Here is a 72,089-nt window from a genome sequence, read left to right as displayed (position 1 = left end):
TTCTCAAGGTGATGAAGGCTCCTCGTCCCAGGCGTCGACGGGCAGGGTAGCATGGGACAAGCCTCTCGTACGAGCGCTAAACATCGTCAATGAGCATTCACCTACGAGAAGGCCACATAGAGGCCGTGTGGCTGGCGCCGGTACAGGCCACAAGCATGGTCACTACGGCTTGTCGTCTGCGGCCGATAAAAATGCGCGCAGTGAGAGGAAGCAGCGGGAGGCGGAGGAAATGAGGGAGTCAATCCTAGCCCAAGTCCAAGCTGGTTTGGTACCGCAACTGGTACCGCAACTCAAAGCTACACTCGTACCTGAAGTCAAAGCTGAAGTCGCCGCTTCAGTCCAAGCAGATTTCGACGCTCTACACGCCTGGTATGAGGGTGTCAAACAAGCCCCCCCCCCCCCCGAAAATGCAAGTGGTTAGCTTCGACGGCAGCAACTCGATGGCGCCGCCGTCCACCGGCAATGACAATGTTATAATGGAGACTCCTCCGGCCGCCGGCAATGTCGCTGGTGCTAGGGATTCACCGTCCATGCCGGGTAGCAGCCCCTCCATCACTTGCACGCCCGCCGCCGCATGTGCCAGCCCGTCGACATTAGCCGAGCTCAACGCCCTCACGGTAATTAACTAATGTGTACATCAAGTTAATACATTAGTTTCATCATCCTTGCCCTCTCTCTAACGCCATACACATGTTCTCACAGGCGCTCTCAACGCCATGCACCTTCCTGATGAGAGTAAACGACGAACTCAAAGACGTCGCGAGGGGGTCCATCCTTCGGCCCCTGGATAAGAAGTGGCACACACGAGATATGGTGGATGACGTTTACCGGGTTGAAGTGGATCGGGCGTTACCGGGCTATGAGGATTTGTTTCCTCCTAATCAACCGCATGGTGCCGATGACGATAGCCCATTGAATCTGGCCTCACTGAAGGGTTGGGTACTGCTATGGCCGAAGACCCTAATTCGGATCAACACCTACTCGGGGTCGACGGCAAGCAAAGACAAGCACCTTGCGGCGCCACATGTCAGCGTCCCTCCACGACAGCCAGCGGTGCCGGTGGTCATCGCCCCACCAGAACGGCCAGCTGCGCCAGAGGTCAGCGCCCCACCACAACAGCCAGCTGCGCCAGAGGCCGAGGAATACGAACGTGAGAACTTCCAATGGGATATTCCTACGTATTCACAAGTTGTCCATGAGGATGCGCCGGCCTCGAAATATGTGTGCTCCAAGAAGCTGTTCGATTCTCAAGAAACGGCTGAGGAGGAAAATCCTGAGGAGGTCGCCACCGCCGCCATCAAAAATATGCTGAGCCCAAACACACTCCGTGCTACGGCCAATACGGCGATGGAGGGTCCAGTAGTACAACCCAAGAAGAGGAAGAGGCCAAATAAGAAGGACGCCCAAGACAAGGCGGCGGCCAAATCCAAGGACAAGGTCCCACTCCTTGACAAGTTGCCAAAAAATTGGCGACCTCTGCATCACTTGGGTGAACCGATGCTGCCGGAGCATGTCCTGAAGAAACTCACCCCGGATATGAGGAGCTTGCATGAGACTGTCAGGCATGTGGAGAACCTTCTTCTCAAATCAAAAGATCCTGGTTACCCTCTCTTCGTGGCGAAGGTGCCAACTGGCATGAACTTCGTCGAGAAGTACCCCGCGGACTTGTGCTTCATCCGGTTCAACGACATCTTCAGCATCTATCGCATGCAAGCGCTCCACTTTAGTGTGGTTCGCCTAGTTGCTCTTAGCTTGTCTTCCCAGATTGTTAAGGAGGGGACGCCGACCATCGCGATAATGGACCCCTTCTATATGCGGGAGAGCATCATCTGCAACGCTGGGGATCGCGCGATTGCCACCCAGCAGGTCGAGGATTTCATGCTGGCGAACATTAAAAAGGGCGCCATTCTCATCCCTTACTTTATATGGGGTGGCCCGATCTTCTCAGTAAGCAACGGTGGTGATGATGATCACGGGGTGATAGCAGCGGAGATACACGACGATGAAGTGGATGATAACTTGTATGACGCAACGAGATCTCTCGATTGGTCCCTGTCGCCAACGCAACAGCTCTCAACCCTGCAAGATATTCGCAACTCCACACACTTGCGCACGTAGCCGCCGACCACGAAGCGGTAAGTTGCAACCGTCTAATTCCCAATGGAACAGCAGATCACACAAGACTTTTTCAGGATCTACACAATATCAAGCAATATGGTGTAGGGATTCAATAGTTTTGCTAGAGCAAACAACTAAGAACTAGGGTTTATCTTAAACGTGGTCTAAAGCAGCTAGGAGGGCGTCCTGGGCACTTATATAGGTGTCCGGGACGAGTTCTGGTCGAAAAGATACAAAAATAACCGACCGAGAATAGATCTGGTCGAGACAGACTTGGACTGGTCCGGTCTGGAATCCGGTCGACCGGGCTGTGGACCGGCCGGTCCGGTCGGTGGTCCGGTCAACCGGGCGGCAACCGGGAAACTGCGAAGTTTCCGGTTTCTGCCCGGTACGATGCACTCCCTCCGGTTGGCGGCCGGTTGACCGGGCCAGGGGCCGGGCGGCCCGGTGTGGGGGCCGGTCTGACCGGGCGCTGGACCGGCCTGGACTTCTTCTTCTCCTCTCGCGCATTCCTCCCGCTCCTCCCTCGCGCGTCCATGAGATATCTTCATGTCCAGCTCCTTGTCCAGCTTCACGTCCATCTTCACGTCCAGCTGCTCCTCTCCTCCTCGTGCGATGCTTGTCTCCTCTTCATACCTGATGATACATAAGTAATAGGATTTAGGTAGTATAAAGTTCTCATCAATCAAGGTATCGTTTAGGAACAAGTTCACCTGTTGTTTAAGTAGCTTCGCACGAGCTCGTGTCATTGGTCCAATCCTGACTTCATTGGACTTGAGCTTCACAGCAGGTTCATCTTCAGTTGGTAATGACGGAGGTAGTAGTGAGGTAGGGATGTCCTCATCATCTCCCCCCCCCCCCTTCAAAAGGCGTCGACCCCGACGCTCCAAGGTCTTCTCCGTCATATGGTGTCAAATCAGCAACATTGAAAGAATTACTGACACCAAACTCATCCTCTGGAAGATCTATCGAGTATGCATTATCATTGATCTTTGCAAGTGTCATCGTGGTGAACAGACAGATGCCATAGGATGGCTTAAGTTGGGGCCGAATGGACGCAAGAGGATTCGGGGGAGGGTTTGTGATTAGATGGGATGAACTTCCGGATGGTTTCCTCAAGAACGTAGCCAAGGCTAGAGGTTGAAGAAGAAAGACATAAGGAAGAACTCGCTCTAGATCATCTTCTTTATTTATCTCAACAGGTTACAAGTTTCTCAGTACAAGTGTTCTTCTAGACCTAGCTCTCTTCGTGCGTGCCCGTGAGAAGGGCTGCCCCTCTCCTTATATAGGGGAGAGGGTGGCTTACAGGGCAAGAAACCCTAATGGCATCTTTGACTAGACAAACTACTTTACAAAGCTACTTTAATCATAGGTGACGCCGGAGTCCTCTTTAATCAGGGATGCTGACGTCCTCCGGCTTCTTTGACCGTCATCCTTCTCTTTATCGTCAGCCCTTCGTTTAAAGCTAATTTGCTTAGCTCATCTTTGTCTTCTAGCTCTGGAGAGAATCTTTGACCAGTCCTGCCGACATGCTCTTCTTTTCGGTAGCCCGGTAGCTTCTTTACCCGGTTCCGGCATACCCCTCTTGGGGATACCGGCTTAGCCTCACTTAGCTAATTTCTTATCTCTATGTTCCGGTACGAACATTAAACCGGTATCTTGATGGCTCAAACCATCCGGTTTGGCATGCCTTTGGCATACCGGGGGTCATCCCCCCAACATTAGTCCCCGAAGCTGGTATAGTCTGGCGGATTCTATCCAACAGACCATGCCAGGTTCTTTTACCTTAGGATACCGGTTTAATCTACCCGGCGCTGGGCTTGGATCCGGCATCTTTGCCCAGATTGTCATTATCTCTCTTTGCAAGACATTTTCCGGTGTCTTATACTCCGGCATCTTTGTCATTTAAACCTTCCTCGGCGAAGTCGAGAATATCTTGGGCCCCGCGCCTGTCAGTGACATGCGCACTGTGACTAACGCGCCAGTGTCAGGGGTCATTTCCCTTCGACTTCTGCGCGCGCATTAACTGCTTCACAGCAAATCCCGGCCTCCGTTCTGGATCCGTGTGCACTTCTCTGTGGCCTTCTATTTTCACGCGTGTATCACCATGCCACGTGGCGGCCCGTGGAGCGAACCGTCGCAGCCCACGATCCAAACCACCGAGGCCCAGCGGTTTTCGGCCCACGTCTCCCTCTTCCTTTATAAGGGGGAACCGCTCCTTCTTCTTCCTCTTCTCGCATTCTCCACTTCCTCGCGCATAGTGCTCTTGCCCTCTGCGCCTCCGCCGCTCCATTTCGTCGTTCGAGCTCCGCCGCCCGACAAACTTCTGCCGTTTCTCCGCCGGACGCCGCCGAACTTCACCGCGTGAAGAACCTCCGCGGCGCTCCTGTCACAGCTGCAGCATTGGCGTTTCCTCGAGCTCTTCCTTACCTCGCCATCGACGGACCTCCTCGCCGGCCCTAGGCTCGTCGTCCCTCCGGCGAACTTCTCCTTCTGCAACTCCGCCACCTCAGGTTAGGCTCGATACTTCTTTACTTCTTCTCCCTTAGTTTTCCAGATCTTGGGCCGGTAGAGTATTTATTCCCTCTTTATTTTGCTTTTTCTCTTACTCGTAGATCTTCGCGCGAGGGTCTTTCTGGGAAAAACTGTTTTTGGGTAGACACCGGTGTTGTCCAGATCTACATGTCTAGCGAAGAGTCTCTCCTTGCCCCCTCCTCTAGTAGTCAAGGCAGTAGCACCTCCGACGGGCTAACTGAAGATCTTGCCCGGATGGAATTAGAATCCAACAAGGATCAAGAGGCCGGCACCTCCAGCCGAGCCCCCGGAAAGGACCTTTCCGGTATTACACGCGGAGCCTGGAGAGGTTCCGACGTGTCCCAACATGAGATTGACTGGCTCTACCGGTCTAGGAGGATACCGGAAGGGGTTTCCTGCCGGATTCCTGGCGACGAGATCGAGCCGGTACTCAACCCTGGTGAGGTCGTCGTCTTCCTTGCTCACTTCGAGCGCGGCTTCGGCCTCCCCGCCTCCGACTTCTTCCGCCAATTCCTTGATTTCTATCGACTCCAGCCTCACCACCTTCCCGGCAACGCCGTTTTTTACCTTTCTTGTTTTGTGGCCTTCATGGAAGGCTACATCGGCATCCGTCCTGCTCGCGAGACGTTTGCGCGCTTTTTCCCTCTCCGGATCAATTCGGTCCAGGGCAAGGATATTCCCAAGCCCAAACCCCCCGTACAATGCGGGTCTTGCATCATCGGCTCCCGCCAAGGGAGCCCCTTCTTTAAGTTCAACGGCCTCGAGTCTTGCCGCTTGTGGCAGACAACATTCTTCTACGTGAAGAACAAGAGCACCACTAATCTCATCAATCTGCCGCCCTTCAACCCGACGCCGCCCGCCAAGATCAACTGGAACTACAACCCCGGTACGGATCATATAGAGACGAACCGGGTGGTACGCTTTGTGTTGAAGCTGATGAAAGAAACCAACATTTGCTCCGACGATATCATCCGCACTTTCATCAGCCGCCGGGTGCTTCCCCTCAAGCGTCGCGTTCACAAGATGAGCGAGATGTATGGCCCCGGTGATCCCACCAAGATCACCGGCCTACCCTTGAGCAAGGCAGATGTGGTCCTGAAGGCTAACCAGATATGCCAAACGGACATGCCGGTTGATTGGGAATGGGGTCTCCGGCCTCTTAGTTCCACCAATCCTCCAACCCAAGAAGTAAGAGATTTGCGCAACTCGGGTTGGTTTACCGGTAGCTTTTGTATGATGGCTAACTGTTTATCTTGCTTGTTTTCAGGCCAAGGACCGCTTCCCCCGCATCGACTCAGACCGGCGAGGCCCTTGCCGGAAGCGTGCCCTTGACAAGTTCGACCCGGACCCTTTCATCAATTGGCTAGACTTGAAGATGGGCCGGACTCCAGCTTCGCGCCTCGGCAAGTCTCCGCCGGAGCCAACCGGTTCGTCCGACGACCTGAGCTCAGTTGAGGTAGCCCTTCTTTTTTATCTCTCATATTCCTCTGTTATTTATCTCTTTCTGTAGACGCTCCCTCAGCTAGCCCCAAACCATAGGTTCTCGAGCATGTTGCTCCTCTGGGGGCCGAGGCGGGCGACGAGTTTGTGGATAAACTCATGGCCCAAGGCCAGAAGAAGAAAGCTCTGGCTGCTGACACCGGCCCTAGCCAAGCTGCTCCTGCCAAACGCCCTCGGACCGAAGTCCTTGGGGGAAAGGAAGTAGGCACGAAGCGCTACAAGCACAAGAAGATGCCGGTTTCTTCCGGGTAAGTTCTTTGCTTCTCTTTTTGTTTGCTTTGTTCTTACTAAGCTCTTTTCCGGTTGCTTTTTCCCAACCCTCTCTTTTTCTCTCTTTCAGCCCCGTGCTTCAGCTTGGCTCCAAGCCGGAGGGCACTGCCGGCTCGGCAAGGACCTCGACTCCTCCTCCTCATTCAAGCCCGGCACCATCTGGTGCCGGCAACATCTCTGCCTCCCCTCCGGGAGGCACTACAAGTTCGGGGCGCGCGGCCCCTACACCGCCAGATCACCGCGGGGAGGAGGATTTTGTCTCCCCTCCAGAGACCCAAGACATCGGCGCCAGCAACACCGGCGCCGACGACGAAACTGTCGGGCGGGCGGAACCTCTGGTTCCCCCCGAAGAAGAAAAAGAAGAAACAGCCAAGCTCTTCCCCCACCAAGGCCGCGCCGGATACTTCCGCGCCGGCCTCCTCTGCATCACGCCCGGAAGCTCCTATCCTCGAGCCAATCGGGACTGCTCCAACTCCGCCGCCAAGCCAAGGACCTCCTGCGGCCAAGCCAAAGCCGCCGCTGACGACGCCCAAGATTACCCAGTTCCTCAAGCCGGGGGCGTCCCGCGGAAAGGCCGTGGACGGCAGCGCGTCAACCGGCTCGCAGTCTCTAGTGCTGCATGTCGGGCCTGCCGCCGCTGCGGTCCCAGAGAAACCTTCCGGCCTCTTGGGCCGGATTGTTGAGCTAAAGCGCGAGGGCAAGGAGCTGGGGCACCTTCTCCCCTATGCCCAGAAATGGAACGAAGCGGACATCTCCGCATCTACGAAGGGCTTGGGGAAGGATCGCCTTCCGGCGCCGGATCCCGCTGGGCCGCGGTCCACTGAAGAACACTTCATGCGGCTCAAGCGTGCCGTGAAGGAGTTCGACAGTGCGTGGTACGATGCCACCAGCAACGTGGTGGTAAGTTTCGCCAACCTTCTTGTAATTTTTGCTGATGCCGGTTTGTTTCTTTCTGAATCTTGTCTATCCTCCCAGTCCCCGAGTTTCGTGTTGAGAGCATAGCTCTTAGCGCGAAACTTAACTAGAAACGCGCGAAACCGGCATAGCCAGTCCCCGAGTTTCGGGTTAAGATCTTTGCTCTTAGCGCGAAACTTAACTAGAAACGCGTGAAACCGGCATAGCCAGTCCCCGAGTTTCGGGTTAAGATCTTTGTTTCTTTCTTTCTCACAATTATCTTCCTTTGAATAGAGCACCGCGGATGCCCGGAAGCAGCTCTTCGAGGAGCTTCTGTGGGAGCATCGGGACCTTGCCGAGGCCCACAGCCACTGCCAAGGTCTGTTTCCTTTCTTTTCCTCCGGTATCTTTTCACTGGAAAGTTTTCTTCCTTGATACTTACGCATCTTTTGTTCAACAGCCGTTCCGGAAGCTACCGTCGAGGCCCTCAAGGTCCAGATTGCCGCGCTTCAAGGTATCACTCTTTCTTTTCCGGTTAACCCGTTCCTTTCTTCATTTTATCAGCTGCCACTTGCTAACACCCTTCTTTCCGGTATCTAGGCGAGAAAGAGCAGCTCATCAAGGAGCACTGCGAGGCACTGGACGCCCAGAAGACCACCTCGAGGGAGCTCAAGGAGCAAGCTATGCAAGCCGCGCTCCAGCATGACCAAGCTCTGAAGGATGCCCAGGCTGCAGCTGAGGCCAGGCTGGCGGAGGTCGTGGAGGATTCCACGAACTCCAACACGGTGCTGATGACGGAGCTGGAGGAGGAAAGGAAGGCACGGAAGGCAGCGGAGCACCGCATTGAGGTCATGACCACTGATCACAAAGAATATGATCAGCTGGTTATGCAGATCGACGCGCTGGCTCTCCGTAAGTCCTTGCCTTGTCCCTTCTTTCGCTTATAAGCTTTCTCTTTTTGAAAATGCATCCGTGTTCCTTTTCCTTCCGGCAGGCTTTTTCCGGTGTCTTGTGCTTACGCTCTTTCCTTCTTTCTGTAGAACACTTCCCGGACTCCCAGGCACACGCCGTGAAGAAGGTGATGGAGGACCGGGTGGCGCGGGAATTTCCCAATATGGACGCGCACTGGGACGGGTACGACTATCTGGTCGCCCTCTCTGCTCGAGTCCAACATATGCGCTCAGTGGACCGCACCCTTATCGATCTACCGGATGCTGCCATCCAAATCTTCAAGGTGCTGTGGCCTGAGGAAGCCATGCCGGCCAACGTCACCCTCACCGCCAACCGGCTGAAGGAGGCAGGGCGCCGGATTCGCGAGTGGCAATGCTCTGCAGCTCGCGCTGGAGCTGACACCGCGCTTCGCTCCGCATGCTCCTGGTATCCGGATCTGAATCTGGACGCACTCCAAGGCGTACGCGAAGATGCTCCTACCGACGTGGATCCGGTTCTTACCGCCAAGCGGCAGGATCGGGCCTACCGGCTTGCTGAATACGCCGAAGTCCGCACCTTCATCCCTTCCCCTCCTGATGTTAAGGACTACCTCAGCGATGAGGAAGAAGAAGAGGGAGATGATGATGAAGATGCCGAGGATGTGCCGCCGGAAGCTCCCGAGGCCAGCGCTGCCCCCCCTGAAGCCCCCGAGACCGGTGCTGCTCCACCTGATGCTCCCGTTGCCTGAACAACTTGTTTGCCCCTGCTTGCTTGATAACAGACTTGTTAAATTCGACCCCGGTATGCCAGGGTTTATGATGTAAGATAAAACTTATGCTTGTGGTTTGTGGTGCTACAATTTATGCCGGTGTCTTGCACACCGGTAACTTATTAAGTTATGTTGGTTTGCTACTTAGCACTTTGCTCATCGTTTCGATTTTTGTCTTGCACTGCAATGATTCCGAAATTGTTTCTGCATCCAATTCGATGCACACTTGGCTCTTTCGCTTTGGCTCTGCCTACCTTCTCTAGGCATTTTTGGCGTATGAGCACAAAGTTCTTTCACCAAGCAAGCACTTTCTTGAACTTAGAAATAACTCGAACTTTTTGCAAAAACCGGTATAACCGGGGTTAGTTAAACTTTTCCGGATTGTTCTTTCCCGCTCTCCCTCTTCGCAGTTCATGTGCTTATCCCCTACCGGTTTATCTTGCTTGCCATGAAGCCGGGTTGCAGACAGCAGCAGAGTCGAAGACTCTGGTAGGGTTTAGCACACTACTAAACCGGAAAGAAAAAACGTTCAATAAGCAACCGGTAGACTGAAAAAAAAATAAACATGTTACATGCAATTTTAGGGGTAGTCCCCGAGACTCATTCGAGGTTCCGACATCTTTTATTCATAGCAATAAGGTACAAAAAGGAACTTCTTACACCACAACTTCAAGAGTAGAAAGGACGCAACAAAGCTACATTCCATGGACGCTTGGTCTCCTCTCCGGACCTGTCCGCCTTTCCTTTCTTCCATTCCTGTGCATCAATCAGGTAGTAGGCATCATTGTGGAGAGCCTTGCTCACAATGAAAGGCCCTTCCCACGGAGGGGAAAGCTTGTGCCGGCCTTCAGTGCGCTGCACTAGGCGTAGCACCAGGTCTCCTTCCCGGAACACCCTCGGGTTAACCTTCCGGCTGTGATAGCGTCTGAGGTTTTGCTGGTAAATGGCTGTTCTTGCCAAGGCTAGCTCTCTTGCTTCTTCTAGCAAGTCCACATCGTTTTCTCGAGCCTCCTTTACCTCTTCTTCGTTATAGAGTTGCACCCTTGGTGAATCATGGAGAATGTCGGTTGGTATGACCGCTTCTGCTCCATAAACCATGAAAAATGGAGTGTATCCGGTAGACCGGTTTGGAGTAGTTCTTATACTCCACAGCACTGATGGTAGCTCATCGAGCCAACACCCCGGCGATTTTTCCACCGCATCGATGAGTCTCGGTTTGATACCGGAAAGTACCAAAGCGTTTGTCCTTTCAATTTGGCCATCGCCTTGTGGGTGTGCGACTGAGCACAAATCCAACCGGATGTTGTTGTCTTCACAAAATCTTTTGAACTCACCTTGAGCAAAGTTTGTGCCATTATCAGTGATAATGCTATGTGGGTATCCATACCGCAAAATGACATCTTTTAAGAATTTCACCGCTGTGCGCCCATCACATTTTGTAATGGGTTTCACCTCTAGCCACTTGGTGAATTTGTCCACCATAACCAAGATGTGGGTCATGTTTCCCCTCGCGGTTTTGAATGGGCCAACCATATCTAGGCACCAAACGGCAAACGGCCAAGTTAATGGTATTGTTTTTAAGCCGGAGGCTGGGGTATGATTCTGCTTGGCGTACCTCTGGCACCCATTGCATTTTCTTACCAGATCCTCCGCGTTCTCCAAAGCCGTTGGCCAATAGAACCCATGCCGGAAAACCTTTGCCACTAGGGCCCTTGATGAAGCGTGATGCCCACACTCCCCTCGGTGTATTTCCTCGAGCATTTCTTTTCCTTCTTCCGGATTCACACACCGTTGGAGGACGCCGGTAACACTCCTCTTGTACATCTCGCCATTAATGATGGTGTAAGCTTTGGACCTCCTTTGGATCCTTCTTGATTCATTTTCGTCAACCGGCAAGGTGCCGTTGACCAGGAATTCCTTAATAGGTTCAACCCATGATGGTGTCTCCCAAACTAGGAACACCGGTACGTCTATGTCCATGTTGTTCACCAGCATTGTTTCTTCCGGTACCGGCGCAGCGGTCCCTGATCTTACCGGAACAGTCCCCGAGTTTACCGGAACAGTCCTCGGGTTTCCCTCGTCAATATCCATTGGTACAATGTGTGACTCCGGTACAAAAATTGACTCCGACTCCGGACTCGGCTTGATTGATGGTACCCTTAGGTGTGCCAAGGCTATTCCGGGAGGAATTTCTTGCCTGGACGAGCCCAACTTGGACAAAGCATCCGCGGCTTCATTTTCTGCACGCGGCACATGGTGAAACTCACACCCTTCAAAGAAGCCGGCAATCTTTTGCACGTGAAACCGGTATGAGGCCATGTTGGCATCTTTTGCGTCCCAATCTCCGGAACATTGTTGTATCACAAGATCTGAATCTCCATAGCAAATGATCCGGTGTGCACCAATTTCTTTTGCGACCTTAAGCCCATGGATCAAAGCCTCGTATTCAGCAACATTGTTTGATGCCCTGAAGTGTACTTGCAAAACATACCGGAGATGATCTCCCTTTGGTGAGGTTAGTACCACACCGGCACCTAGACCTTCTTTAAGCTTGGATCCGTCAAAGTGCATCTTCCAGTATTCTATTCTTTGATCCGGGGGCTTGTACTGCATTTCCGCCCAATCAACCAAGAAATCAGCTAAAGCTTGCGATTTGATAGCGTCTCTTCTTTCATACACCGGTACATACGGTGATATCTGTATTGCCCATTTTGCAATCCTGCCGCTAGCATCTTTGTTGCACATGATATCGGAGATGGGTGCTTCACTCACCACCTTCATAGGGTGTTCCTCAAAGTAGTGTTTGAGCTTTGTGGCGGCCATGAACACGCCATAGGTCATTTTCTGGAAGTGTGGGTAATTTTGCTTTGAGAGGGAGAGCACCTCGCTCAGGTAGTATACCGGCCTCTGGACGGTTTTTCCTTCCTCTTCTCTTTCTACCACCACAACAACACTCACAACCCGGTTAGTTGCTGCTATGTATAGCAACATGGGCTCTCTTTCCAACGGCCGAACTCGATGATGCGGCCGTTCTTGGGGAAGATGCCGCCGTTGGCGAAGCAGCCCGCGTTGTCGTTGATGAAGTCGATGGAGTAGAAGCGCTGGACGAGCGCAGACACTGTCCGCTCGCCGGCGACCTTGAGGATGCCCGCCCGAATGTGTACTCCAGGAAGCGCCACTTCATGCCCCAGGGTGGGCGCCAACTGTCGTCGTGGTGAACAGACAGATGCCATAGGATGGCTTAAGTTGGGGCCGAATGGACGCAAGAGGATTCGGGGGAGGGTTTGTGATTAGATGGGATGAACTTCCGGATGGTTTCCTCAAGAACGTAGCCAAGGCTAGAGGTTGAAGAAGAAAGACATAAGGAAGAACTCGCTCTAGATCATCTTCTTTATTGATCTCAACAGGTTACAAGTTTCTCAGTACAAGTGTTCTTCTAGACCTAGCTCTCTTCGTGCGTGCCCGTGAGAAGGGCTGCCCCCTCTCCTTATATAGGGGAGAGGGTGGCTTACAGGGCAAGAAACCCTAATGGCATCTTTGACTAGACAAACTACTTTACAAAGCTACTTTAATCATAGGTGACGCCGGAGTCCTCTTTAATCAGGGATGCTGACGTCCTCCGGCTTCTTTGACTGTCATCCTTCTCTTTATCGTCAGCCCTTCGTTTAAAGCTACTTTGCTTAGCTCATCTTTGTCTTCTAGCTCTGGAGAGAATCTTTGACCAGTCCTGCCGACATGCTCTTCTTTCCGGTAGCCCGGTAGCTTCTTTACCCGGTTCCGGCATACCCCTCTTGGGGATACCGGCTTAGCCTCACTTAGCTAATTTCTTATCTCTATGTTCCGGTACGAACATTAAACCGGTATCTTGATGGCTCAAACCATCCGGTTTGGCATGCCTTTGGCATACCGGGGGTCATCCCCCCAACAGCAAGCACTTTGTAAGGACCAGCACCGCGAGGCTTCAACTTAGACTTCCTCAGCTTCGGGAACCTATCCTTGCGAAAATGTACCCAGACCAAATCACCAGGCTTGAACAACATCTCTTTGCGCTTCTTGTTCATCCTTGCAGCATTGCTCTTGCCTTTCTTCTCGATCAACTCTTTAGTCTTCACATGGATCTTACGCACAAAATCTGCCCTCTTGGATGCCTCCATATTAACTCTCTCATGTATGGGCAAAGGCAAAAAGTCAAGTGGAGTAATGGGTTTGAAACCATACACCACCTCAAAAGGACACAGCTCCGTGGTAGAATGTACCGCCCTGTTGTAAGCAAACTCTACATGCGGCAAACACTCTTCCCACTCCTTCAGGTTCTTCTTGATCATGGATCTCAACAGTTGTGACAATGTTCTATTCACCACTTCAGTTTGACCATCAGTTTGGGGATGACAAGTAGTGCTGAACAGCAGCTTCGTCCCCAGCTTTCTCCAAAGCGTCTTCCAGAAGTAGCTCATAAACTTCACGTCACGATCAGAAACAATAGTCTTCGGGACTCCATGTAGACGTACAATCTCCCTGAAAAACAGGTTAGCAATATGCGACGCATCGTCGCTCTTGTGGCCGGCAATAAAGTGTGACATTTTAAAAAATCTGTCTACTACCACAAATATAGAATCATGACCTCTTTTAGTACGCGGCAAACCCAACACAAAATCCATACTAATATCTTCCGAAGGTGTAGTAGGTGCCGGTAACGGAGTATACAAACCGTGAGGCTTCAGCTTGGACTTGGATTTGTTGCAAGTAATGCATCTCCTCACATATCTATCCACGTCCCGCCTCATCTTTGGCCAATAAAAGTGGTCAGCTAGCATGAGTAGCGTCTTCTCACGCCCAAAGTGACCCATCAAACCTCCAGCATGTGATTCCTGCAATAAGAGCAAACGCACAGACGATTCTGGAACACATAGTTTGTTAGCTCTAAACAAGAACCCATCGTGTATGTGATACTTTTCCCATGCTTTACCCATAACACACAAGCGGTACGGTTCAGCAAAATCATGATCAGTCGCATATAAATCACATAACACCTCTAATCCAGGAATTTTAACATCAAGATGAGTTAATAGCATAGTCTTCCTAGATAGAGCATCAGCAACAATATTATCTTTTCCCTTCTTATGCTTAATAATGTATGGAAAAGACTCAATGAACTCAACCCACTTAGCAAGATGCCTATGCAAAGTATATTGGGCTTTCAGATATTTCAAAGCTTCATGATCAGAATGTATGATAAATTCTTTTGGCCACAAATAATGTTGCCAAACCTCAAGAACTCTAATTAAAGCATACAATTCTTTATCATATATTGGATAGTTCAACTTAGCACCAGAAAGTTTCTCAGAAAAATATGCAATTGGGCGACCCTCTTGCATCAACACACCACCAATTCCAATACCACTAGCATCACATTCAATCTCAAATTGCTTATTGAAATCAGGAAGTGCAAGCAACGGTGCAGAAGTTAACAATCGTTTCAGTTCATCAAAAGCATGATCTTGGGCAACGCCCCACTCAAATGCAACACCCTTTTTAGTCAATTCATTCAAAGGTGCAGCAATAGTAGAAAAATTGGGCACAAAACAGCGATAAAACCCAGTTAGACCATGAAAACTTCTTACTTGACTCACATTCATGGGAGTAGGCCAATTTTGAATAGCTTCAATTTTAGACACATCTACTTCTACTCCATGCTTAGAGACAACATAACCCAGAAAGATGACCTTATCTTTGCAAAATGTGCACTTCTCAAGATTACCATAGAGTTTACTAGCACGCAATACTTGCAAAACATGTCGAATATGTATAATATGATCAGATTCATTGCGGCTGTAGATTAATATATCATCAAAATACACAACCACAAACTTGCCAATAAAATCACGCAAAACATGGTTCATCAGTCTCATGAAAGTGCTAGGTGCATTAGTTAAACCAAAAGGCATTACTAACCACTCATATAAACCAAATTTTGTTTTAAAGGCGGTTTTCCACTCATCCCCTTCTTTCATCCTAATTTGATGATAACCACTACGCAAATCAATTTTAGTGAAAACAGCAGCACCACTCAATTCATCTAGCATATCCTCTAAGCGGGGAATAGGATGACGATATCGAATAGTAATGTTGTTTATCGCTCTACAATCTACGCACATACGCCATGTACCCTCTTTCTTAGGAACAAGAATAACAGGAACAGCACAAGGACTAAGGCTTATGCGGATATAACCTTTGTCGAGTAGCGCTTGTACTTGCTTCTGTATCTCCTTCGTCTCTTCGGGGTTCGTTCTATATGGTGCCCGATTGGGTAGCGAAGCTCCGGGAATCAAGTCGATTTGATGCTCAATACCTCGCAATGGTGGAAGTCCTGCGGGTACCTCGTCCGGAAACACGTCACCAAATTCCTGCAAAACATTAGAAACACCAATAGGAAGAGGGGTCATGTCGTTAGAAACCAAAACCATACCCCTGTACAAGAGCACAAGAGGCATGGCTGTAGGATCCTCACTAAATTCTCTCATGTCTTCTTTGGTGGCTAATGAGACTAAGGAATTCACTCTGTCACTTTTCGTTATATCACTCACAACATTACAATTCTCTCGCCTATCTATGGATGCATCCTCCAAGTTTACTTCAATCTTCTGACGAGACTCATTGACAATTTGCTGTGGTGTCATAGGCTGTAAATTGATTTTCTTGCCCTTGAACTCCAAGTGGTATGTATTAGCACGGCCATTGTGTTGCACAGAACGGTCATAGAGCCAAGGCCGTCCCAATAGTAGGTGACACACCGTCATAGGAACGACATCAAAATCAATGCAATCCTTATACGGTCCAATAGCAAACTCAACACGCACCATGTGGTTTACCTTCATCTCACCATTGTTGCTCAACCACTGGATATAGTATGGATGTGGGTGCGGTAAATACTTCAACTTCAGCTTGGTACATAACTCTTTGCTTGCTAAATTGCGGCAACTCCCGCCATCAATAATGACCTTGCAAGCCTTGTCAGGACCAACTAAAGCCTTTGTTTGGAACAAATTGCAGCGCTGAGTAGATGCACTAGGCAACACATTAAGAGCACGCTACGACACAACAATGGTGCGAGCCTCAGACGGATATGCATCTTCACCATCAGTGTCATAATCATCATCTTCTGGAGCATTAGGATCAACATCATCTCCAGTCTCATATTCATTGTCCTCATTGATAACCATGACTTTGCGGTTAGGACAATCTCTCTTGAAGTGACCCTTGCCACCACATGTATGACAAACCATATCACGGTTACGCGCAGTAGACACATTAGAGCCACTCGTACTTGCAGCAGATTCGGACTTCTTTGTGTTAGACACATTGGAGACCGGTTTACTAGGCGGAGTAGAGTAAGGTGCGGAGCGCGTCGAAGGCACCGGCGCCGAAGATGGTGCCGTGCGGGGTGTGAAACGCCCACCTCCTGTAGCTCGACCTTTGACCTTTGCTTTGTCAGCCAACTGTGATTCAGCTTCTCTTGCATGATGTAACAATTGATTCATATTGGTGTAGCTGTAGTGACGAACAATGCCTTTGATATCATACTTCAAACCGTTGAGAAAACGCTGCATTGTCATCTCAAGAGACTCACGGACACGGCCACGCTGCATAAGCATCTCCATCTCCATGTAGTATTCATCCACAGTCTTCACACCTTGTCTCAATAGAGTCAGCTTATCATATATATTCCGCAAGTAATTTGTAGGCACAAAGCGAGAAGTCATTGCCTCCTTCATGGCACGCCATGTGCGTATAGGCTGGTCACCATCCTCTTCGCGATTACGAACAAAAGCATCCCACCAACGCAAAGCGTAGCCATCAAACTCAGAAGAAGCAAGCTTGATCTTCCGGTCTTCAGTATAATGTGGATGTAAGCTCCACAACTTCTCAATCTTCAGCTCCCAAGTGAGGTATTCTTCAACATCAGCTCCTCCTTCAAACTTGGGTATAGAAAACTTGGGCTTACCCAAGCCATCTTCCTCATCTTGTCCACGACCATTGCGGCCAAGTGGAGCCCAACCGCGAGGAAGATTACCACGTGGCGCATCACGAGCATTGTGTGCGTCGTCTTGAAGCTCAGGATCTTCGTCATCGTCTTGTTGTTGTTGCGCGGTCAAATTCTCAACAGCTAAGCGCAAATCAGCAAGATTACGTTGTACATCCGTCATTTGATCTTGCATGGTAGTGACGGTCACATGAGTAGCATCCAGCTTTTGGGAAATCTCATCAATCTTCCCAGTGAGCACCTCGTCCTGAGCGCGGAATTCACGTCGCATCTCATTACGAAGAGCCTCATACTCCCTCCATGTGATGATATCTGCAGCACTCTTGTTTTCCTGGTTAACAATTTTATGATCACTAGCAGACATCGTTAGTAGATTAGTGAACTAAATCAACAATATATGGTGGTACTCTCACAACTCACTCAAAACTGATAAGAAAAGGAAATCTTACCGTTCCAAAGTAAATTAGTGTTGCTTACCACTTGTAGTAACAACTAGTGCACGGATGTAGCGAAGCGAATATCAAGGGTATAAGAACAAATCACACGACAAAGCAGAGTATATGTGGGGCTGTAGGTAGGCTACCTATTTGCACCAATAACAAGTTCTAGCGCTGACCGTAGACAACCAATGATACTCACACAAGGCGATATAATGGGGCAATGCAACTATATGTGGGAAAGGTTGCAATGCACAAGAGAAACGCTAGCAAAGCTCAACGAGACAGGCACAAGATTGCTCAACTACGGGTGCAGTAAAGTAAACTTAGGCCTTCACTTGATTCAACTAGCACTTGACTTTTCTTTTTGGATTTTTTCTTTTTGTATAACACACGCAGCTATGTAGCTCTTTTTGCTTCTTTTCAATTTTTTTTTTGACTCAACTCCTTGATAACACGGCCAACAGAAAAAAAATGCAAAGCACCGATAACCTAACGAGCAGCCTGTCGAGCGGTAAAACTAGTCTCTTCTGGGGAAGTTCCTAGTCACTTATTGAAAGGCTGTGTCTATGTTTGGGAACAAGCACACTGTACGCTATGTGGACTCGGAGTAACAAAACTGACACACTATGATAACTAGATGATAGAGAAAACACAAACCCTAACAATACTAGATGGAAAGAAAAAGATACGCAAAAACAACTACGAAAAGCAACTAAAACTCGAAATTAGTGCAATCTAAGGCTATGGCAAACCCTAACCCTAAAATTTTTGGCTTTTTCTGGATAGGAAAACACTCACAACTCAACTATGGGGTGGATTGTGGATGGCTTACCGAGGAAAACTGGAAATCTGATACCAAGATGATATGGGGTGGCCCGATCTTCTCAGTAAGCAACGGTGGTGATGATGATCACGGGGTGATAGCAGCGGAGATACACGGCGATGAAGTGGATGATAACTTCTATGACGCAACGAGATCTCTCGATTGGTCCCTGTCGCCAATGCAACAGCTCTCAACCCTGCAAGATATTCGCAACTCCACACACTTGCGCACGTAGCCGCCAACCACGAAGTGGTAAGTTGCAACCGTCTAATTCCCAATGGAACAGCAGATCACACAAGACTTTTTCAGGATCTACACAATATCAAGCAATATGGTGTAGGGATTCAATAGTTTTGCTAGAGCAAACAACTAAGAACTAGGGTTTATCTTAAACGTGGTCTAAAGCAGCTAGGGGGGCATCCTGGGCACTTATATAGGTGTCCGGGACGAGTTCTGGTCGAAAAGATACAAAAATAACCGACCCAGAATAGATCTGGTCGAGACAGACTCGGACTGGTCCGGTCTGGAATCCGGTCGATCGGGCTGTGGACCGGCCGGTCCGGTCGGTGGTCCGGTCAACCGGGCGGCAACCGGGAAACTGCGAAGTTTCCGGTTTCTGCCCGGTACGATGCACTCCCTCCGGTTGGCGGCCGGTTGACCGGGCCAGGGACCGGGCGGCCCGGTGTGGAGGGCGGTCTGACCGGGCGCTGGACCGGCCTGGACTTCTTCTTCTCCTCTCGCGCATTCCTCCCGCTCCTCCCTCGCGCGTCCATGAGATATCTTCATGTCCAGCTCCTTGTCCAGCTTCACGTCCATCTTCACGTCCAGCTGCTCCTCTCCTCCTCGTGCGATGCTTGTCTCCTCTTCATACCTGATGATACATAAGTAATAGGATTTAGGTAGTATAAAGTTCTCATCAATCAAGGTATCGTTTAGGAACAAGTTCACCTATTGTTTAAGTAGCTTCGCACGAGCTCGTGTCATTGGTCCAATCCTGACTTCATTGGACTTGAGCTTCACAGCAGGTTCATCTTCAGTTGGTAATGACGGAGGTAGTAGTGAGGTAGGGATGTCCTCATCATTACTTCCCCGAGTAAGTAATCACTCGCTAGTCCCCCATCACCATTCTATCCTATATCTCCATTTGCATTTCCAAAGGTTAATCCGTGTGTTTTCCGCAGAGACAAGTTCTGCACCCTCATCGTCGTGCACCCGCAACACTCGCATGTAGTCTATCTCGACTCGGGTAGGGACCGCAAGAAAGATTACACCCTCATCAGGGCCCTTCTCAATGATGCTCTCACCGGCTTCGCCAACAAGGCAGGCCCCCTCAAAGTAGAGAGGAAATCCCGAGGAGGCTTGGTCTTAACCCACACAACCAACTTCCCCTGCCTCAGACAGTCGACGCAAGACAATGGGATGGACGCGTGGTACGCCATCCTTCAGATGCAGGAGTACATAAAGCACGCAGATGACATGTTGCTGCCAGAGAATCTCAGAAGCAGGTTTGCAAACATGGCGGATGTCCCTGATAGAGAGATTAGAAAGAACTGGGGTCGCATCCAGCAGTTCATTTGCACGGTAATCCTGCAGGATGTCAACGGTAGGTCTGGCGAGTTCTTCTACGGCTACGGTCTACCACCTAATGACGAGATAGAACTCCGCTTGGAGATGTCGCGTGATGAGAGGCCGTTCAACTTGCTTGAGGGCTGCCATCCATTCCCCCCTAGGCGTACAACCTGATCCTACGACGGGAACACTTGCTAAAGCTTGAACGATATGTCCTTGAACTTCCGTATTGTAATAATTGCTATATATTCCAATAGAATCGACTTGTTGCTTTTATTTAGTTGTATGAATGTGCATGTGAACATGTGTCTATAGTTTCATTTACTTTGCTATATATTTCAAGATTATGGCGTAGATAGCTTAATAATTATTTGCATTTACTCGACCACTACTTGCCTCGTATTTGGAGTTCGCCGATGATTAGAATGTTCGGTCACTCATACACTCGGGGGTGGAGCCAGTGAGCCTTGGTGCGACGGCCACAAGTATCAATCTCTTGTGCATCCTACCTAGCCTCACTGACTCCATCCCTGGATGTTAATATTTGTTTCGACTGACAAATTATGAGGCACGCTATTTAATTCGTACTACTTGTCTTTTATTTGAGTTCGCACTTCTTAATTGCATTGGCCGATGATTAAAATGTTCGGTCACTTGTACACTCCGGGGTGGGGCCAGTGAGGCTTGGTGTGATGGCCACAAATATCAATCTATTGTGCATCCTACCTAGCCTCGCTGACCCCATCCCTGTATGTTATTATTTATTTCGACCAACAAAGTATGAGGCACATGCTATTTAGTTCATACTACTTGTCTCTTATTTGAGTTGGCACTTGTTCATTGCATTGGTACTAACGTTTTACTTGTCTTGTGAATGGAGATGCTGACGACATATGTCGTGTACAAGGGGAGGGTTCCTGGAGTCTACGACGACTGGGAGGACTGTCGGAGACAGGTGCACCGTTTTAGCGGCAACAGCTACAAGGGATACCCCACTAGGGTGGAGGCGGAAGGAAGATAAGCCCGTTATCTAGCGGGAGAGATGAGGGACATGAGGAGGAACCGGATGAAGACCATGGCCTTCGTGATGATGGTCATCATGACCATGTTGGTCATGTTCTATGTGATTGTAGTTTAGGTTAGGACCTACATTGTGAGGTGTATGACGATACTTGTGACGACTATGTACCGAGACTTTTAACTTTGTGAAACTTCGTCGTTCGGTGTTGCATATGCACATGTGTTGTATGAATCAACATTACGGAACGAGACTTGTGTATTTGTGTATTGATACCGAAATGATACTTGACTCTCTATGTGCTTCTCATACTGCATGTGCTGCTGTACAAATATGAACTGGTGTATAAATTTGCAAATATGCATTGTAATAAGCTGGAAAATGGCTATAAAATTGTATTTTCGACTGCTACTGCCGGCGAACCTACATTACCTACTGCCGGCGCACAAAGCACGCGCCAGTGCTGGCATCCCTACTGCCGGCATAGCAACAAGTGCGCCGGTGGAATATGGTAGTTGCCGGCGAATCAGGGCCGGTGCGCCGGCAGTAGCTGCCTTACCACCGGCGAACATCCAGGCGCGCCGGCAATGAGCTGTTATCACCGGCCCATTCGCACCGGCGGGCTTAGGTGCACCGGCAATAAGCCTATTTGGTGCGCCGGCAGTAGGCCTTTCCCTTGTAGTGAAGAAATCGGTGATGGTTTATCATTTTTTGCGTGGAAAGTAATGGCTACAAGAAATGGATGATGGTGTATCATTTTTTGCGTGAAAAGTAATGGCTACATGATGTCTACGGGTGCTTCTATTCTTGTAGACAGTGTTGGGCCTCCAAGAGCAGAGGTTTGTAGAACAGCAGCAAGTTTCCCTTAAGTGGATCACCCAAGGTTTATCGAACTCAGGGAGGAAGAGGTCAAAGATATCCCTCTCAAGCAACCCTGCAACCACAAAGCAAGAAGTCTCTTGTGTCCCCAACACACCTAATAGGTGCACTAGTTCGGCGAAGAGATAGTAAAATACAAGTGGTATGAATGAATATGAGCACTAGTAACAGCACCAGAAAAGTGCTTGCTGGTGTGTAGTTGATGGTAGTAATATTGCAGGAAGTAAAGATGCAGTAAAACAGTAAACAAGCAGCGATAGCAGTATTTAGGAACAAGGCCTAGGGATCATACTTTCACTAGTGGACACTCTCAACATTGATCACATAACAGAATAAATAGATAGATGCTAGACTCTACACCCTCTTGTTGGATGATGAACACCACTAACTGTGTAGGATTACACGAACCCTCAATGCCGGAGTTAACAAGCTCCACAATATTCGATGTTCATGTTTAAATAACCTTAGAGTGCATGACAGATCAACATAACCAAACCAAGTACTAACATAGCATGCACACTGTCACCTTCACACTACGAAAGGAGGCATAGATCACATCAATACCATCATAGCAATAGTTAACTTCATAATCTACAAGAGATCACAATCATAGCCTACGCCAAGAACTACACGATACACACACTGTCACCATTACACCGTGCAGGAGGAATAAACTACTTTAATAACATCAATAGAGTAGCACGCAGATATATTGTGATACAAAACACATTGCAATCATAAAGAGATATAAATAAGCACTTCACTATGCCATTCATAACAGTGAATAAGTATTCTGTGAAATATAGCCTAAGAGACCCACACGGTGCACACACTGTCACCTTTACACACGTGGGACAAGGAGTCTCCGGAGATCACATAAGTAAAACCCACTTGACTAGCATAATGACATCTAGATTACAAGCATCATCATATGAATCTCAATCATGTAAGGCAGCTCATGAGATTATTGTATTGAAGCACATAGGAGAGAGATTAACCACATAGCTACCGGTACAGCCCCGAGCCTCGATGGAGAACTACTCCCTCCTCATGGGAGACAGCAGCGTTGATGAAGATGGCGGTGGTGTCGATGGAGGAGCCTTCCGGGGGCACTTCCCCGTCCCGGCGGCGTGCCGGAACAGAGACTCCTGTCCCCCAGATCTTGGCTTCGCGATGGCGGCGGCTCTGGAAGGTTTTCTCTGGTTTCGTTGAACGGGTCGAGGTTTTTAGGTCAGGGACCTTTATATAGGCGAAGAGGCGAAGTCGGAGGGTCGACGAGGCGACGACACACTAGGGGGGCGCCCCCCCTAGGGCCGCGCCGGCCTGTCATCTGGGGGCCCAGTGGCCCCCCTCTGGCCTCTCTCGGGTGTTCTGGAAGCTTCGCGTGATCCTAAGATGCTGGGCGTTGATTTCGTCCGATTCCGAGAATATTTCCTTACTAGGATTTCTGAAACCAAAAACAGCAGAAAACAGCAACTGGCCCTTCGGCATCTCGTCAATAGGTTAGTTCCGGAAAACGCATAAATATGACATAAAGTATGTATAAAACATGTAGATATCATCAATAATGTGGCATGGAACATAAGAAATTATCGATACGTCGGAGACGTATCACTACAATAAATTGGTGATGGTTTATCATTTTTTGCGTGCAAAGTAATGGCTACAAGAAATGGGTGTGGTGTATCATTTTTTGCGTGAAAAGTAATGGCTACAACAAATCGGTGATGGTTTATCATTTTTTGCGTGAAAATAGTGCCTAAAAGATTTTATAATTTAGCTCGTGAAAAATAATGCAGAAAACCAAACTTTAGTGTACTGGGTAACCGCCCTTTAGCATACATAGAGGGTGGAAGCTAACCGCCGACAGCGAGAGAGAGGGTGGTGGCCCCGACCAGAGAGAGAGATAGGGGTTATCCTGCCCGTGAAATCATACGATCAATGCTTGGCAGGCATGATCCGCGTGACATGGGCTAGACCAATCAGGGCAATGTTGGGCGTCTGTGAGAATTTGTGAAGGAAGAGGGCAAAACTGAGTAGTATCAAGAAACCAAGGGCAAGTGAGTAGTAAACAGACTAAGGGATTTAAATATGAGATTTAAAAAATGGAAAATGTGTGTTTTGTACAATGAAACTCATCTTGGCCTACCTCAAACTATTTGCAATACAAATATACATGAGTGTGAAAATTATGGCCTCATTCAGACAAACTATGTTTTGGGGAAAGCTGTTTTGGGTAGGGCTTATTGTGGAAAACCATGCCCCTTCATAGCTACTAGGTGATTTGAGAAGCGGCAATTTGTGGTAAAACTTGATTTATCTATGATTTGAGAAGTGGCAATTTGTGGTAAAGACTCCATGAGTAAGTGCCACTCTTTTTTAGATTTTTTTGCACATTAAATAACTCATTTAACTAGTTAATCCCATTTGTTGACTCTCTGTTGACCAGCCACTTGAGGGTAAAACCGAGTATATTGCACTAGCCAGTATTAGCACTCAAGGGGAAAACTGAGCACACAAAAAATGCTAGTATATGACTCGAGGGTATAACTGAGTATATCTAAATTTCCAGGGTTAGACTCGAGGACGCGTGTTGCGGTGCAGAAGTGGAAGACGTGCCATTGTTGACACGTGTCGCGCTGCAAACGTGCAATAGTGGACGCGTAGGAAGCGGTCGCATTTAGGACGCGTAAGCCCCTCTCTCCCTCCCTCTGCACATAGTACGTCTCATTCTCGCTCACGCACGAAACCACGCCTCTCACGTCCCATCAACTTCTCCAAATCGAAGGAAAAAACCCAACCGCCGTACGAGCCCTGCCGGTGATGGAGAAGAAGAATACGCCGGCGGCCATCGCCCCCGAGCCCGTCGCCTCCGAGCCCGTCGCCTCCGAGGGCGGCACATCCAAGCGCGGCGCCTCCGTGAACTCATGGCTGACGGACCACTTCACAAGATCGGCGAATGCTTACTTGTGAATGAGGAGTACGTGGACACTGATACGCGTACAGCACGCGTCCGTTGGGAACCCCAAGAGGAAGGTGTGATGCGTACGGCGGCAAGTTTTCCCTCAGAAAGAAACCAAGGTTTATCGAACCAGGAGGAGCCAAGAAGCACGTTGAAGGTTGATGGCGGCGGGATGTAGTGCGGCGCAACACCAGAAATTCCGGCGCCAACGTGGAACCTGCACAACACAACCAAAGTACTTTGCCCCAACGAAACAGTGAGGTTGTCAATCTCACCGGCTTGCTGTAACAAAGGATTAGATGTATAGTGTGGATGATAATTGTTTGCAGAAAACAGTAGAACAAGTATTGCAGATTGTATTCGATGTAAAAGAATGGACCGGGGTCCACAGTTCACTAGAGGTGTCTCTCCCATAAGATAAATAGCATGTTGGGTGAACAAATTACAGTCGGACAATTGACAAATAGAGAGAGCATAACAATGCACATACATGATATGATGTATATTGTGAGATTTAATTGGGCATTACGACAAAGTACATAGACCGCTATCCAGCATGCATCTATGCCTAAAAAGTCCACCTTCAGGTTATCATCCGAACCCCTTCCAGTATTAAGTTGCAAAACAACAGACAATTGCATTAAGTATGGTGCGTAATGTAATCAATAACTACATCCTCGGACATAGCATCAATGTTTTATCCCTAGTGGCAACAGCACATCCACAACCTTAGAACTTTCTGTCACTGTCCCAGATTTAATGGAGGCATGAACCCACTATCGAGCATAAATACTCCCTCTTGGAGTTAAGAGCAAAAACTTGGCCAGAGCCTCTACTAATAACGGAGAGCATGCAAGATCATAAACAACACATAGGTAATAGATTGATAATCAACATAACATAGTATTCTCTATCCATCGGATCCCGACAAACACAACATATAGAATTACAGATAGATGATCTTGATCATGTTAGGCAGCTCACAAGATCCGACAATGAAGCACATGAGGAGAAGACAACCATCTAGCTACTGCTATGGACCCATAGTCCAGGGGTGAACTACTCACTCATCACTCCGGAGGCGACCATGGCGGTGAAGAGTCCTCCGGGAGATGATTCCCCTCTCCGGCAGGGTGCCGGAGGTGATCTCCAGAATCCCCCGAGATGGGATTGGCGGCGGCGGCGTCACAGTAAGGTTTTCCGTATCGTGGCTCTCGGTACTGGGGATTTCGCGACGAAGGCTTTAAGTAGGCGGAAGGGCAACGCGGGGGGCCACACGAGGGCCCCACATGCCAGGGCCGCGCCGCCCTGTTGTGGCGGCGCCTCGTGGCCCCACTTCCTTTCCCCCTCGGTCTTCTGGAAGCTTCGTGCAAAAATAGGACCCTGGGCGTTGATTTCGTCCAATTCCGAGAATATTTCCTTTGTAGGATTTCTGAAACCAAAAACAGCAGAAAACAGCAACTGGCTCTTCGGCATCTCGTTAATAGGTTAGTGCCGGAAAATGCATAAATACGACATATAATGTGTATAAAACATGTAGATATCATCAATAATGTGGCATGGAACATAAGAAATTATCGATACGTCGGAGACGTATCAGCATCCCCAAGCTTAGTTCCTGCTCGTCCCGAGCAGGTAAACGATAACACAGATAATCTCTGGAGTGACATGCCATCATAACCTTGATCATACTATTGTAATCATATGTAATGAATGCAGCGATCAAAACAATGGTAATGACATGAGTAAACAAATGAATCATAAAGCAAAGACTTTTCATGAATAGTACTTCAAGACAAGCATCAATAAGTCTTGCATAAGAGTTAACTCATAAAGCAATTAATCAAAGTAAAGGTATTGAAGCAACACAAAGGAAGATTAAGTTTCAGCGGTTGCTTTCAACTTATAACATGTATATCTCATGGATAATTGTCAACATAGAGTAATATAACAAGTGCAATATGCAAGTATGTAGGAATCAATGCACAGTTCACACAAGTGTTTGCTTCTTGAGGTGGAGAGACATAGGTGAACTGACTCAACATTAAAAGTAAAAGAAAGGTCCTTGGCAGAGGAAAGCATCGATTGCTATATTTGTGCTACAGCTTTTATTTTGAAAACAAGAAACAATTTTGTCAACGGTAGTAATAAAGCATATGTATCATGTAAATTATATCTTACAAGTTGCAAGCCTCATGCATAGTATACTAATAGTGCCCGCACCTTGTCCTAATTAGCTTGGACTACCGGGATCATCGCATTACACATGTTTTAACCAAGTGTCACAAAGGGGTACCTCCATGCCGCCTGTACAAAGGTCTAAGGAGAAAGCTCGCATTTTGGATTTCTCGCTTTTGATTATTCTCAACTTAGACATCCATACCGGGACAACATGGACAACAGATAATGGACTCCTCTTTAATGCATAAGCATGTAGCAACAATTAGTGTTCTTATATGAGATTGAGGATATATGTCCAAAACTGAAACTTCCACCATGATTCATGGTTTTAGTTAGCGGCCCAATGTTCTTCTCTAACAATATGCATGCTCTAACCATTAAAGTGGTAGATCTCCCTTACTTCAGACAAGATGGACATGCATAGCAACTCACATGATATTCAACAAAGAGTAGTTGATGGCGTCCCCAGAAAACATGGTTATCGCACAACAAGCAACTTAATAAGAGATAAAGTGCATAAGTACATATTCAATACCACAATAGTTTTTAAGCTATTTGTCCCATGAGCTATATATTGTAAAGGTAAATAATGGAAATTTTAAAGGTAGCACTCAAGCAATTTACTTTGGAATGGCGGAGAAATACCATGTAGTAGGTAGGTATGGTGGACACAAATGGCATAGTGGTTGGCTCAAGGATTTTGGATGCATGAGAAGTATTCCCTCTCGATACAACGTTTAGGCTAGCAAGGTTATTTGAAACAAACACAAGGATGAACCGGTGCAGCAAAACTCACATAAAAGACATATTGTAAACATTATAAGACTCTACACTGTCTTCCTTGTTGTTCAAAACTCAATACTAGAAATTATCTAGACTTTAGAGAGACCAAATATGCAAACCAAATTTAGCAAGCTCTAGGTGTTTGTTCATTAATGTGTGCAAAGTATATGATGCAAGAGCTTAAACATGAGCACAACAATTGCCAAGTATCAAATTATCCAAGACATTTTAGAATTACTACATGTAGCATTTCCCGATTCCAACCATATAACAATTTAACGAAGAAGATTCAACCTTCGCCATGAATACTATGAGTAAAGCCTAAGGACATATTTGTCCATATGCAACAGCGGAGCATGTCTCTCTCCCACACAATGAATGCTAGGATCCATTTTATTCAAACAAAACAAAAACAAAAACAAACCGACGCTCCAAGCAAAGTACATAAGATGTGATGGAATAAAAATATAGTTTCAGGGGAGGAACCTGATAATGTTGTCGATGAAGAAGGGGATGCCTTGGGCATCCCCAAGCTTAGACGCTTGAGTCTTCTTAAAATATGCAGGGGTGAACCACCGGGGCATCCCCAAGCTTAGAGCTTTCACTCTCCTTGATCATATTGTATCATCCTCCTCTCTTGATCCTTGAAAACTTCCTCCACACCAAACTCGAAACAACTCATTAGAGGGTTAGTGCATAATAAAAATTAACATGTTCAGAGGTGACACAATCATTCTTAACACTTCTGGACATTGCATAAAGCTACTGGACATTAATGGAACAAAGAAATTCATCCATCATAGCAAAAGAGGCAATGCGAAATAAAAGGCAGAATCTGTCAAAACAGAATAGTCCGTAAAGATGGATTTTATTGAGGCACCAGACTTGCTCAAATGAAAATGCCCAAATTGAATGAAAGTTGCGTACATATCTGAGGATCATGCACGTAAATTGGCATATTTTTCTGAGCTACCTACAGAGAGGCAGGTCGAAATTCGTGACAGCAAAGAAATCTGTTTCTGCGCAGTAATCCAAATCTAGTATGAACCTTACTATCAAAGACTTTACTTGGCACAACAATGCACAAAACTAAGATAAGGAGAGGTTGCTACAGTAGTAAACAACTTCCAAGACTCAAATATAAAACAAAAATACTGTAGTAAAAACATGGGTTGTCTCCCATAAGCGCTTTTCTTTAACGCCTTTCAGCTAGGCGCAGAAAGTGTTTATCAAGTGTTATCAAGAGACGAAGTATCAACATCATAACTTGTTCTAATAATAGAATCAAAAGGTAACTTCATTCTCTTTCTAGGGAAGTGTTCCATACCTTTCTTGAGAGGAAATTGATATTTAATATTACCTTCCTTCATATCAATGGTAGCACCAACAGTTCGAAGAAAAGGTCTTCCCAATATAATGGGACAAGATGCATTGCATTCAATATCCAAGACAACAAAATCAACGGGGACAAGGTTATTGTTAACGGTAATGCGAACATTATCAACTCTCCCCAAAGGTTTCTTTATAGCATTATCAACAAGATTAACATCCAAATAACAATTTTTCAACGGTGGCAAGTCAAGCATATTATAAATTTTCTTAGGCATAACGGAAATACTTGCACCAAGATCACATAAAGCATTACAATCAAAGTTATTGACCTTCATCTTAATGATGGGCTCCCAACCATCCTCTAGCTTTCTAGGAATAGAAGTTTCAAGTTTTAGTTCCTCTTCTCTAGCTTTTATGAGAGCATTTGTAATATGTTTTGTGAAAGCCAAGTTTATAGCACTAGCATTGGGACTCTTAGCAAGGTTTTGTAAGAACTTTATAACTTCAGAGATGTGGCAATCATCAAAATTCAAACCATTATAATCTAAAGCAATGGGATCATCATCCCCAATGTTGGAAAAAATTTCAGCAGTTTTATCACCGGCAGTTTCAGCAGTTTTAGCAGTTTCAGGCAATTTTGCAGGCTTTGCATTAGAAGTGGAAACATTGCCAACACCAATTGTTTGACCATTGATAGTAGGAGGTGCAGAAATATGTGAATCATTAACATTACTAGTGGTGGTAATAGTCCAAACTTTAGCTATATTATTCTCTTTAGCTAGTTTTTCATTTTCTTCTCTTTCCCACCTAACATGCAATTCGGCCATCAATCTTATATTCTCATTAATTCTAACTTGGATGGCATTTGCTGTATTAACAATTTTACTTTCAATATCCTTATTAGGCATAACTTTCAATTTCAAAAGATCAACATCACAGGCAAGACTATCAACCTTAGAAGCAAGAATATCAATTTTATTGAGCTTTTCCTCAACAGATTTGTTAAAAGCAGTTTGTGTACTAATAAATTCTTCAAGCATAGCTTCAAGTCCAGGGGGTGTGTTCCTATTATTGTTGTAAGAATTCCCATAAGAATTACCATAACCGTTACCATTATTATAAGGATATGGCCTATAGTTATTACTAGAATTGTTCCGATAAGCATTGTTGTTGAAATTATTATTTTTAATGAAGTTTACATCAACATGTTCTTCTTGGGCAACCAATGAAGCTAACGGAACATTATTAGGATCAACATTAGTCCTATCATTCACAAGCATAGACATAATAGCATCAATCTTATCACTCAAGGAAGAGGTTTCTTCGACAGAATTTACCTTCTTACCTTGTGGAGCTCTTTCCGTGTGCCATTCAGAGTAATTAATCATCATATTATCAAGGAGCTTTGTTGCTTCACCAAGAGTGATGGACATAAAGGTACCTCCAGCAGCTGAATTCAATAGGTTCCGCGAAGAAAAGTTCAGTCCTGCATAAAAGGTTTGGATGATCATCCAAGTAGTCAGTCCATGGGTTGGGCAATTTTTAACCAAAGATTTCATTCTTTCCCAAGCTTGTGCAACATGCTCATTATCTAATTGTTTAAAATTCATTATGCTACTTCTCAAAGATATGATTTTAGCAGGGGGATAATATCTACCAATAAAAGCATCCTTGCATTTAGTCCATGAATCAATACTATTCTTAGGCAGAGATAGCAACCAATCTTTAGCTCTTCCTCTTAAAGAGAAAGGAAACAATTTTAATTTTATAATGTCACCATCTACATCTTTATACTTTTGCATTTCACACAATTCAACAAAGTTATTGAGATGGGCAGCAGCATCATCAGAACTAACACCAGAAAATTGCTCTCGCATAACAAGATTCAGTAAAGCAGGTTTAATTTCAAAGAATTCTGCTGTAGTAGCAGGTGGAGCAATAGGTGTGCATAAGAAATCATTATTATTTGTGGTTGTGAAGTCACACAACTTAGTATTTTCAGGAGTGGCCATTTTAGCAGTAGTAAATAAAGCAAACTAGATAAAATAAATGCAAGTAACTAATTTTTTGTGTGTTTTGATATAGAGTGCAAGACAGTAAATAAAGTAAAGCTAGCAACTAAATTTTGGGTTTTGATATAATGCAGCAAACAAAGTAGTAAATAAAATAAAGCAAGACAAAAACAAAGTAAAGAGATTGGATTGTGGAGACTCCCCTTGCAGCGTGTCTTGATCTCCCCGGCAACGGCGCCAGAAAACGGTCTTGATACGCGTACAACACGCGTCCGTTGGGAACCCCAAGAGGAAGGTGTGATGCGTACGGCGGCAAGTTTTCCCTCAGAAAGAAACCAAGGTTTATCGAACCAGGAGGAGCCAAGAAGCACGTTGAAGGTTGATGGCGGCGGGATGTAGTGCGGCGCAACACCAGAGATTCCGGCGCCAGCGTGGAACCTGCACAACACAACCAAAGTACTTTGCCCCAACGAAACAGTGAGGTTGTCAATCTCACCGGCTTGCTGTAACAAAGGATTATATGTATAGTGTGGATGATGATTGTTTGCAGAAAACAGTAGAACAAGTATTGCAGATTGTATTCGATGTAAAAGAATGGACCGGGGTCCACAGTTCACTAGAGGTGTCTCTCCCATAAGATAAATAGCATGTTGGGTGAACAAATTACAGTCGGGCAATTGACAAATAGAGAGAGCATAACAATGCACATACATGATATGATGAATATTGTGAGATTTAATTGGGCATTACGACAAAGTACATAGACCGCTATCCAGCATGCATCTATGCCTAAAAAGTCCACCTTCAGGTTATCATCCGAACCGCTTCCAGTATTAAGTTGCAAAACAACAGACAATTGCATTAAGTATGGTGCGTAATGTAATCAATAACTACATCCTCGGACATAGCATCAATGTTTTATCCCTAGTGGCAACAGCACATCCACAACCTTAGAATTTTCTGTCACTGTCCCAGATTTAATGGAGGCATGAACCCACTATCGAGCATAAATACTCCCTCTTGGAGTTAAGAGCAAAAACTTGGCCAGAGCCTCTACTAATAACGGAGAGCATGCAAGATCATAAACAACACATAGGTAATAGATTGATAATCAACATAACATAGTGTTCTCTATCCATCGGATCCCGACAAACACAACATATAGAATTACAGATAGATGATCTTGATCATGTTAGGCAGCTCACAAGATCCGACAATGAAGCACATGAGGAGAAGACAACCATCTAGCTACTGCTATGGACCCATAGTCCAGGGGTGAACTACTCACTCATCACTCCGGAGGCGACCATGGCGGTGAAGAGTCCTCCGGGAGATGATTCCCCTCTCCGGCAGGGTGCCGGAGGTGATCTCCAGAATCCCCCGAGATGGGATTGGCGGCGGCGGCGTCACAGTAAGGTTTTCCGTATCGTGGCTCTCGGTACTGGGGGTTTCGCGACGAAGGCTTTAAGTAGGCGGAAGGGCAACGCGGGGGGCCACACGAGGGCCCCACACGCCAGGGCCGCGCGGCCAGGGCATGGGCTGCGCCGCCCTGTTGTGGCGGCGCCTCGTGGCCCCACTTCCTTTCCCCCTCGGTCTTCTGGAAGCTTCGTGCAAAAATAGGACCCTGGGCGTTGATTTCGTCCAATTCCGAGAATATTTCCTTTGTAGGATTTCTGAAACCAAAAACAGCAGAAAACAGCAACTGGCTCTTCGGCATCTCGTTAATAGGTTAGTGCCGGAAAATGCATAAATACGACATATAATGTGTATAAAACATGTAGATATCATCAATAATGTGGCATGGAACATAAGAAATTATCGATACGTCGGAGACGTATCAGACACCTACTCTGCTATGAGGCAAGTCTGTAGAAATTGGCGCTCAGGTTTACCTGAGCCCGACGTGCACCTGCACGAATGGATCATGGTAGACCACGCCCTTCCACGCGCCGCTGGGTTCACCTTCCTCCAACTCGGCACATCCCGCTACGTCACCATAGATCTATCGGAAGTTCATGCAAGGTTCAAATTCCTCCATATCTATAGGGTTAATCTATTCTTATTTTCAATCTTAGTGCTGAATGTTATCTTCATCAATATATTTTAGATACTAATTCGTCGGCTTTTGCCGTGGCGTCATCGTGCTTGCCCAGAAGAACCCGCCGCACAAGATACGGCTTCTGAACCCACTCACAAAGACATCGAACATTATGTTTGAGGCGCAGATGCCATCTGTTTTTCTGGATTTAGTCGCTGTAATCAAATCCCCGACTATGGTCTTCGTTTCCGCACATTACCCGAACGAAATTGGTTGGGTCGATGAGAGCACTCCAACTAAGGATATATATGAAGATTGGGGAGAAGGAAGATTTTCGATCGAGAACCATGGTCTGCGTTGCATTACCCCGTTCAATGGTGCACTGTATGCAATATGTGTGGACAATTTTGAGTCTGGAAGATTAGTGTGCACCAATGTATAGTTGCAGCAGCGCGCGAGCACTGTCAAGATGGAGACACTAATTTCATTTCCAGAACTTGGAAATGACAAGTTCTACCTTGTGAAGTCGGATGGTGATCTGCTGCTTGTGTTGTTGGACAACATGCTTTTGGAGGACCAACCATTGGTGTACCGTGTGGACACTCAGAGCCGCTCTCTCCATCCGGTCAGTAACATTGGCAGTCATGCCTTCTTCGTGCATTATATCTGGTGTATCTCCGTCGACACCAGAGTGCATCCGACACTTCGACCTAGCTGCATCTACTACGCGGATTTGGGTTATATCAGATAGTATGATACAAAGGCTTGAGATGAGTGGCCACGATATGTGGATAGAATAGGAAACTACGGTCTGAGAAATGAACACAGGCCATACCGTTTGGAGGATGTATTGGCCGCACACTGCAGACGGAAGGAGTTCAATGAATAATTCCTTGGGATAATGCACGAATGGAGCGACGAAGAAATATATGAGGAATGAGCGTCTTGTATTTTTTCAGCTTACTTTGTCGCGAACATTAACGACGGTATTGGCTGCTTTTGGTTGCTGTATGCAGTTTATGTATTATACTTAGTTTTCTGATTATGCTGCTGTGAATTTATCATATACTAGCTTCTAGATTTGCTGCCATATTGGGCAAAAAAAAAGAGGGCCAAAAGGCATAAATAATTGAAGAAAGACAGAAATAGAAGTTTCTCTAGATTTGATACTAATTTGGTGAAATAGACAGAGAGAGAAAGAGGGGAAAAGCTGCTCTTAAAAATGCCAATTTGGGCCGAGAGAGACAAAACCCAGCTCTCACGTACAACCAAACACGGTCTCGTGCTGTCCCACGCGGTCCCTTCCTACCAACCCCACACGACGCGGCCCCACAGACGACACGGCCCCACACGTCAGCACGGAACGTTCAAATAAATGGATTCCTTCCGTCCGAGCTCCTTCTACGGGTTTCAGACAAAGGCTTGGGGAAAACTGAGGAAAAACTAAGGGGCTGGAGAAAACTGAGTACAACTAAGGACCCAAGGGCACGAAAATAGAAATCCCAATAATTTTTGAGCAACCACAATCTTGAACAAATTATTGTAAAGTATTGTAAGCTAGGATCAAAGTACTCTAAACATAGGCATGATAAATGTAATTCTAACAATAGAACTTTAGCAACTATGTTACAACATGAAAAGTAACTCAAACAAAAGATCATGAATAATAGTGTACTGAACGCAACTGTTTGTTTTTGAGCATAGAGAAAACATAGCAAAGTGGTATTCAGCTTGTCCTTCATGGAATAGCAAAACATAAATGCCAGGACACCTTTAAAGTTCAGAAGGGTGACTAGATAAAGTAATTTGAGAACAATCAATAACATAATTATGAATCAATCAATAAGTCCTGGGACTATGCACATTATACTCAGAATGAAAACTATGCTCTCTTAATTGGTGCATAAAGTAAGAAGATGAAGACTCAACATAAAGTAAAAGAAGGCCCTTCGTAGAGGGAAGCAAGATTACTCATGTGCTAGAGCTTTTTATTTTAAATACAATAGAAGTGTTAAAATATATTTTGAGAGGTATGTATGTCTATGTCAACGAATGCTATAAAATGATATATCATCCTTTCATGTTTAATGGCTTCAAGAGCGGCTCCCATAGAGAGAGCAATAAAGTTCCTCTTCTCCTTTGTTTAAACAAGCTAAGTTTATTATTTCTCAAGTACATAGTGTTAGGAGATTTTGATTTTTGGTTCAAATTATATTTTAGTGGGATGGGCACCCGCGCCTGCTCTTTTTGCAATATTAAGAACTAGCATATTATGCATGCTAGTCAAGGTTTGAAGCCAAATAAACATGGAAGAGACAATAAAGCATCCAACACTTCCTCATGAGCTAAACCGGGAACACAAAACATGTAATAATATTTGAAGGTTTAAAGGTAGCACACAAGCAATTTACTTTGGAGTGGCTGTGAAATACCACATATAGGTAGGTATGGTGAACACAATTGGCAAACATTGGTTTTTGGGAGTTGGATGCACGAGTAGAGCTCATACTCAGTACATGTGAAGGCTAGCAAAAAACTGAGAGCGACCAACTAAGAGAGCAATAATGGCCATAATCATGCATAGCGACAAAACATTATTAATCAAAACATAAAGTGATATACAAGTGAAAAACTAAAGATCATAGAGGCTTTAGGTGACTGGTTTTTAGTCATAACATGGTGTAAGCATGTGCCAAGTCAATCTAAACAAAGCATCAAAGGAGAATACCACAATATTATGCTTTTGTATGACGGAAACAAAAAAATGATTATTTCAATGGCACATTAAGCACCCTTAGCTATTTGAGACAAGTCAGGCTACAACAATAACTACTAAACATACAATTAAAATAACATATAACATGACATGCTAAAATATAAGCCACAGTCTAAACAAGCTTCCTTTTGTATCACTATAAGCATGAAACATTTTACTCGTCTCCAACACCAATTAATTTATTTGAAATAACTCTCATAGATAATAGTCAATAGAGACCAGAGAGCTAATCATACCTAACTAAATAAAACTATCAAGCTCTAAATAAAATAAGAGTGGAAAAACCAGAGCTAAACGCAGTACTAGCAAACTAGAACACTCACAGAACAGTAAAAGTAAAAAACTAGAGTGTTATATGCAATTAAAATGGAGTGTGTCATTCTACAAAACAAATATGCTGGGATACAACCATATACTACATCAAACAAAAGAAAAGAAAACTAAAAAAATGATGCTCCAAGAACAACAGATAGCATATGAAGTAATAAAAATATAGTGTCTTGAAAAATGACATGATACTTTGTTGATGAAGAAGGGGATGCCTTGGGCATCCCCAAGCTTTGAAGCTTGTACCTCTTGGATTTCTTTCGGTGACATGTGCATCCCCAAGCTTGAGCTTTTGTCCATCCTTAATCTCATCACATCATTCTTCTCTCCCTACACTTGAAAACTTCCTTCATACAAAACTTCACACAACCTTCATTAGCAACATTAGTGCAATCAAACTAAGAAATCCATTTTGGTTCAGTTCTAACACAAGTCAAACATCCATTAAAAAAATAGCTACTGTAAAAACTTCTCTTAAATTTCTTTTTCTCAAAAGAACTCAAAAAGAAAGAGATTGAGGTAAATGCAAATAGTGGCAGAAATCTGTCAAAACAGAACAACAGGTAAAGATCGAATTTTTAGAAAATCCTATGTTGCTCAAATAGAAAAGTGAAACACTAATGAAAGTTAGATAATAACCCGGGGTATATTCTCAAAAATTATCAGCTCAATCCGACATTCTTGCTGGGAGTACGAAATTTTTTGGTAACAGCCCAGAATCTGTTTCAGGACAACAACTTCCCCAAATCTTACCTTCTTACAATTAGAGGCTACTCTTGGCACAAAAAAGAAATAAAAAGGATATGGAGAGGTTGTTACAGAGGTAATAATTTCCAAGACTTAACAAAAGAAAAATTACAGAAATAAAACATGGGTTATCTCCCAAGAGTGCTTTTTTTAACGCCTTTCAGCTAGGTGCAGAAAGTAGCTTGAATCAAGTATTGTCAAGTGAAGAAGCATCAATATCATATTTTATCCTAAGAATAGAATCAAAAGGGAGCTTATTTATATTTCTAGGGAAGTGTTCCATACCTTTCTTCAGTGGGAATTGATATCTAATACTCCCATCTCTCATATCAATAATAGCACCAACAGTTCTAAGAAAAGTTCTTCCCAAAACAATAGGACAAGAAGCATTGTATTCAATATCCAAAACAACAAAATCAATGGGTACAAGGTTATTATTAACCATTACAAAAACATTATTAAATCTCACCAAAGGTTTCTTATTAGCAATACCAGAAAGATGAACATCCAAATAACATAGTTCCAAAAGTGGCAAATCAAGCATATCATAAATTTTTCTAGGCATAACAGAGATGCTTGCACCAAGATCACATAAAGCATTGCAATCAAATTCATTCACTTTCATCTTAATGATGGGATCCCAAAAGCCTTCTAACTTTCTAGGAATAGAAGCTTCATATTTTAACTTTTCTTCTCTAATTTGCATGAGAGCATTTGGAATATGCTTTGTGAAAGCCATAAATATAGCACTAGTATTAGGACTTCTAGCAAGCTTTTGTAGGAACTTAATTACTTCAGAGATATTGCAACCATAAAAATCAAAGTCATTTTTATCAGAGGTAAGAGGACTATTGTCTCCCATATTTCGAAAAAATTCAGCGCTCTTATCAAAAGCAGTTTTAGTGGTTCTAGGCAATTTTGTAGAAGGAGTAGGGATTTTCCTACACCAATTATTTTACCATTAATAGTAGGGGGTTCGCTAGCATTTGATGTGCTTCAGTATTACTAGTGGTGGTAATGGTACATACTTTAGTAATATTATTATTTCTAGCATTTTCATCATCTCTTTCCCACCTAGCGTGCAATTCAGCTAACATCCTAACATTGTCATCGATTCTAACAAGAATGACATTCAAAGTCTTGCTTTCTTTAACATCATGAGGCATAAGTTTTAATTTAAGAAGTTCAACATAAAGATCAAGGCTATCAACTTTTAAAGCAAGAACATCAATTTTCCCAAACTTTTCCTCAGCAGATTTATTAAAAGCAGTTTGTTTACTAATAAAGTCCTTAAGCATGACTTCAAGATCAGAGGGTGCACTTCTATTGTTGTTGTAGAAATTACTATAAGAATTGCCATAACCATTACCATTATTAGAAGGATATGGCCTATAATTCTTACGACAAAAATTATTCCTATAAGCATTGTTGTTAAAATTATTGTTTTTAATGAAATTCACATCAACATACTCTTCTTGAGCAACCAAAGAAGCTAAGGGAATATTTATTTGGATCAACATGAGTTCTACCATTAACAAGCATATACATAATGGTATCAATCTTATCACTCAAAGAAGAGGTTTCTTCAACAGAATTCACCTTCTTACCTTGTGGAGCCCTCTCGGTGTGCTATTCGGAATAATTTATCATCATATCATCAATAAGATTTGTTGTGGCCCCCAAAATAATGGACATAAAGGTACCTCCAGCAGCTGAATCCAGAAGATTTCTTGAAGAAAAATTCAGTCATGCATAAAAAATTTGGATGATCATGCAAGTAGTCAATCCATGAGTGGGACATTTCTTTACCAAAAATTTCATTCTTTCCCAAGCTTGAGCAACACGTTCATTATCAAATTTTTTAAATTTCATTATGTCACTTCTCAAGGATATAATCTTAGTAGGAGGATAATATTTTCCAATGAAAACATATTTGCATTTAACGTAACATCAATACTATTTCTAGGCAAAGATAGCAACCAATATTTAGCTCTCCCTCTCAAAGAGAAAGGAAACAATTTCAGTTTAATAATATCTCCATCTACATCCTTATACTTTTGCATCTCACAAATTTTAACAAAATTATTAAGGTGAGAAGCAGCATCATCAATACTAACACTAGAAAATTGCTCTTACATAACAAGATAACAAAGTAGGTTTAATTTCATAGAAAGCTGCTTCAGGAGCAGGTGGAGCAATAGATGTACAAATAAAATCACTGTTGTTTGTGCTAGTAAAGTCACACAACTTGGTGTTGTCAAGAGTACTCATTTTAGCAAGATTAAAACAGAACACCAAAAATAACAACTATAAAATGAACTAAATTTTTTTGTGTTTTTTATAAAGAGAAGCAAACAATAAAAAGTAAAATAAACTAAGCAAAAAATAACAAAGTGAAGAGATTGGGAATGAGAGACTCTCCTTCCAGAAATCCTCTTTCTCCCCGGCAAAAGCGCCAGAAATGTCTTGATGGTGCTTGACGAAGCTTGGTGTATGCAGAGCAAGCAGTTGGAAAACCCGAAGAGGAAGGTATGATGAACATAGCAGCAAGTTTTCCCTCAGTAAGACATCAAAGTTTAATCGACCGGTAGGAGAAAGAATCACTTATGAAGGTTGTTGCTAGCTGACGTTGGCAGGGCGCACTAGCGGTGTCAACAACAACATGGACCTGCACACAACACAATCACAATAGTTTGCCCCAACTTACAGTGAGGTTGTCATTCTCACCGGTTTTGTTGAAAACAAAGGATTAGATGTATAATGTGGAAAGTGATGTTTGTTTGCAGTGTAATAGAGAGAATAGTACTTGCAGTAAGAAACGGAACATGTGTTTGCAGTAGATGATTTATCAATGTAAAAGAAAGGACCAGGGTCCACAGTTCACTAGAGGTGTCTCTAGATAACATGTTGGGTAAACAAATTACAGTTGGGAAATTGACAGAATAAAGACCATACATAACAAGATGATTACTATGAGATTTGTTTGGTCATTACAACATAATACATAGAACGTAATCCAACTGCGTCTATGACTAATAATCCACCCGCACGATATCATCCGAACAACTTTGGGTATTAAGTTGCAAGCACCACATTATCGCATTAAGCAAAGTATGTAAAGTAAACAATAGAGTTATCCTCGGATAAAGCATTGTTGTTTTCTCCCTACTAGCAACAACACATCTACAACCTTAAAAGTTATTGTCACTCTCCTAGATTACTAGTTTTATGGAAGAGTGATAATATTGTAGATGTGCTATTGCTACTAGGGAGAAAACACCAATGTTTTATCCAAGGGTAATTCTATTGTTTACTTTACACATTATTTAATATGATAATTTGTTGCTTGCAACTTAATACTGAAAGGGGTGTGGATGCTAACCGGAAGGTGGATTATTAGTCATAGAGCAGTTGGATTACGGTCTATGTATTATGTTGTAATGCCCAAACGAATCTCATAGTGATACTCTTGTCATGTATGGTCTTTATTCTGTCAATTGGCCAACTGTAATTTGTTCACCCAACATGCTATTTATCTTTATGGACAGACACCTATAGTGAACTGTGGACCCAGGTCCTTTCCTTTACACTGATAAAATCATCCTGTTCTGTTTACTTACTGCATGCATTGTTCCCTTATTGTTCCACTGCAAACATCTTTTTCCACACTATACGGTTAACTCTTTGTTATCAGCAAAACCAGTGAGATTGACAACCTCATTGTGAGTTGGGGAAAAGTATTATGATTGTGTTGTGTGCAGGTTCCACGTTGTTGTTGACGCTGGTAGTGCGTCCTGCCACAAGTCAGCTAGCAACACCTTCAGAAGTCACTCATTTCTCCTACTGGTCGATTAAACCTTGGTTTCTTATTGAGGGAAAACTTGCTGATGTGCTCATCACACATTCCTCTTGGGGTTTTCCAACCGCTTCCACAACAACCGCCACCAAGATTGTCTGGCTCCGTCTATGGAGCACCATTAGTGAGCGCCAGCATCATCCGCAGGATGCGGTTATGGCGGAGGTGGGGCCACAGCACTTGATCTAATGTGTTGGTCAGCACCTCCCGCGGCGTTAGCGCGCTGCGCGTGGGGCTCAGCTCCTACACACTCCGCCGTAGCAGGGTCGTGAGAGAGAGAGTTCATGCGGCGGGCGTGCCTACCGCAACAGTGTTGGCTCCTGCCAAAGCACCCTTCTTCGGCGCCATGGCTGACGATGATGCTCACGAACATGTTGTCAATGACAAAGGTTGTTGATGCCGAAACACGAGCGCCCCCATACCTGGCACGCCAGATGTCGTGTCTCGTCTACGCATACACCGGGGATAAGCACACCCCCATTTTTATTCGGTAGTGGGCATGAAGGCGTTCTATCCTTAACGCCACCTTAGGATCATTCTAAGGCAGAGTAAAAGCATACAGAAAGCACACACAAGCATTTTTACCCAGGTTCAGGCCGCCCTTTGGCTAACAACCCTACGTCCTTCTTTAGTGGATTATCTCGGGTGGATAGTGTACAAAATTATGAACACTCGGGTGCCGAGAGGACGCTTTCCATAGCTCCTACACCTCCCGGCCTCTTTATTTTTCTCCATTTTCTCTCTTCCTACTCGGTTAGATCGAGCCATTTCGAATCCGAGAGGCTAACAAAAGGATCCTAACCCTCTCCTCCTTACCTCCACTCAGTTCTCTCCTTTCTTTCTCATGTTTCCCTCTTCCTTCTGTTTCCTCCTGTTTCCTCCTTTCTTCCTTCTCTCACTCTTTAGCGTGGCGCCCCTTTTATGTCACAAGGCATTGCCACAATGGCTAGTCCAAGGACCTCCCAAGGGCTTTCCCGGGCTCAATCGTTTGGAGCCACGCGAACGTCGGGCAGGTGGGTGGCGCGAGTGGCCAATGGACGGCCACGGGCGGTGCGCCAATGTACTCGATGGTGGCGTGACAGCTCGGGCAGTGAGGTGTCACTCCTGTCCTCTACGCGGGCCTCTGCCAGCCTGCGCCATGATGGCACACAGGGGCGCAGGTGCTTCGCGTGTTTCCCATGCTGATCCTAACACGCCTTGTCAGGTTCGTTTGACCTCCGCTCCTGGGCCACGCCTAGGCAAGGAGAGGCGATCTCATGGCCCTTTCTGGGGCAGTCCAGGCCATGCCTTGGTCTGGATGTACCGCTCTGCCATCCTCAGCCCCTCTTCTGAGGTCAACCCCGGAGGTAGCCCAAGGGCCGCTCCTTGCCCAGCTTGTCATGTTCTCCTCGTCTTGCCTTACTATGTTGGTGCGCTCTTGTCCCGTAGTGCTTGTCCGCCACAAGGGTGCCTACATCAAAGGTAATTCTTAGCCTAGTTACACTTGCTTTACCATGGTACGTACTTGACCTGCTCATCAAGAGCGTTACTGGGCGCCATGGGCTGGGGTCTACGCGCCGCGGCGTAATCGTGAGGACCCCTGTGTCATTACACCAACACATATGTTCATAATCTAGTTTAGCTAGTTCTATGCATAGTACATTATTTACACATCTTAAACTAGTTTTACTAGTTGCCAAAAGAAAACTAGTTCTATAATTGTCCCAATTACAGGACCGGAAGCTAATTATATAACTGTCTCAATCCTACTACTTGGAAAACTATTTCTACACTTATGCAGCTTTTTTTATCAAAGATTTTGATTAATTCTACTTCAAAAAAAACATTTGATTAATTACAAGCATTTTACAGACAGGGGTATGAAAGGATTCAGGATAAGTATAACCAGTGACAACGTGTACATTGATCAGTGAAAATGGCGTGGAGCGGCCACTCCCAAAAACACGTCCATTGATCTGTCCAACGGCAATGGCCCAACTCTGCTGGGAAGCCCATTCTCGGTCGACAAGCCATTGCCACATTCATCAGAAGCAGAAGTATACTTACTTTTACAAGTACGCATGGGACCTGGCGGCACGGGGGGAAACCCTAGCGCCGCCGCCTAGGCCCTCCCTCTCCCTCCCCCGCATCGCCGCCGTCGGAGGGGGCGCCAGCGAAGCCGCGCGCGCCTCAAGGATGGTGGCGGCGGGGCGGTTTTCTTCTCCGCCTCCTCTTCTTCCCCTCGCGTTCCCCGGCGCGGGGGCGCTGCATGCGGCAACGGTGGCTACGGGCGGGCACGCGGCGGCCCGACGGAGCTGCATCGGGAGGCTGCGGCGGCGGCGCTGCATCGGGAGGCCGCGGCGGCAGAGCTACATCAGGAGGCCGCGCCGGTGGAGGCCGTGGCGGTGCACTAGTAGAAAACCTCTCATCCATCTAAGCCATTGGTACCGGTTCCCTTACGAACCGGTACTAAAGGGGCCATTTGTACCGGTTTGAGGGCTCAGGTGGGCGAGGAGCTTTGGTACCGGTTTGGGAGGGGCTTTCGTACCGGTTCGTGTTAGGAACCGGTACGAAAGGTCTTCGGCCAAAATTCAGACGCGTGGTGGGGCCTGGGCTGGACCTTTGGTACCGGTTCTTAACACGAACCGGTACCAAAGGGTACCAGCTATATCAATCGCCCAGATCCCTTCCCGAGCCCCCTGCATGATGGCTCTCATTTTTGTCTTCTTCCTCACACTCTAAATTTTTCTCCACCTCTCACACTCCAATAATCTTTATTTTTCTCCACCATTTTAACAAGATTAACGACCTCCATCTATCCAAGGGTTAGCAATATCATCCTTTCTTCCGGCGTTCCTAATTTAGCTCATTTCTTTGGTAGTTTAACTCGTACTATTTTTCTAGTGCTAGCAAGGTGTTTGATGAAATGCCTAAGTTAGGGATTTTACTTTTTTTATAATCAATTTGAGCTGAAATTATGGTATATTTTGTAGGTTTTAATTAGTATCATCCCCGTCCTCACCGCCGTCGATCGCTAGCGTCGTCCCCTAGCCGGCACCGTACAACCTCGGTGAGCCTCTTCTTTTTTATAAAAAAAACTTAGTTTTATGTGATGAACTTGAATATTAATTAAGTTGGTCACTCATATATCCATGATGTTGTGTACTTAATGATTTTTGATATACATATAAAATGCAGATGAGTCGACAATGGATGTACGGTGACCGGTGCCATCCCGAGTTCATTACTGGCATGCATTATTTTCTCAACGTGGCTGAGGCAAACAGGCAGTCGAATGGTTTCATGTATTGTCCATGTAGTTCCTGTAAGAATATGAAGGATTACTCTACCTCGAAGACCCTTCACGTCCACCTGCTGGAGAATGGTTTCATGCCCAGCTATAATTGTTGGACCAAGCACGGAGAAAGAGGGGTTATATTGGAAGACAACGAAGAAGAAGAGGATAGTGACAACTATCCCAGCTTATTCACTGAAGACGGTGGTAGTAGAATGGGGGAAGACGAAGCTGAAGAAGAGCTCATTTTCGATGAGCCGATTTTTGATGACCCGGATGACGATTTGGGTCGGGCCATTCTTGATGCGAAGATGAACTGCGGAAATGAAAAGGAGAGGTTGAAGTTGGAGAAAATGTTAGAGGATCACAACAAACTGTTGTACCCAAATTGCGAAAATGATCAGAAAAAGCTGGGTACCACGCTGGAATTGCTGCGATGGAAGGCGAGAGAATGGTACTTCGACAAGGGATTTGAAAAGTTGCTGAAAATAATAAAGAAGATGCTTCCAGGGGAGAACGTGTTGCCCTCTAGCATGTACGAAGCAAAGAAGGTTGTCTGCCCTCTAGGATTAGAGGTGCAGAAGATACATGCATGCATCAATGACTGCATCCTCTACCGCGGGGAGTACGAGAATTTGAATGCATGCCCGGTATGTAGTGCATTGAGGTATAAGATCAGGCGAGATGACCCGGCGATGTTGAGGGTGAGTCCACCCCCGGAAGAGGGTTCCTGCGAAGGTGATGTGGGATGCTCCTATAATACCACGGTTGAAACGTTTGTTCCGGAACAAAGAGCATGCCAAGTTGTTGCGATGGCACAAAGAGGACCGTAAGAAAGATGTGATGCTGAGACACCCCGGCCGACGGGTCGCGGTGGAGAAAAATCGACAGAGAGTTCAAGTCATTTTCAGATGACGTAAGGAACTTAAGATTTGGTCTAAGTACGAGATGGCTTTAATCCTTTCGGGAGCGAGCTCCAGTCCTAGCACCTGGCCGGTGACTCTATGTATCTATAACCTTCCTCCTTGGTTGTGCATGAAGCGGAAGTTCATTATGATGCCGGTGCTCATCCGGGGCCCGAAGCAACCCGGCAACGACATTGATGTGTACCTGAGGCCATTGGTTGAAGAACTTTTAGAGTTGTGGCGTGACGAAGGTGTACTGTGTGGGATGAGCACGAACAAAAGGAATTTAACCTACGAGCGTTGTTATTTGTAACCATCAATGATTGGCCTGCTCTTGGTAACATTTCAGGGCAGTCAAACAAGGGATACAATGCATGCACACCTTTGTTTAGGTGAGACTGATAGTAATTATTTGGGAAACAAGAATGTGTACCTGGGGCATCGTCGATTTCTTCCAAAACAACATCACGTAAGAAAGAGAGGAAAGCATTTCGGAGGTGAGGCAGATAACCGAACGAAGCCTACCCGCCCTAATGGGGAAGTTATATATGATATGGTCAAGGATTTAAAAGTGATCTTTGGAAAGGGTCCCGGCGGACAATCTGTTCCGCATGATGTTGACGGACACGTACCCATGTGGAAGAAGAAGTCGATATTTTGGGAGCTACCCTACTGGAAATTCTTAGAGGTTCACTCTGCAATCGACGTGATGCACGTGACGAAAAATCTTTGCGTGAACCTGCTAAACTTCTTGGGCGTGTATGGGAAGACAAAAGATACACCGGATGCACGGCAGGACCAGCAAAGTATCCACGAAGGAAACAACCTGAATCCAGAGAAGTATCAAGGTCCTGCCAGCTATGCTCTTACCAAAGAGGAGAAGGAGATCTTTTTGAAGTCCTGAGTAGCATCAAGGTCCCGTCTGGCTTCTCGTCGAATATAAAGGGAATAATAAACATGTCGGAGAAAAAGTTTCAAAACCTAAAGTCTCATGACTGCCACGTGATTATGACACAATTACTTCCGGTTGCATTGAGGGGGCTTCTGCCGGAAAATGTTCGAGTACCCATTGTGAAGCTATGTGCGTTCCTCAATGCAATTTCTCAGAAGGTGATCAATCCACTTACTCTACAAAATTTACAGAAGGATGTGGTCCAATGTCTAGTCAGCTTCGAGTTGGTGTTCCCACCATCCTTCTTCAATATTATGACACATCTCCTAGTTCACCTGGTCGAAGAGATTGACGTTCTCGGTCCTGTATTTCTACACAACATGTTCCCCTTTGAGAGATTCATGGGAGTCTTAAAGAAGTACGTTCATAACTGTGCTAGGCCAGAAGGAAGCATCTCCAAGGGCTATGGAACAGAGGAGGTCATTGAGTTTTGTGTTGACTTTATTCCTGACCTTAAGCCGATCGGTGTTCCTGAATCGCGCTATGAGGGGAGACTGCGTGGAAAAGGCACGCTAGGAAAGAAATCAGCAACGTGTATGGACGGACATTCTTTCACTCAAGCACACTACATAATTCCATCTTGGTGGCTCCGTACAAAGAGGAACACAAGGAGATCTTACGCTCTAAATACCCGGAGCAACGTGAAGATTGGATTGATGGAGAACACATGAAGACTTTCGGCGGTTGGTTGCAAACACGTCTCATGAATGTCACCAATGACGAGCAGCTGTACTTGTTGGCCAAGCAACCATCTTCTACTATATCAACTTTTCAAGGGTACGAGATTAATGGGAACATATTTTACACTTTCGCCCAAGACAAAAAGAGCACCAACCAAAACAGTGGTGTCCGCTTTGATGCAGAAGATGGCAATGGGAACAAGGTCACATATTATGGGTACATAGAGGAGATATGGGAACTTGACTATGGACCTAATTTCAAGGTCCCTTTGTTCCGGTGTAAATGGTTCAACCTGAAAGACGAGTGCAGGTAGACCCGCGATGCGGAATGACTACGGTGGATTTCAAGAATCTTGGGTACGACACCGAACCATTCGTCCTAGCCAGTGAAGTGGCTCAGGTTTTTTATGTGAAGGATATGTCTAGCAAACCGAAAAAAAGAAAAGAAAGGCAAGAGGACACATCATACGATGAGCCAAAGCGGCACATAGTTCTTTCAGGAAAAAGAAACATCGTGGGAGTAGAGGACAAGACAGACATGTCAGAAGATTATAATAAGTTTGACGATATTCCACCCTTCAAGGTAAAAATTGACCCAAGCATCATCTTAAACAATGAAGATTGTCCATGGTTGCGTCGTAGTAAGAAGAAAGGGAAACGAGCGAAGAAAACTCAGAAGACTAGCTAGCTACATATAGGGATCATAACTTGTGTATCTCAATATGGAAATCACTTTTGTGTAATGATGTTACTGTATGTAAGATATTAACAATGGAGATGGTTGGCTTGTTTTACTAGTTAAGTCACGGGCTTGCAGGGAAATTTTTCCGAGGCGGAACTTCCGAATATGCCATATATAGGGCATGTGCACCAAGGGCATATTCGAGAAGTTCCGCCACGAGATTTCCCAACCCTTTCCGCAACATTGTTAGAGGAGATGGAGTCTTCCACGGGCTTGCAGGAAAAAAATTCCGAGGCGGAACTTCCGAAGATGCCATATGGCGTGTGCACCAAGGGCATCTTCGACAAGTTCCACCACGGGAGATTTCCCAACCCTTTCCCCAACATTTGTTAGAGGAGATGGAGTCTTCCACGGGCTTGCAGGGAAATTTTTCCGAGGCGGAACTTCCGAAGATGCCATAGGGCGTGTGCACCAAGGGCATCTTCGACAAGTTCCGCCACGGGAGATTTCCCAACCCTTTCCTCCATCCATGGTGATGAAACTCTCCATCCATGTTGGCTTGTTGAGCTGCTTCCCATGGTGTATCGATGCTCCTTTTATAGGCAGAGCGTCCTTATCCTGCCGACAGCTTTAGTACCGGTTGTAGACACGAACCGGTACTAAAGGTTACCCACGCGTCCTTATCCCACCGACAGAGCGTCGTGCGCTACATACTTTATCTCATCGAGCAGGGCGTCCTTATCCTGCCGACAGCTTTAGTACCGGTTGCACCCACCAACCGGTACTAAAGGTTACCCACGCGTCCTTATCCCACCGACAGGGCGTCGTGCGCTACATACTTTATCTCATCGAGCAGGGCGTCCTTATCCTGCCGACAGCTTTAGTACCGGTTGCACCCACCAACCGGTACTAAAGGTTACCCACGCGTCCTTATCCCACCGACAGGGCGTCGTGCGCTACATACTTTATCTCATCGAGCAGGGCGTCCTTATCCTGCCGACAGCTTTAGTACCGGTTGCACCCACCAACCGGTACTAAAGGTTACCACGCGTCCTTATCCCACCGACGGGCGTCGTGCGCTACATACTTTATCTCATCGAAGCGGGCGTCCTTATCCTGCCGACAGCTTTAGTACCGGTTGCACCCACCAACCGGTACTAAAGGTTTGCCTCTGTCTTCCCGCCTATTTTCTTCCCACGCTTTTCACCGGTTCCCGCCTTTGTCTTCCCGCCATTTTTTCACTATATATATGTAGGCTTGGCCACCATTTACATATCACATCTAGACTCATATCTGCAAACCTCATCATTCTCTCCCATGGCTTCCATCGCATCTCTAACCCCCCGGGAGGCGGAGGCGCTTTGCGCCTCGAACTACCTGCCCGCCGGGCTACCGCGTCCGACCGGCTGGTTGCTAAGCGTCGGAGGCGTACCGGTCCCTCCAGTCCCTCTAGGTGTGGCGCGCGAGATGGCCATCACGAACCACTACTACTTTGAGCTCACGCCAGAGCAGCGGAGGAATCCCCAGTGGCATCCCGACTACAGCCCGACTTGGGAAAGCTTCTTCATCAATCGGCGTGAGAGGGCGCTTTCCAGGCATGAGGAGGGCGGTCCGCCTCCTTCGAACTTCAACGAGGCCGGCCGTCGGGCGTGGTGGCGCGGCCGGACTCTCCAGGGCGTCATGGCCTACCGTGGCCCCCGCCTGCGCTACCCTCAGTCCCAGCCCACGCGTGCTCACCCGCCGACCGGAGAGTACCGCGACCCCGATGCCAGCGACGATGATGACGGCGACTACGACGACTACAGTGGCGACTACTACAGGGCTAGGCACGAGTATGACTGAATGACTCCAACAGTAGAATTTGGCCATGTATCTTTAATTTTCAGTTAAGCTATGTATTTTAATTCGAGTTCAATCGTAATAAAATTTTATTCCCGCCCTTTCTTTCCCGCCTTTTCCGTCGTACGTGGCGGGAAAGTTTCCAGCAGTGGACGGCGTCGTGGCAAGAGTAAAGAATAGAAATAGATAATATATAGAAAAGAATTAGAAAATATATAGAAAAGAAATATAAAAAAGGATATAGAAAACAAATAGAAAAGAAATCAAACGGAAATAGAAAAAGAAATAGAAAAGAAATAGAGAAGAAAAGAAACAGAAAATAAAAAGAAAAGAAAAGAAACACAAAAGAAAAGAAAAAAACATAAAAGAAAAGAAAGAAGAAACGAGAAAACAAAATAAATAGAAAAGAAATATAAAAGAAAAGAAACACAAAAGAAAGGGGAACGAAAATGAAAAGAAAAGAAATAGAAAATGAAAAGAAATAGAAAATGAAAAGAAAAGAAATAGAAAATGAAAAGAAATAGAAAATGAGAAGAAAAGAAAAGAAACACAAAATAAAAGGAAAAAGAAACGAGAAAAGAAAGAAGAAAACGAGTAAAGAAAAAAGAAACAGCAAAAGAAAAGAAAACGATAAAAGAAAAAAGAAAACAAAAAAAAACCCTTTAGTACCGGTTGGTACCACCAACCGTACGAAAGGTCTTTCGTACCGGTTGGTGGTACCAACCGGTACTAAAGGTCGATCCCCCTGTTTTAGACTTAGCCGCGACCGAAAATCCCCAAATCCTCTTCTTTCTCCCCCGCGCGACAATGAGCCCCGACGCCGCCGGCAGCGCCGACGCACCCACGCCGCCCGACGCACCCACGCCGCCGCCGACGCCGCCGCCGCAGACGCAGCCGCCACCGCCGACGCAGCCCGCCGCCGCCCGCAGGTACCTCCCCGGCCCTCTCCTCTTTTTCCGCCACCCCTCATCGCCGCCCGCAAGGTGTTCGACGGCGAGGAGGTCTCGGGCGTAAGGCTCGGTCGACGGCTCCGCCTCCGCGAGGCCGTCGTCGAGGTCGAAGGCGAGCTCGGTGGCGTCGACGGGCAGGGGTGAGGTGGTGAGCGCGCGGCGCGTAGTCGATGCGGGAGCCGAGCACGCTACGGGTCCATGGCGAACGCGCGGGGAGCCTCGCGGGGCCGGTGCGCGCGCCCGCCACCGAGGCCACTCGCGCCGGGATCGACCTCGCGCGGCGGTCCCTCGATGACGCGTCCAGCGACATCTCGCCGCCGCGTCGGCCCTGATGGCGAGCGCCCAGCACACGGCCGACCAGCAGCGGCGCGCCTCGCGGAGGCTCCAGGAGGCCAGGCTGTACGCGGCCGCGGCGTACCTCGTCGTGGAGCAGTGCTGCGTCCACGTGCCGGGCGCTGGAACAGCATCGCTCGTCGGAGACCTGGCGGGCGAGCGCCACCTGCGTGACGGTCTTCGGGCCCTGCGCGGCGGCGCCTTTGGCCTTGGAGAGGTAGAGCTGGTCGAGGGGTGGCCGCGCTGATGGATGAGGGGACGGGGATGCGGGCAAGGGCGGTGGACAGGGGAGATGACGCCGCAGAACAGCTTCCTAATTAGTTAAATAGCACCATTTTTTCTAAATTCTGAACAACTTGATTTGTTGTGTTTGATTTCAGTGCCTTTCTAAATGTTGATTGCAATATTGTCACTTCTTGCCTTAGTGCATAAGAGATCGGATTGGAAAGAACAAACTAGGTATTGTGAGCTCAACTAGTATGTAGCTCAACTCTGAACTTGGGTGCCATTTGTGTGTCCGTAGTTACATGTGAACTCGCAAAGACTTCGGGATTAGCTGGCCAGTGTTGTGTCCGTTGTTATCCATAATGTTCATATATTGCCAAAACGCATCCATTCTACATTATTTGAGCAGTGAATTTCGAAGTTGATTTTGTCTCTGCAAATGAACTGCAAGATTGTTAGGAGGTATGGTCGTGCCGAGTTCTTTTATCATGAATATTAAACTAAATATATAAATGTAGGGAAAGAGAGCAAAGTGTTCTATTTGTTGGCATGGATTGGAATTGATAGTTCTTGAACTACATAAACATATGAACATCACAAGGTGAAATCTGGATAGATAGAAAGTACCACAACTAAGTTTTCTTAAGGGCATGCTTGTGTTTTTGTTTGGCATATTCATTTCAAAAGGAGGGCATATGTGTTTGTATTTCACATGATTATGCTATTAATTGCTTTCTTAATTTTGCAGTGACATTGAGGTATGGAGGACGGCACCTTCGTCCGAGATGAGGAGGGGGAAGAAGCGGTGCAGCGATTGATCTATGAGAGTGCCCGTGGTCCGGAACCCGACGATGGAGATGGCAACGAGTACCAAGACTTTCTGAATGATTTTGGCGAGGGACTTGAGTCTGAACAAGTTAGAAAAGACAATGAAGTGTCCATCACAAACTCCGGCGAGGTGTATATCTATGTATCAATTAGTCTGTGTTCATCCCTAGATGCATTCATTTATTTGTATTGCACTTATTAACGAATAATTTTTTCTTTTAGCCTTCTGGATCATCGAGCAAGTCTGTTAGAACAAAACGAGGCCCGACGCGGGTGCTAAAGGGCGAGGGCAGGTTAGCCCTCACGGCATTCAAGGATAATGGTGAACCAGTGGAGCCCAAGGAGTTTTGCCGCAAATTTACAAGTCAATCCGGAGTTATTGTTAGGGACCATGTACCGATCAGCATTCAAGAGTGGCATAAGCCGAAGAACCCGGAGAGTGGTGCTACTTATGTCAACGACAAGATGAAAAAATTTCTTTGGGACACGCTACTGACAAAGTTCAGCCTACCGGAAGACATGACGGAAGGCCAGAAGAATAAAGTCAAGGAATGGACATGGAAGAAGATGGCCATACAATTCCAGAGCTTCAAGAAAAATTTATGGGACAAATATAAGAATGAAGATCCGGTGATTCGATGATAATCTAGTGAAGATAAAAGATCAACTGGGCCGCATTTAAGGAGTATAAGATATCGTCTAGTTTTGTGTGCTGATCGAATAAAACTACCGAATATGCTGAAAAGAAGAAACTTCCGCATCATTTGGGGTCGTGGCTACAAGAGTGCCATTCCGAAGTGGACAGCGTTTGAGAATAAACTGATGGATCATGGAATCACTCCACGTGACATGGGACTGGCCCGAACGGTCCAAGTTACGGTTGTTCGCTCATGGGGCGGGGTTGGACCCAAAGACAGGGTTGATCGTTGCGAAGGGAAAATGGAAGGAAAAAATTGAGGCAATTGTACCGAAGCTTGTAGATGCAATTGAAAAGGTCGAGAAAGGAGAGTACATTCCCGATCGAGAGAATGACGAGCCGACACTCGCTACGGGAACCACTGAACATGTTGGACGGAGTGCGAGCTCGCCCAGGTCTCACCATGAAGGAAGCGTGGCCGGACAGCGCTGACACTTATAGAAGCCGTTCGCGAAAGAAGAAGAAGGACGCCGACATTGTAACGGAGTTGTTATCTAGGGTGGAGGCTCTTGAGAGAAATCGAGAGGGCACACGATCAGCCGCTGTTTCTACGGGATCCACAAGCCGATGCTGCCCCATCTCAGCGAAGAAGCGGTGTCGGTTCCTCGCATCTTGACGGATGTGGAGGAAGCTACCCCGTGGATTATGTCACGGAGAAGACAGATTGCGAGCTACATATGTTAATCAGGACCGCGTCTGTTAAGGTGGCGGTCGGCTATGTGTACCCAAGTGAAGATGGAGCAATGCACCATCATATGCCCATTCCACCTGGTTGTGTTCGTGTCGGGGTGGATGAAGTTGTTTCGGGTTTTGAAAAAGTGGAGCTTGATATTCCTAGAGGTGAAGATGAGAGGACACTGGGCGATGTCAAGCACGGTTTCGCCCTATGGCTGAAGAAGTACGTCGTCCTTTTGCAAAGGCCACCGACTCCTACACATGAGCAGCAAATGCCATCGACTCCTCCTGGTGGCAGTCCTGGTGAGCAGCCAAGTCCACACCTACCTGAGAGGGACCCCAGCGTGAGTCCACCATCTCGAGATCCTCCGCGTAAGACGGCGTCCGTTAAGCGGAATGGTACGCCGCCTAGGAAGAAAGCTAGAAAGGAGAAACAAGCGCCGCCTCTGAGAAGTTACCTTGGGAAAAAACTCCGAGAGGAAAACGCGGAGGCCGTTCAGGCCGAGGTGAAGAAATTTTGCACCGAAAGTGCCGAGAGATACCTTTCGAGAAGACACTAGATCGGGAGAAAGTTGTGCGTACCGTTGACAATCTATATGACCCTGTACCATCGCCGCCATCTGACTATGCGCGTTCTATTGAAAGGTCGTATGACAAGATGATCGAGGCGACAAAACCCGTTAAATCGGGTATCAGGGAGATAAAAGGGATACACAGTGTCTACCAGCTCAGACAACAACCCGTTCAATCGGTCGCCCCTCTCAAGGTGTTTGACGGGAAGACCGTTCAAAGTTCTCGACAAGACGCAACTGATTACGCCTTAGCTGAACGAGCATATCAGTTTGTTCAAGGGAAAGATTTGGTCGAGAATCTCAGGAAGGTACCAACATGTATGCGTAACTTGCATTCGTGGTACCTTAAGGCCTCAAAGGAAGGGATCCAGACTATCATGGTGCGAGTTAGGGAAGAGCACTACTTCCAGAGTGCTTGTGTGAACGTTGACTTCGCCGAACTCTTTCAGTTATATAATCTCCGGGCCCTCGACAAATCAATCATCAGTTGCTATTGTCATGCGTAAGTGATTTATTTATTTAATTTGAGAAGTCGTTCATTGTCTGCAGATTATAATCTTTTGTGCGCTATATTATGCAGATCGAAGATGCTCGAATGCAAAAGGGACGATATCACAGACATTGGGTTCATTGACCCGAACACAATGCATATCAAAACCATAGAGAATCCCCTCTATAACAAGGATACACCGCAGACTTTGCTAAGGTTTTTGAAGCGACAACGTGACAAAAAGCTAATACTTTGGCCTTACAACTTCGAGTGAGTCTTACTGTCTTATAACACATTATATTTTGCTCACCGTATATCAAAATTTTAACTAATGACTACATATTGAAACGTGCGTAGGTTTCACTTTATTCTTCTCGTCATCAATTTGGAAATTGGAGAAGTTGAAGTCTTGGACTCACTAAGCAAAGAAAAGGATCTATACGTGTCTTGTTTTTTAATGCTCAGAAGGTAATTTTAATTCTTATCGATTTGTTTCGTTAATTTCCTGCTTTGAACTAATTGATGACTCTTTTATGCATTTTCTTTTATCGAGCAGCGTATGGCAAACTTTCATCAAGGAAGATACGTCCCGTGAATGGACACCGAAGCTGCGATGGCGTGCGAAAGTAAGTAGTACTACCTAGGTCCACACACCTTTCAATTATCATACTTGACTATTGTTTGATTGAATTATATTCTTGTAAAGAAATGCCCGCAACAACCTCCGGGGACCGATCTCTGTGGATTCTTCGTTTGCGAGTACATCCGCAGAATTGTCAACGAGAGAACGAATAATGAAAGAAATAAAGAGGTACAAAAACAATCTTCACAAATTTGTTTTGTTATCATAAGTTGTGCTGAGTTTCAGTAATAGTTGTTTCATGTATTCATTTGTATCTTATTCTTTTATAGTTGGCAAGAAAGCGGAACAAGCTCTCAATCGATGACCGCTTCATAGCAATAGGCGAGGAATTGGCGGGATTTTTCCTTCGGGACGTCATACCACAACTCGCAGAGCACCACTATGAATGAAGATGTACATGTTACATATATAGTTGACTCGAAGAGTACCACTATGCTACATGTAATAGACATATATAGAGTACGCCTCGGAGAGCACCACTATGCATGAAGATCGATCTTCATGCATAGTGCTACTTAATTTGCGATCTTATGCAATAACATGTGTGTTATATTATATGCACCAACTTGCTATGCATCATCTTGATCTTCATGTACTACCTAAACCCAAACGCGTTTCTGGTGCATCGACGCGATATGAAACAAACCGATATCCCTAAACCTCTCCAAAACCCTAAAAAGCCAATTCTCTGCCGCGGCACAGATTTGGGCAAATTCCCTGCCGCGGGGGGAACCTTTGGTACCGGTTCGTATTACCAACCGGTACCAAAGATCCTTAGCCCTGAGCTCTCCTGGTGGCCCACGTGGAGGCCCCTTTTATACCGGTTCGTAAGCAACCGGTACGAAAGGGGGGGGGCTTTAGTGCCGGAAGTTTTATACCGGTTGCAAAACCGGTACGAATGCCCCTCTGGAACCGGTACGCATGAGAGATTTTCTACTAGTGGTGGTGCATGCGGGAGGCCGCGGCGGCGGAGCTGCTTCGGGAGGCCGCGGCTGTGGGCGGGTCCCAATCTGGGCCTGTCGGGCCATGCGGGGCGTGGCCGTTGTTGGCGCTGGGCGGCGTCTCCGTTGTGGCGCAGAGGCAGCGCGGGGCTGCCCATGATCCTGGGCCGGGTTGGCAGTGCGGTGGCGAATGCGGGTGCGCGGGGAGCTCATGTCTTCGGGCTTCGGCGTTCGTCCTCGAGCCCCGTGTCGGTGTTGGTCGACGTCCCCTCTATGTGGCGTTCCGACGGCGCCCACGGTGCTCTTCGGTGGTGCTTCGTTGGCTACAGGCTGTGCAGCCCGCTGCGCGGCGCCGGCTAGAGGTTGGCCTGGAGGTTGCTGCAAGAAGACGCGTGTTTCAGGCTGCGGGGCGGGGTGCGTACGGTGGCTCTCCGGGGGTCGCGTTGCGGCGGTTGTAAGTGGTGGTTTGTGTCGGTCCTTGTTGGGCGGGCGCGAGGTCTTGGGACTCTTCGCTGGGCGAAAGCTCTGTCTTGGCGGCCGGTCAGGACCGACGACGGTGACGCCCGTGGGCGCCGCATCCTTCTTGAAGGCGTCGTCGAAGCGGGTGTTTCTTGATCTCCGCCCGGGTTCTCCGTGGGAAACCCTAGATCCCTCGCGGGATCGGGCGTGGGCGGCGCTCTTGTGTCGCTTTGCCTCTTGGGGCCTCGCTTTGGACGTCCACCGGACAGGGAGACTTGTGGAGTGTTTTGGTGGTTCGGCGGAGGCGGGTTCGTCTTCAGCCAGGTGGGGCGCGGCCTTGGGGCCGGCGTGGTAGTTGGAGCGGTGGCTCCGGTCGTTCGCCTCCGCCGATTGCGTTGAGGTGTGGTGTCGGCCTGGTTGGTCGTCGACCCGTGTGGAGCGCAACTTCGGGGCTGGCGTGTGATGTCGCGTTGTAACGGTTTTTCGACTAGTTTTCCTCATAAACGGGCCAACTCTTTTCTCCGCAAAGCTTTTGTCTCGTTTCAAAAAAAAAGTACACGTGGGACCGACTCCGACAATATGTAAAAGAAGGAGGAATGCAACACCGAGGATGGCCCCTCATTTGAGCGGGAGAAGAAAGACAAGCAGGAGGACAATGAGTGGGGCATTCCGCATTCATCCGTCCAACGGGAAGGGCCCGCCTCCACCAAGCAGCCCGTACTCGTACTACATGTGATTGATGGAGAAGTCTCCCGGTTTTCAAATCCAAAATTAAGCTTTGGCCTACGAAGTTGAGATTCAGTAGCAACTAGAATGGGTCCATTGTCAGTTTTTCACTAAGAATAATAGGCAGATTGAAAATAAATTAGTATCGTGGAAAAGAACCCACCATGCAACAAGCCTTTCAAACACACGGATAGAAGTAATCGTTTATTTGTTCAAGTGTAAGCAAGACAACTGAAACTCAGATCAAGAAGGCCACATTGCTTAACATAGGAATTAAAAGCACACGTGTGGTTTTTATTTGTATTAACAAAGGTAAGCTAGTTATACAGATGTCCAATTACAGATCATAAAGCAGGTATAGCAACCTTGCCATTATTGTACAGACTTCGACACCTCAAGCATGTACTATTATGCAATTGCGACAGAAGATCAATCTCACAGTGTAGCAGGAGTGTAAAGAAAATCTTATAGTACGGGGCAGGAAGATCTATAAAATGGATATGAAAACTTTTCTTCCCAATACTTATGATTTGATTTGTGCCCTTCACTCATCTTCGTGTTTGGAGCTTTTAATTCTTATCGTCAGAAAGTAGATTGACATACTGCCGAGTGAGCAAATCAGTGCACATGGTCACACCATTGCATCTATTAGGCTCGATGTTGTTGGTCTTACAATCTTGGTCAGTTTCTCGCTGAGAAGTTTCTACTTCTCTCTTTGAAACTAACTCATGTAGATACATATCCGTTGAGAGGTCACAGAAACAGTCTTCATGGGTATGAATCGTATGATGTAAACGAGTCCGCATTGTTTGGCCTGACAGCAACTCCACGTACCAGGATGCGCAAGAGTTGATCTGAGCATCCGACTGCTTTCCAATGGTCGGAGATGAGATTATTCGTCATGTCAGAGCTATCATGGAACATGTGGAGCAAAGGCCGGCATTGTGCAACCTTTGCTAGCAATCCAAAATGCCACATTGCTTCGACAGCATGAAGAGGAAGCACCTCCTCTGTAGTCGCTCGTCAATCTCGGAAACCATATAAGCGGATTCCTCAACTTCAGCCACCTTCAGTACAGCTTGTAGCATACATGTTAAGAGAGAACCGGCACACAACCAACCTCCATCAGCTGCATAGTTTGACTGTGCATGCCACTGTCTGAGCCCAATACTTGAGCCTAGCTTTCACTTCCTCTGGATCATCACCTATAAAAGCAAATAGTTGCTGATCAGCCATGAGCAGTAGGTCATTAATAGAAGAAATCAATCAGGAATTAGAATCTCGGGATGAAATGAACAGAAAATCAAACAGATAACAATAACATGCTTTGTGCTGCTGGGGTTCTGCATAAAGAGAACTAGAAAAGTCAGGATAGCAAGATTAACGCCTTTTCATCAATTTTGTATCTATTTTCTGAGGATAAATTATGGATTTGGAGAGCAGAACATGGTTTTCAGTGGGGATATCTTGCTTTGCTTTGTCCTGAAGCTTGTCTTGCAGAAGACAGCTCGTTCCTACTAAGTAAAGTGACATCAATGGACAAGGCACATGTTCAGTTTCTTTTTGCTTGTGCCATGACAAAACTTCGATGCAACTTCAGTTGGGGATTTCCAACATGTAGATCTACCAAATGATAATACTGAGAATACTACTCCTTCCGTCCACAAAAGGATGTCACAACTTTGTCTAAATTTGCATGTATCTGCACAATAAAACACGTCTAGACACATGCATATTTTGACAAAGTTGAGACATCCTTTTATGGAAAGAGGTAGTAGTATTGATTCCCCCCTTATGCTCAAGCTTTTCGTTCCATGTGGCATCAAACTTGGATGTAACCAAAACCGTAAGATAGACAACGGCAGAAAAAATCAGAAGATTCTTGGAGTATATACCATCCTAACCTTTTGTGAATGATCATAGAAATGGGTTACAATTCTCCACGCCAAACATCTTACATACTACACTATGCACAAGCACCATCAAGACAAACTGAGAAACAGAAATTATGAAAATGACTTGACTCATATCCTACCAAGACTTGGAGAGGGCTATGATAAGCCAGAACGAATCAGTTGTATGACTTAATATATTTTTAGTTGATTGCCTCAAATTTACCTTATTCAATTATCCCCTAATAATTACAGATGCAACTTTGTAACTTCGTAAAAATACAACTAGCGCATCTAACAAATTAAGGAAACTGTTGTTAATAAACAAGCTTCAGTAGAGAACAGGGATGATCAAAGTAAGAAAATCTGGATGCATATTTTTTTGGTACAAGTATTCAGCATGAACGTATTATATTTGAAAATCCATGTGACAGTGTTCGAATTCATGACACAGCCGCAGTATAATTATACCACGGTGCAATCCACGCAGGATTTAACAAGCAAGGTAATCCGATCCTATGAACCATAGTTTACCTCTAATCGTCCCAAAATCAGAGAGTTCTTCAGACCAAAACAACAGAGAGGAAAAGCTCTCACTTTCGCATCATCCAAAATCGAAAAACGTGAGCAGCCAGAATGATTCTTACCAGGTCCGGAGATCTTCCAGTTCGGGATGGGCGCCGCCGCCGCTGCGGGCTCCAGGTCCAGGTGCCCCGGCGCCCTCTGCTCGTCGAGGAACCTCCGCGTCATGGAGTAGCAGAGCTCCAGCCCCGGCAGCGTCCCGCATAGCTCTGGGATCTCATGGTAAGCGAATCCGAAGCCGAGGTCGAGGCAGCCCTTGAGCTCCTCCAGGTCCTCCTCCGTCAGGCTCCTGGTCCTCCCCACCACCGCGCCGCCAACAGAGGCCGCCCCCTCGAGCATGACGCAGCTACCGGTCCGCCGGTTGCGGGGCTGCCGGCCGCTGCTTCTGCTGGTGCTGGCGGTGGAGGAGGAGGACGGCAGCTGCGGCTGCGAGGAGAAGTAGGAGGTGGAGGAGATGGCCGCCATTTTCTCTTGCGTTTGTTTGCTGCTTCGATCGGTTCGATTTTGGCTTCTGATGAATGGTGAGAGTTTGTTGTGGTTTGCTTGGGGTTTTGGCTTATTTATAGACTGCCAGGTGATGGCAGCTGTACTGGTCTATTTTCTAGATTTGTTTTAGGTGATTTGCTTGGGTTTTCTATTTCGTAGATGTCTCTAAAAAATAGGGAGCGTGATTTTCGTTTCGATGAGCTGCGCGCCTCTCTCTAAAAAAAAAACTGAACGAAGAAACTTTCTCTGTTTTAGCCATTGCCTCGCTGGTCTTTGTAGTTCCATGTACTATGTGGCAGACAAGGGATTAAGAGCATCTCCACTCGTCTCCCCGACGAGACTCCCGAGCGACGTTTTTTCCATCCGGACGGTGAAATTCGGTTCAGTCGCGTCTTCGGTTTCTCGTTTTCGTCCAGATTTGGCTCTTCATCCATCCGGCGAGCCCACGCCATCTCCGGTCCCCCGGGGAGCTATCGGGGAGTCCGGACGAGTGAAAAGCAGGGAAGGGCCCGATCTGTCGGCGACTGGACACACGAACCCCACCACCACCTCGCTCAAAATTCCCCCCCACCCCTCAAATCTCTCTCGCCGCCGGCACCACCCCGCCGGCTTGTTGCCCAGATTCCGCCGTCCCTCCTTCCCACCTGCCTATATTCCGCCGCCTTTCGACGACGGCCTATCTGCCTGCCGCCTTTCGTCGTTCGCGTCTCGGCTAGCCTCGACCACACCCGTCAGGTGTTCGTCTATTTGCCTCGTCGGCCATGGACTCGGACAAAGAGGAGGAGCAGATGTTCGTCGAGCTTATGCGAGAAGAGATGGCAGCCGCCGTCCAAGACGAGGAGCACATGTTGATCCTCGGTTGCTTATCAAGCATGTACGCAGGGGTGGCAACTGGGCGACATGGTGGGTCGGCACTGATACGTCTCAAACGTATCTATAATTTCTTATGTTCCATGCTACTTTTATGATGATACTCACATGTTTTATACACATTATATGTCATTATTATGCATTTTCCGGCACTAACCTATTGACGAGATGCCGAAGAGCCAGTTGCTGTTTTCTGCTATTTTTGGTTTCAGAAATCCTACAAAGGAAATATTCTCGGAATTGGACGAAATCAACGCCCAGGGCCTTATTTTTCCACGAAGCTTACAGAAGACCGAAAGGATTACGAAGTGGGGCGACGAGGCAACGCCACGCCAGGGCCGCGTGGCCAAGGGTGGGGCTGCGCCGCCCTGTTGTGTGGGGCCCTCGTGTCGCCCCTAAACCTACCCTTCCGCCTACTTAAAGCCTTCGTCGCGAAACCCCCGGTACCGAGAGCCACGATACGGAAAACCTTCCAGAGACGCCGCCGCCGCCAATCCCATCTCGGGGGATTCAGGAGATCGCCTCCGGCACCCTGCCAGAGAGGGGAATCATCTCCCGGAGGTCTCTTCATCACCATGATCGCCTCCGGATCGATGTGTGAGTAGTTCACCCCTGTACTATGGGTCCATAGCAGTAGCTAGATGGTTGTCTTCTCCTCATTGTGCTATCATGTTAGATCTTGTGAGCTTCCTATCATGATCAAGATCGTCTATTTGTAATGCTACATGTTGTGTTTGTTGGGATCCGATGAATATGGAATACTATGTCAAGTTGATTATCAATCTATCATATATGTTGTTTATGTTCTTGCATGCTCTCCATTGCTAGTAGAGGCTCTAGCCAAGTTGATACTTGTAACTCCAAGAGGGAGTATTTATGCTCGATAGTGGGTTCATGCCTCCATTAAATGCAGGACGATGTGACGAGAAAGTTCTAAGGTTGTGGATGTGCTGTTGCCACTAGGGATAAAACATCAATGCTTTGTCTAAGGATATTTGTGTTGATTACATTACGCACCATACTTAATGCAATTGTCTGTTGTTTGCAACTTAATACGGAAGGGTTCAGATGATAACCTGAAAGTGGACTTTTTAGGCATAGATGCATGCTGGATAGCGGTCTATGTACCTTGTCGTAATGCCCTGATTAAATCTCATAGTACTCATCATGATATATGTATGTGCATTGTTATGCCTTCTTTATTTGTCAATTGCCCAACTGTAATTTGTTCACCCAGCATGCTATTTATCTTATGGGAGAGACACCACTAGTGAACTGTGGACCCCGGTCCATTCTTTACATCTGAAATACAATCTACTGCAATACTTGTTCTTTACTGTTCTTCGCAAACAAACATCATCTTCCACATTATACGGTTAATCCTTTGTTTTCAGCAAGCCGGTGAGATTGACAACCTCACTGTTACGTTGGGGCAAAGTACTTTGATTGTGTTGTGCAGGTTCCACGTTGGCGCCGGAATCCCTGGTGTTGCGCCGCACTACACTCCGTCACCAACAACCTTCATGTGTTCCTTGACTCCTACTGGTTCGATAACCTTGGTTTCTTACTGAGGGAAAACTTGCTATTGTATGCATCACACCTTCCTCTTGGGGTTCCCAACGGACGTGTGTTAACTGCACGCATCAAGCTCTTTTTCTGGCGCCGTTGACGGGGAGATCAAGACACGCTGCAAGGGGAGTCTCCCACATCCAATCTCTTTACTTTGTTTTTGTCTTGCTTTACTTTATTTTATTTGCTGCTTTGTTTGCTCTTATATCAAAAACACAAAAAAAATAGTTGCTAGTTTTACTTTATTTACTGTCTTGTTCTCCATATTAAAAACACAAAAAAATTAGTTACTTGTATTTACTTTATTTAGTTTGCTTTATTTACTACTGCTAAAATGGGTCTGTTGAGAATACTAAGTTGTGTGACTTCACTAGCACAAATAATAATGATTTCCTATGCACACCTATTGCTCCACCTGCTACTACAGCAGATTTTTTTAAAATTAAACCTGCTTTACTAAATCTTGTTATGAGAGATCAATTTTCTGGTGTTAGTTCTGCTGATGCTGCTGCCCACCTTAATAATTTTGTTGAACTTTGTGAAATGCAAAAGTATAAGGATGTAGATGGTGACATTATAAAATTAAAATTGTTTCCTTTCTCCTTAAGAGGAAGAGCTAAAGATTGGTTGCTATCTCTGCCTAGAAATAGTATTGATTCATGGACTAAATGTAAGGATGCTTTTATTGGTAGATATTATCCTCCCGCTAAAATTATATCTTTGAGAAGTAGCATAATGAATTTTAAGCAATTAGATAATGAACATGTTGCTCAAGCATGGGAGAGAATGAAATCTTTGGTGAAGAATTGCCCTACCCATGGACTAACTACTTGGATGATCATCCAAACCTTCTATGCATGATTAAATTTTTCTTCGAGGAACCTATTGGATTCAGCTGCTGGAGGTACCTCCATTACTTTGGAGGCGGCAACAAAGCTTCTTGATAATATGATGATCAATTACTTCGAATGGCACACTGAAAGGGCTCCACAAGGTAAGAAGGTAAATTCTGTTGAAGAAACCTCCTCCTTGAATGATAAGATTGATGCTATTATGTCTATGCTTGTGAATGGTAGATCTAATGTTGATCCTAATAATGTTCCTTTAGCTTCATTGGTTGCCCAAAAAGAACATGTTGATGTGAACTTCATTAAAAGTAATAATTTCAACAACAATGTTTATAGGAATAATTCTGGTAACAACTATAGGCCATATCCTTCTGCTAATAGTAATGGTTATGGTAATTCTTATGGGAATTCTTACAATAATAATAGGAGTGTACCCCCTGGTCTTGAAGCCATGCTTAAAGAATTTATTAGTACACAAACTGCTTTTCACAAGCTTGATAAAATTGATATTCTTGCTTCTAAGGTTGATAGACTTGCCTCTGATGTTGATCTTTCAAAATTGAAAGTTATGCCTAATAAGGATTATGATAATAAAATTGTTACTACAGCAAATGCCATCCAAGTTCGAATTAATGAAAATATTAGATTGATGGCTGAATTGCATGCTAGGTGGGAAAGAGAAGAAAACGAAAAACTTGCTAAAGAGAATAATGTAGATAAAGTTTGGACTATTACCACCACTAGTAATGATAATGCTTCACATGTTGCTACACCTCCTACTATCAATGGTAAAATAATTGGTGTTGGCAATGTTTCTACTCCTAGTGCAAAGCGTGCAAAATTGCCTGAAAGCATAAAAGCTGCTGAAACTGTTTGTGATAAAACTGCTGAAATTTTTCAAAATATTGGGGATAATGATCCCATTGCTGTAGATCATAATGGTTTAGATTTTGATGATTGTCACATCTCTGAAGTTATAAAGTTCTTACAAAAACTTGCTAAAAGTCCCAATGCTAGTGCTATAAATTTGGCCTTTACAAAACATATTACAAATGCTCTCATAAAAGCTAGAGAAGAGAAACTAAAACTTGAAACTTCTATTCCTAGGAAGTTAGAAGATGGTTGGGAGCCCATCATTAAGATGAGGGTCAATGATTTTGATTGTAATGCTTTATGTGATCTTGGTGCAAGTATTTCTGTTATGCCTAAGAAAATCTATGATATGCTTGACTTGCCACCATTGAAAAATTGTTATTTGGATGTTAATCTTGCTGATAATGCTATAAAGAAACCTTTGGGGAGGATTGATAATGTTCGTATTATGATTAACAATAACCTTGTCCCCGTTGATTTTGTTTTCTTGGATATTGAATGCAATGCATCTTGTCCCATTATATTGGGAAGACCTTTTCTTCGAACTGTTGGTGCTACCATTGATATGAAGGAAGGTAATATTAAATATCAATTTCCTCTCAAGAAAGGTATGGAACACTTTCCTAGAAAGAGAATGAAGTTACCTCATGATTCTATTATTAGAACAAATAATGATGTTGATGCTTCATCTCTTGACAATACTTGATTCACACTTCCTGCGCCTAGCTGAAAGGCGTTAAAGAAAAGCGCTTATGGGAGACAACCCATTATTTTACTACAGCACTTTTATTTCATATTTGAGTCTTGGAAGTTGTTATTACTGTAGCAACCTCTCCTTATCTTTATTTTATTGCATTGTTGTGCCAAGTAAAGTCTTTGATAGTAAAGTCAATACTAGATTTGGATTACTGCGCAGGAACAGATTTCTTGCTGTCACGAATTTGAGTATAATTCTCTGTAGGTAACTCAGAAAAATCTGCCACTTTACGTGCGTGATCCTCAGATATGTACGCAACTTTCATTAAATTTGAGATTTTTCATCTGAGCAAGTTAAGTGCCCCAGAAAAATTCGTCTTTACGGACTGTTCTGTTTTGACAGATTCTGCCTTTTATTTCGCATTGTCTGTTTTGCTATGTTTGATGGATTTCTTTGTTACATTGACTTTCAGTAGCTTTGTGCAATGTCCAGAAGTGAATGATTATGTCATTTCTGAATATATGAATTTTCAATTATGCACTAACCCTCTAATGAGTTTGTTTCGAGTTTGGTGTGGAGGAAGTTTTCAAAGGTCAAGAGAGGAGGATGATACAATATGATCAAGAAGAGTGAAAAGTCTAAGCTTGGGAATGCCCCCGTGGTTCATCCCTGCATATTTTAAGAAGACTCAAGCATCTAAGCTTGGGGATGCCCAAGGCATCCCTTCTTCATCGACAACCTATCAGGTCACCTCTAGTGAAACTATATTTTTATTCCGTCACATCTTATGTGCTTTACTTGGAGCGTCTGTTTATTTTTGTTTTTGTTTTTGTTTGAATAAAATCGGATCCTAACATTCTTTGTTTGGGAGAGAGACACGCTCCGTTGTTTCGTATGAACACATATGTTCTTAGCTTTACTCTTAATGTTCATGGCGAAGGTTGAACTACTTCGTTCATTGATATATGGTTGGAAACAGAAAATGCTGCATGTGGTAATTGGTATAATGTCTTGAATAATTTGATACTTGGCAATTGTTGTGCTCATATAGATCATGTTTAAGCTCTTGCATCATGTACTTTGCACCTATTAATGAAGAACTACATAGAGCTTGTTAAAATTTGGTTTGCATGATTGGTCTCTAGAGTCTAGATATTTTCTGGTTAAGGTGTTTGAACAACAAGGAGACGATGTAAAGTCTTATAATGCTTACAATATGTTCATATGTGAGTCTTGCTGCACCGTTTTATACTTGAGTTTGCTTCAAACAACTTTGCTAGCCTAGCCTTGTATTGAGAGGGAATTCTTCTCGTGCATCCAAATCCTTGAGCCAAAAACTATGCCATTTGTGTCCACCATACCTACCTACTACATGGTATTTCTCTGCCATTCCAAAGTAAAATACTTGAGTGCTACTGATACGTCCCAGACGTATCGATAATTTCTTATGTTCCATGCCACATTATTGATGATATCTACATGTTTTATGCATACTTTATGTCATATTTATGCATTTTCCGGCACTAACCTATTAACGAGATGCCGAAGAGCCGATTCTTTGTTTCTGCTGTTTTTGGTTTCAGAAATCCTAGTAAGGAAATATTCTCGGAATTGGACGAAATCAACGCTCAGAGGCCTATTTTTCCACGAAGCTTCCAGAAGACCGGAGGACTTACGAAGTGGGGCCACGAGGCGCCGCCACAACAGGGTCGCGCGGCCCAGGTGCTGGCCGCGCAGCCCTAGCGTGTGGGGCCCTCGTGTGGCCCCCTGACCTGCCCTTCCGCCTACATATAGTCTTCGTCGCGAAACCCCCAGTACCGAGAGCCACGATACGGAAAACCTTACTGAGACGCCGCCGCCGCCAATCCCATCTCGGGGGATTCAGGAGATCGCCTCCGGCACCCTGCCGGAGAGGGGAATCATCTTCCGGAGGACTCTTCACCGCCATGATCGCCTTCGGAGTGATGAGTGAGTAGTTCACCCCTGGACTATGGGTCCATAGCAGTAGCTAGATGGTCGTCTTCTCCTTATGTGCTTCATTGTCGGATCTTGTGAGCTGCCTAACATGATCAAGATCATCTATCTGTAATGCTATATGTTGTGTCTGTCGGGATCCGATGGATAGAGAATACTATGTTATGTTGATTATCAATCTATTACCTATGTGTTGTTTATGATCTTGCATGCTCTCCGTTATTAGTAGAGGCTCTGGCCAAGTTTTTACTCTTAACTCCAAGAGGGAGTATTTATGCTCGATAGTGGGTTCATGCCTCCATTAAATCTGGGACAGTGACAGAAAGTTCTAAGGTTGTGGATGTGCTGTTGCCACTAGGGATAAAACATTGATGCTATGTCCGAGGATGTAGTTATTGATTACATTACGCACCATACTTAATGCAATTGTCTGTTGTTTGCAACTTAATACTGGAAGGGGTTCGGATGATAACCTGAAGGTGGACTTTTTAGGCATAGATGCATGCTGGATAGCGGTCTATGTACTTTGTCGTAATGCCCAATTAAATCTCACTATACTCATCATATCATGTATGTGCATGGTCATGCCCTCTCTATTTGTCAATTGCCCGACTGTAATTTGTTCACCCAACATGCTATTTATCTTATGGGAGAGACACCTCTAGTGAACTGTGGACCCCGGTCCTATTCTTTTACATTGAATACAATCTGCTGCAATACTTGTTTTACTGTTCTTCGCAAACAATCATCTTCCACACAATACGGTTAATCCTTTGTTTACAGCAAGCCGGTGAGATTGACAACCTCACTGTTTCGTTGGGGCAAAGTACTTTGGTTGTGTTGTGCAGGTTCCACGTTGGCGCCGGAATCCCTGGTGTTGTGCCGCACTACATCCCGCCGCCATCAACCTTCAACGTGCTTCTTGGCTCCTACTGGTTCGATAAACCTTGGTTTCTTACTGAGGGAAAACTTGCTGATGTGCGCATCATACCTTCCTCTTGGGGTTCTGATACGTCTCCGACGTATCGATAATTTCTTATGTTCCATGCCACATTATTGATGATATCTACATGTTTTATGCATACTTTATGTCATTATTATGCGTTTTCCGGAACTAACCTATTGACGAGATGCCGAAGGGCCAGTTGCTATTTTCTGCTGTTTTTGGTTTCAGAAATCCTAGTAAGGAAATATTCTCGGAATTGGACGAAATCAACGCCCAGCATCTTAGAATCCCCGGGAGCTTCCAGAACACCCGAGAGCCGCCAGAGAGGGGCCACAGGGGGCCCACACATGGTGGCGGCGCGGCCGAGGAGGGGGGCGCACCGCCCTAGTGTCTGGTGGCCCCAGACCCCTTCTGACGCCGCCCTTCCGCCTACTTAAGGTCTCCGTCGCGAAAACCCTAGCACGTTCGACGAAACCAGAGAAAACCTTCCAGAGCCACCGCCATCACGAAGCCAAGATCTGGGGGACAGGAGTCTCTGTTCCGGCACGCCGCCGGGACGGGGAAGTGCCCCCGGAAGGCTCCTCCATCGACACCACCGCCATCTTCATCACCGCTGCTGTCTCCCATGAGGAGGGAGTAGTTCTCCATCGAGGCTCGGGGCTGTACCGGTAGCTATGTGGTTCATCTCTCTCCTATGTGCTTCAATACAATAATCTCATGAGCTGCCTTACATGATTGAGATTCATATGATGATGCTTGTAATCTAGATGTCATTATGCTAGTCAAGTGGATTTTACTTATGTGATCTCCGGAGACTCCTTGTCCCACGTGTGTAAAGGTGACAGTGTGTGCACCGTGTGGGTCTCTTAGGCTATATTTCACAGAATACTTATTCGCTGTTATGAATGGCATAGTGAAGTGCTTATTTATATCTCTTTATGATTGCAATATGTTTTGTATCACAATTTATCTGTGTGCTACTCTAGTGATGTCATTAAAGTAGTTTATTCCTCCTGCACGGTGTAATGGTGACAGTGTGTGCATCGTGTAGTACTTGGCGTAGGCTATGATTGTGATCTCTTGTAGATTATGAAGTTAACTACTGCTATGATAGTATTGATGTGATCTATTCCTCCTTTCGTAGTGTGAAGGTGACAGTGTGCATGCTATGTTAGTACTTGGTTTGGTTATGTTGATCTGTTATGCACTCTAAGGTTATTTAAATATGAACATTGAATATTGTGGAGCTTGTTAACTCCGGCATTGAGGGTTCGTGTAATCCTACACAGTTAGTGGTGTTCATCATCCAACAAGAGGGTGTAGAGTCTAGCATCTATCTATATATTCTGTTATGTGATCAATATTGAGAGTGTCCACTAGTGAAAGTATGATCCCTAGGCCTTGTTCCTAAATACTGCTATCGCTGCTTGTTTACTGTTTTACTGCTTCTTTACTTCCTGCAATATTACTACCATCAACTGCACGCCAGCAAGCACTTTTCTGGCACCGTTACTACTGCTCATATTCGTTCATACCACTTGTATTTCACTATCTCTTCGCCGAACTAGTGCACCTATTAGGTGTGTTGGGGACACAAGAGACTTCTTGCTTTGTGGTTGCAGGGTTGCATGAGAGGGATATCTTTGACCTCTTTCTCCCTGAGTTCGATAAACCTTGGGTGATCCACTTAAGGGAAACTTGCTGCTGTTCTACAAACCTCTGCTCTTGGAGGCCCAACACTGTCTACAAGAATAGAAGCACCCGTAGACATCAAGCACTTTTCTGGCGCCGTTGCCGGGGAGGAAAGGTAAACGGCACTCACACACCGGATCCCGGCAACGAAGCACTTTTCTGGCGCCGTTGCCGGGGAGGAAAGGTAAAAGGCATTCATACTCCGGTCCCAGGTAACTAAGTACTTTTCTGTTGCCGTTGTGTGTTTGCTCGAAACTATTTCCTTTAGATCCTGCAATTGCATCTTTTTGTTTCTTGTTTACACTAGTTAGGCATAATGGACAACAATGAGCTTCTTATTCTATTTCCTGATTTAAGACATGGATGGTTTGATGCGAAAATTAAAAAACCTATGGAACATATTAGTATGAACGCTTTGAACACCATTGTTGCTAATGATATGGAAAATTCTAAGCTTGGGGAAGTTGGCTTTGATGAGCATGATATTTTTAGTCCCCCAAGCATTGAGGAGAAAATTTACTTTGATGATACTTTGCCTCCTATTTATGATGATTATAATGATATTGGTCTTTTAGTACACTTTGTTATGGAGGATAAATTTGATTATGATTACAATATGCCTCCTATATTTGATGATGAGAATAATAATGATAGCTACTTTGTTGAATTTGCTCCCACTACAACTAATAAAATTGATTATGCCTATGTGGAGAGTAATAATTTTATGCATGAGACTCATGATAAGAATGCTTTATGTGATAGTTATATTGTTGAGTTTGCTCATGTTGCTACTGAAAGTTATTATGAGAGAGGAAAATATGGTTGTAGAAATTTTCATGTTACTAAAACACCTCTCTATGTGCTGAAATTTTTGAAGCTACACTTGTTCTATCTTCCTATGCTTGTTACTTTTTTCTTCATGAACTTGTTTATTTACAAAACTCCTATGCATAGGAAGCATGTTAGACTTAAATTTGTTTTGAATTTGCCTCTTGATGCTCTCTTTTGCTTCAACTACTATTTCTTGTGAGTGCATCATTAAAACTGCTGAGCCCATCTTAATGGCTATAAAGAAAGAACTTCTTGGGAGATAACCCATGTGTTTATTTCACTACAGCAATTTTGTTTTATATTTGAGTCTTGGAAGTTGTTACTACTGTAGCAACCTCTCCTTATCTTATTTTATTGCATTGTTGTGCCAAGTAAAGTCTTTGATAGAAAGGTTGATACTATATTTGGATTACTGCGCAGAAACAGATTTCTGTCTGTCACGAATCTGGGCAGAATTCTCTGTAGGTAACTCATAAAAATCTGCCAATTTACGTGCGTGATCCTCAGATATGTAAGCAACTTTCATTCAATTTGGGCATTTTCATCTGAGCAAGTCTGGTGCCACTTTAAAATTCGTCTTTACGGACTGTTCTGTTTTGACAGATTCTGCCTTTTATTTCGCATTGCCTCTTTTGCTATGTTTGATGGAGTTCTTTGTTCCATTAACTTTCAGAAGCTTTGTGCAATGTCCAGAAGTGTTAAGAATGATTATGTCACCTCTGAACATGTAAATTTTTATTGTGCACTAACCCTCTAATGAGTTGTTTTGAGTTTGGTGTGGAGGAAGTTTTCAAGGATCAAGAGAGGGAAATGATGCAATATGATCAAGGAGAGTGAAAGCTCTAAGCTTGGGGATGCCCCGGTGGTTCACCCCTGCATATTTTAAGAAGACTCAAGCGTCTAAGCTTGGGGATGCCCAAGGCATCCCCTTCTTCATCGACAACTTATCAGGTTTCTTCTCTTGAAACTATATTTTTATTCGGTCACATCTTATATACTTTACTTGGAGCGTCTATTTGTTTTTGTTTTGTTTGAATAAGTTCATCCTTGTGTGGGAGAGAGACACGCTCCGCTGGTTCATATGAACACATGTGTTCTTAGCTTTTAATGTTCATGGCGAAGGTTGAAACTGCTTCGTTCATTGTTATATGGTTGGAAACGGAAAATGCTACATGTAGTAATTGGTAAAATGTCTTGGATAATTTGATACTTGGCAATTGTTGTGCTCATGTTTAAGCTCATGCATCATATACTTTGCACCTATTAATGAAGAAATACATAGAGCTTGCTAAAATTTGGTTTGCATGTTTGGTCTCTCTAAAGTCTAGATAATTTCTAGTATTGAGTTTTGAACAACAAGGAAGATGGTGTAGAGTCTTATAATGTTTACAATATGTCTTTTATGTAAGTTTTGCTGCACCGGTTCATCCTTGTGTTTGTTTCAAATAACTTTGCTAGCCTAAACCTTGTATCGAGAGGGAATACTTCTCATGCATCCAAAATCCTTTAGCCAACCACTATGCCATTTGTGTCCACCATACCTACCTACTACATGGTATTTCTCCGCCATTCCAAAGTAAATTGCTTGAGTGCTACCTTTAAATTTCCATCATTCGCCTTTGCAATATATAGCTCATGGGACAAAATAGCCTTAAAAACTATTGTGGTATTGAATATGTACTTATGCACTTTATCTCTTATTAAGTTGCTTGTTGTGCGATAACCATGCTCCTGGGGACGCCATCAACTCTTTGTTGAATATCATGTGAGTTGCTATGCATGTTCGTCTTGTCTGAAGTAAGGGAGATTTACCACTCATTAAATGGTTAGAGCATGCATAATGTTAGAGAAGAACATTGGGCCGCTAACTAAAGCCATGAATCATGGTTGAAGTTTCAGTTTTGGACATATATCCTCAATCTCATATGAGAACATTAATTGTTGCTACATGCTTATGCATTAAAGAGGAGTCCATTATCTGTTGTCTATGTTGTCCCGGTATGGATGTCTAAGTTGAGAATAATCAAAAGCGAGAAATCCAAATGCGAGCTTTCTCCTTAGACCTTTGTACAGGCGGCATAGAGGTACCCCTTTGTGACACTTGGTTAAAACATGTGTATTGCGATGATAATCCTGGTAATCCGAGCTAATTAGGACA

At 45.4% G+C, this 72,089-nt stretch overlaps 1 protein-coding gene and 1 long non-coding RNA gene across 2 annotated transcripts; one reads left to right on the top strand and one right to left on the bottom strand.

Moving 5' to 3' along the window:
* The first annotated feature begins 54,078 nt into the window (after nt 1-54,078).
* On the top strand, nt 54,079-54,514 carry LOC139837698 (uncharacterized). The gene is made up of 3 exons (XR_011754332.1): nt 54,079-54,172; nt 54,260-54,370; nt 54,459-54,514. It is a non-coding gene; the product is annotated as an uncharacterized lncRNA (long non-coding RNA).
* A 2,428-nt stretch (nt 54,515-56,942) lies between these two features.
* On the bottom strand, nt 56,943-59,658 carry LOC127345019 (uncharacterized). Its single transcript, XM_051371417.2, has 2 exons — nt 59,211-59,658; nt 56,943-57,876 (listed from the first exon to the last, which is right to left on the bottom strand). The coding sequence occupies exons 1-2, from the start codon at nt 59,608-59,610 to the stop codon at nt 57,797-57,799; spliced, it is 480 nt and encodes a 159-aa protein (XP_051227377.1). The 5' UTR covers nt 59,611-59,658; the 3' UTR covers nt 56,943-57,796.
* Nucleotides 59,659-72,089: the final 12,431 nt, after the last annotated feature.

This window comes from Lolium perenne, chromosome 3 (genome assembly GCF_019359855.2).
Source record: "Lolium perenne isolate Kyuss_39 chromosome 3, Kyuss_2.0, whole genome shotgun sequence".
Lineage (NCBI taxonomy): Eukaryota > Viridiplantae > Streptophyta > Magnoliopsida > Poales > Poaceae > Lolium > Lolium perenne.
The sequence above is the reverse complement of the archived record's forward strand: the minus strand, read 5'-3'. Positions and strand labels throughout refer to the sequence as shown.

What these genes read in the sequence shown, in the direction of transcription:
- LOC127345019 (XM_051371417.2), bottom strand. Translation starts at nt 59,610, where the DNA reads ATGGCGGCCATCTCCTCCACCTCCTACTTCTCCTCGCAGCCGCAGCTG. An exon ending in CTGGAAGATCTCCGGACCTG is followed by an intron (nt 57,877 to 59,210) that starts GTAAGAATCATT and finishes TTGCTTTTATAG; the next exon opens with GTGATGATCCAGAGGAAGTG.